This window comes from Primulina tabacum, chromosome 9, assembly GCF_025594145.1.
Source record: "Primulina tabacum isolate GXHZ01 chromosome 9, ASM2559414v2, whole genome shotgun sequence".
Classification (NCBI taxonomy): Eukaryota; Viridiplantae; Streptophyta; class Magnoliopsida; order Lamiales; family Gesneriaceae; genus Primulina; species Primulina tabacum.
Window position 1 is genome coordinate 23,119,418 of NC_134558.1, and position 72,089 is coordinate 23,191,506.

General features: G+C 36.7%; 2 protein-coding genes and 1 pseudogene across 2 annotated transcripts; 2 read left to right on the forward strand and 1 right to left on the reverse strand.

The window, feature by feature from the left end:
* Positions 1 to 30,871: 30,871 nt before the first annotated feature.
* On the forward strand, positions 30,872 to 35,167 carry LOC142555000 (TPR repeat-containing thioredoxin TTL1-like; annotated as a pseudogene).
* Positions 35,168 to 43,903: 8,736 nt separating this feature from the next.
* Positions 43,904 to 44,516, reverse strand: LOC142504304 (uncharacterized). The gene is made up of 2 exons (XM_075617187.1): positions 44,292 to 44,516; positions 43,904 to 44,242 (listed from the first exon to the last, which is right to left on the reverse strand). The coding sequence occupies exons 1-2, from the start codon at positions 44,514 to 44,516 to the stop codon at positions 43,904 to 43,906; spliced, it is 564 nt and encodes a 187-aa protein (XP_075473302.1).
* A 3,330-nt stretch (positions 44,517 to 47,846) lies between these two features.
* Positions 47,847 to 50,180, forward strand: LOC142555001 (large ribosomal subunit protein uL2-like). Its single transcript, XM_075665631.1, has 2 exons — positions 47,847 to 48,334; positions 49,602 to 50,180. Exons 1-2 carry the CDS (start codon positions 47,895 to 47,897, stop codon positions 49,942 to 49,944), a joined length of 783 nt encoding a protein of 260 aa, XP_075521746.1. The 5' UTR covers positions 47,847 to 47,894; the 3' UTR covers positions 49,945 to 50,180.
* Positions 50,181 to 72,089: the final 21,909 nt, after the last annotated feature.

The window sequence follows — 72,089 nt, forward strand, 5'->3', positions numbered from 1 at the left end:
CAATCTGTCCTTCGCAAGCGTCAACATACCATTGAAAACCAAACACGAGAGATTGCAACCCTAAAGGATCAACTCGCTGTAGAAAAACAAGAGAACAAGAACTCGTAAAGATTAAGAACCTACTTCAAACTGATATACAATGTCTCACCTATCGCCTTGATAGATCAAAGATCCAGCTCGCCCTAACACTACGTAACCCATCTCACGTGATACGACCCCTAATCGAAAGTTGATAGTAAAGATTGAAACTGAGAAGGATCTTGCTAACCGCTCTCTTTATCAACATGAAGACCTTTCTAGCAAGCAAGAACGTTACATCTCCAAGCTTCATGGTGATATGGATAGAATGCAAGAACAAAATAACTATATGCACCTTGTCATGGAAAAAATGAAAGAAGAAGAAGAAGAAGAAGCACCTATGGAAGTAGTGGAAAAAGAACAGTGATGATGAAGAGATGATAAGGTAGGTTGGATTGGTATTATGGTTAAATGATATGAAAGAAAGAAGTGTAACATTTCTTTGAGAATGTACAGAGATAGGTTGAATTATATTTTTTGGAACATACCTATCAGAGATAATTTAACTTATATTTTTGGGAATACAAATACTCTGATATAAGTTGACTTACATTTGGGAATTTACTTATCGAAGATAAGCTTCCGACTTAAGATGAAATGTTTGATTCGGGGATAATAAATTATTTATGAAAATATGAGATAAAAATTATATAAGTTTTGATATTCAGATATAAAAGTTGATTTTTATGTCAATAATTAACGATATGGATATTTAAATTTGGGATATTAAGCGATAAATTTAAATATGTAAGATTTTGGAATATTTAATAAATGTAAGAAACAATAACTTAAGTTAAAAAATTAATGTCATTACCTTAGGTAAATAAAGAGAGTTATGAGATATTGGTGGACATCGAGGAAAGTGTAGCATGCGTAATAGGTTCTGACTCTTCTTATAGTTAAAAGAAAAATAGGGGAAAGATTTGTGGAGAAAGACATCCAACGAAACTTGTTTGTATTAAAGCATGTTAGGCTCATAGTTTTGATTAAAGACATATTTAGTAAAAGAAGAATTGTTTGAGGAATTAGTTTCTTCCGTACAAGGTTGAAAAAAATTTTAACTAGGTTATTGGGACTTAGGTCAATAGGCTGATAAGGAGTTATGTTCTAAGATTCTATATTGGTTTTAAGTTTTGAGATATTAATCGTGATAATTTTAAGATAGAATAAAATAAGTATGGATACGCATATATTCAGTGCCGATTTTATTTAGTGTACTATGGTAAATTTGAACGTCATTCTGAGAATTGGTTGGTTGGACAAGAATCATGCAGTGGTAGATGGTCGAGGTAAGAATGTCAAACTCTAATCCAAGAATAAATCGTATTTTATGGCAAGGATAAGGAATAGAAACCCTTCCTTCCTGCTTCTCAGACCTAGAAAGCCATGGAGTATGGTTAAGAAGTCTAACTAACAATAATGAGAGAAGCAAAAGAAGAAATTGAGCTCAAGATATAAAATATTCTTGTGGTACGGGAGCTCCGGAAACGTTACTTTGAATTACCTCAGACTGTGAAGTAGAATTCGAAAGTAACTTGATAGGTCGTGCTACACTAAAATCTAAGGAACCCTAGCAAATGGCTTCAGTTGAACTCAAGAAGCTAAAAGATCGATTCCAAGATTTGTTAATCAAAAACAAATCAGACTAAGTGCTTCTCCTTGGGGAGCTTCAGTCTTATTGACACAAAAAAATGGTGAAAGCACAAGATAGTGTGTCGATCTACAAAGAACTCAATAAGATAAAGAACATATGTCATCTTTCAAGTACAGATGATCTTTTCAATCAGTTAAAAGGAGCTAAGATCTTTTCAAAGCTTTATCTAATGTCAGACTACCACAATTGAAGGCCAAGGCAGAGAATATTCCTAAAACTGCCTTAAAAAGAAAAAAAGACATGGACACTATGAGTTCATAATAATTTCTTTTGACCAATGCTCCAACAACATTCATAGAACTCATGAACAGAGTGTTCAAGAAAATTCCTCGACAAGTTTGTAGTAGCATTTATTGATGACATTCCTGCATATTCAACAAGTGAGTAAGACCTCAAGGAAGATCTTCGTCTTGCTCTACCGATGCTCAGAGGAAAATAACTAAATATTAAATTTAATAAATGTGAATTTTGATTAAAAAATGTCACATTCTTTGGTCATATAATCTCTGAAATGGGCATATCAGTGGATCACCAATAAAGTGGAGGCAATCATAGACTGGCCTTGATCGAATACTGGAATAGAAATTTGAAGTTTTTGGGATTAGTTGGCTATTAAGAAAATGTGTTGAAGGATTTTCTTCCGCTCACCAAGCTCACTCAGAAGAACTCTAAATTCAATTAGAGGGAAGAATGTGAGAAGAGTTTTTAGATCTTGAAAAAGAAACTCGTTTCTACGCTAGTATTAGTACTTCCCAAAGAAAGCAAGAATTTCACAATTTACAATAATGCATCAAAAGAGGATTGTGATGTGTTCTAATTCAAGAGGGCAAGTAATTGCCTATGCATCGACGAAATTAAAACCATGTGAGCAAAATTATCCAACACATGATAGTGAATTAGCCACAATTATATTTGAGCCAAAGATCCAGAGAATCAATTTCTTTTGTGTCAAATGTGTGAAATTTATCGATCATCAAAGCCTCAAATACTGTTCACACAAAAAGAATTAAACATGAGGCAAAGACGGTGGATCGAACTATTGAAGATATTTTAGGACGTGTGCCATGGACCTCAGAGGAATTAAATAAACACCCCCTTGATTGAATTTGCCGATAACAATAATTATCATGGAAGTATTGAAATCAGAGATAATGCTATCATGGTACTTGAATTTTTGATAAAGTAGCTATTATCAAGGAAAAACGCAAGGCAGCTCATGATCGACAAAAGAGATAGGCTGATTTAAAGTGAAAACCGTTGGAGTTTGAAATCGGTGGGAAAGCTTACGATAAAGTTTCCCCTATGAAAAGAGTGGTTCGATTCAGCAAATCTAGAAAGCTAACTCAAAGATATGTCGGACCCTTCGAAATGCTAAGAAAAATGGGAAACCTAGCTTATCAGCGGGCTTTACCACCAGGCATGTCAAGGATTGACAACGTATTCCACGTCTCACAGCTAAGGAAGTATGTCTCATATCCAAGTAACATTCTTGAAGTTGAACCGCTAATAATCAAAGGAAATGTGAACGAGGAAATGAAATATGAAGAAGTCTCTATTCGAGAAATGGACACCAAATACCAAGTTCTGAGATGCCGAACAATTCCATATGTCAAGATACAATGGTCAAATCATATGGAACGAGAAGCAACTTGGGAATTTGAAGAACGTATGCGCACTCGGCACCCTCACCTCTTTAAAGATTTATCTAACTCAAGTTTCGAGGACGAAACTTCCAATAAGGAGGGTGGGATGTGAGAATCCAGATTTTTCGAAGCAAAGCACCTCAAAAAGCTCGGAGACTGACTCAACAAGAGGTCAAGATGCAAGTAACCATATCCATCAAAGAGTCGTCACTGGAAGAGAAAAACCCAAGCTCAAGGACTCGAGCTGTCAGCTCAAAGCAGCTCAACCAAGCTTGTCCTAACAAGACCAAAAAGGGAGCTATAGGATGAGCCAAGAGTTTGGACAAGTTAAATGTGAAGGAAATAACCTTTGAGTTAACCCATGAAGGAGCTGCGGGAGAAGCTAAGGGCTAGGACATCTTTATTATGCAAAGAATGACTCATGGTGCTTGGATATCCTTGACCAACATTATGATCACCATTATGACCATTCTTGGAGACCAAGAATTCGGCCAAGAGGCTAGGTAAAAAGCCTTGTATTGTCCTATAAATACTACACCAAAGTGATAGAAAAATCATCCCACAAAGCCTAAAAATTTCGGCTCCCCCTCACCCTAAAAGGCTCTTTGCCGAAATTGAAGAAAGAAAAAGGAGGAGTTCATGCGGCTCGAGTGCTAGATCTCTACGTCGAGGTGGTGCTAAATTTTCGAGGGGCAAGGTGCCAAAGTCTACAAATTTCGGTTCTATCCTCAAAATACGGTAAGTGGGCTTTTGATTAAGTATTTGCTTGTATTTTAAACCTTGTATATGAATTATATGACATGCTGATAGGTGTGTCCAAATTTTCGAAAATCACTGTCTATTAATTTTAAAATTTCGATCGATTATGTGTTTCTTCTATGCTTCGAAATTCTTTGATTCCGTTGAAACTCTGATATCTGAAACTTCTGATAAGTTCTGTCTGATAATTCTGAACTTTGTGTCGCACTGTTACAATTCAGATTTGAAATGGGACGAGAATTGTGATTCTGTTCTGGCCCCCAATGGTGGGTATAAAATCATTTCTGTCTGGCCCACACCGGTGGGTATAAAACCGTGTTCTGGCCTCACCCCTTAGAGGACTAACATATTGGGGACAATTTGACCATGGAAATGAGATGAGTAAGAGTGTTCTGTCTGTTCCGATCTGTTCTGTTTTGAATTGTTCTGATCTGTTTCTGAACTGCTTGAATCGTCTGATAACCTCTGTCTCATATTTGTTTCGTTTCTGTTATGATGAGTTAAAAGTAATAAGATTTGAAAGTTTGTTAAAAAAATGTTTTAAAGATTAAGTTCTATATGTATCATTGGAAATCGATCGACCCCCACTTGCTGAGTGTTTCCCAAAACACTCACCCCTTACAAATTTCAGATAAAAACGAGGAGCAACTGAATGAGGAAGAGCAAGATGCTTTTTGGGGATGGTGAATCAAGGATCGAGATCAAGATTCAAGAATTTTATTTTTCTTAGTTTAGTTCCACATTTGCAACTCTGATTTATTTTATTATATTGTCGATGTAAAGACAATGTTTTAATTATGAAAAATACTAGTTTTTGGCATTTCGATACGAGGCTTAATTGTTTTCAAGAAATTGTTAAACAATGCCGGATGTCACCGACGCTTCGGACACGGGGCGTGACAGTCACACAAGCACTGGACCATTTGTTCACGTTGGGAGAATAAATTCAAGGAGTTGAATTTATATTATGATATAGTAAATTCAAGGAGTTGAATTTATGATAATTAAATTTTGAGAAAATAAATTCAAGGAGTTGAATTTATAAGATAGTAAATTCAAGAAGTTGAATTTATAAATTTTGGAGATAATAAATTCAGGGAGTTGAATTTATAAAATTTGAGAATTTAATTTTTTAAACTCAAAAGTTGGGTTTATTAAATATTAAATTAAATCTATTGGGAAGTGTGTTTAATGGGTTTGTAAGAGTACAAGTCCAACATACTAAATAATTAAAGTTTTAATGGACTTTGATTAATTGATTAAACTAGTTGGACTAGACCAATTAATTAATCAAGTTTATTAATGTTAATTGAATATGCCCAATTATTATATTATGGTAATTAGATCATGCAGGTTTTATTTAAGTAGGAGACTTAACACTAGCCTCCATAACACTTGGTATTTTCGAAAATCCTCCTTCTCCTCTCAAAGAATTTTCGGCCAACTTGAATTTTATTCAAGGTCTTGAGCCACCTCTCAATTTGATCTCCTACGTTGAAATTTCTTCCAAATATTCTAGTGCTATTTGGAAAAGGAACAAATCTTCTAGTCGTGGAGCTGATTCGAAAAATAAAGAAAGGAGTTCTTGAAGAAAGTTCGTAGGGAATTCATCAAGAGCTATATCCACCTATACCGGATTAGTTGGAGCTAAGTGAATTAATTCACTAAAGGTATATTACTAAACTCCCTATGAATGTTTATTCATAAAACCATACAAGTGCTCAAACATATATATTTTGATTATCAAAATAAAATAAAAATTTCAAACTTCCGCTGCATTTTGGACACGAGAAAATCGAGATCCAACAGTGGTATCAGAGCCAAGGTTTTCTAAATCGTATGGTTTTGATATTGAATAATTTGTTTCTAACCACACAAGAAAAATTTTCATAAAATTGTAGCACCATTAAAATTAATTTTTTTCCAAAAAACAAAAAATAATAATTTCTCGGATCTGCCCGTAACTGTTCCGGGCAGACCGCGCGCAGTTCGGACACGAAAAAATTGAGATCCAACAGTGGTATCAGAGCCAAGGTTTTCTAAATCGTATGGTTTTGATATTGAATAATTTGTTTCTTACCACACAAGAAAATTTTTTAGAAAATTGTAGCACCATTAAAATTAATTTTTTTCCAAAAAACAAAAAAAATAATTTCTCGAATCTGTCCGTAACTGTTCCGGGCAGACCGCGCGCAGAGCTGCGTGCGCAGCGCCGCGCAGCGTGCGGAATGCTGTGCGTCGCCCTGCGCGGCGCGCTATGCGGACTGCGCGTGGCATCGCGCGTGCCTGTGTGCGCGCAGGAGACCCGCCACTGCCCGAAACGTTCGGACAGCAGGCGGGTAGCGCGGGCGGCTGCCCAGGAGTGTCTCGGGAACTGTGCTGGATGATAGGCTTGAATTGTTTGGGCCTAGGGTGCAATTTTCTGATTTTTCAAATTTTTGGGCAAAATTAAAATTTTTGAAATTGGTTCAATTTTTCTTTTGGAAAATTAATTTTTGAAAAATTAATAATTTTCTTGTAAAATAAATAATTAGAATATGATTTTAATTATTTATGGTAAAAATGAGTTTTACAAGAAATCAATTATTATTGATTTAATTGGAAATTAAATAAAAGTGTTTATTTAATTTATTAAATTCTTTAATAATTGTGGTGGTTAGTGATAAAATTATCAGATATATGATTTATCAATTAATTAAATTTATTTAATTAAATTTATGTTAATATTTGATATCAAATGCATGAAGGATGATCGAGAGCTTTGACCAATGTGTTAGGTGTATGCTAGGATTTTTTACTATTTTATTCATTTTATTAATATTTGATATTATTAAAGTGGGCCTGGTTTATAGCCCGTTCCCACCCCCATGAGATGTATCCCTTACGTGACATGGCTATTTGAATGTAATTATTAGAAATAGTGGGAGATCAAGACTGGAAGATGGTGGGCCCGACGAACAAGATGAAGACATGTAAAATATTGAAAACTTTTGTAATAGTTGCATTTGCAACCCTGCATTCACCTGGATTTTGGACCTGGATCCATGTATGGCTCACATGGATCTAATAGTGTTGGCGATCGATCATCCTTATTTATTGTTGAATGTCATATTATGATATATGCGATATATAGTAGTATGCATGTATGTATATTATTAAATAATATAGTTGCATGAATCCGGAAAACATACAAACATGGCACGTGATTTTTAAATTAATATGATGAGACAATTTTAAAATTAAAATCCCTCATTTTGAATATGATTCAAAATTTATATCAAACCGAAAAAGTAAAAGTTAAAAGAGTTTAATTTTTCCTTGCCTTCCATCAACCGTGGTTACATGTTGATCGCTACCCGTGGACAGTGTCTGGCTCATATTATTGGGGAGGCCTGGACGCCGGAAAGCTGTGACTTCCACCGGACATATGATGTGAATTGAGTGGAACTCCCATGACTTCGGCTCATATTATTGAGGGAACTCATGACGACCGTCTACTACAATTCAACATTGATGGGTCGGTTCGACACGCGAAAATAAACGACGTCATATTATTGGGTCCTTATTAAACGTGAGGCAAAACACACGGAGGTTGCATATGGATGCAATTGGATTCTACCTTTTAGAAATTATAATTGACTGATATTATTCGGGATTATAATTGACTAATTAGACTCTACGTGCCTACTAAGGAAATATGATTTCCCTTTTTCATCAGAGGGTGATGGAAATGTCAAAATAGTAGGAGGGAGATTTATAAAATAAAATCCATATTTTATATCTTAGAATTATTTTAAAATTATCAGCAACCATTATTCTATTTCCGTATCTGTATATTTTTGATTTCGTCACGTAATCCATTTTTATTATTAACAAGCTAACCGAATCTAATTTTCAAGACTGGTTGGGAAAATTGTTCTGAATTCGGAGAAAATGACATACACACTATTGTCAGTCCTGCTGAACTGACAAAGCATGCAAGATGGTAGGACCATAATGTGCGAGCTAAAGTGTAATATGCTCGCTTCTATGTCAAATGAACTGTAGGGACAGTTTGAGGAAATGTTGAATGCTACTGACATTCGAATGCACGTGCAAGAGTTGCATGGTGCATGAAACTCATACAATGATGCACATTACTTTCAAGTAGCTCATGACTACACGTATGCAAGATGGGCCTTTGGCCCATGAGCGTGGTGTACGTATGACTGGGCTTATTGAGAATGTGGTGGGCCTGAAATATGTGATTTCTAACAAGTTACTAGATTACATCAATTTGTTGTCTTTCTCTTCCTCATTTGACGGGGTTATGGTGAACTTCAATTTTAATAAGACAGATGATAGCCTTGAAGAGATAGTCAACACGCTTATAACTCACCATAAAACAGGAAATTGTTGTTTTTCTAATGGGCTTCTAGTCAGACGAAAAATTGCCCACGAGGTAATGAAAAGAAATTTTCTGCCCCTCACAAGAAAAACAAACCCAATAAGAGAAAAACTCTGAAAGACACTTAAAAGGCCTACAAAGCCAGATAAGTCAGAACATATTTATTTCAATGCAAGAATTCCGAACATAAGAAATTATATGTGCCAGAAATGTTCTGGAAATGATAAGTGAATGTCCAAGTAAACATGATTTCAACAACAAACAAAAGAAAGTTATATGATCCAAATCCCACACAAATATGGCACGCTAGACTATGTCACATTACCAAAGAAGGATGCACAAACTAGTGGGAGAAGGCATGTTTTACTTGTCAGACATAAATTCCCTACCTACTTGTAAATCATGTCTAAAAGGAAAAATGACAAAGACTCCATTCAATGGAAACGTGGAACGTGTGCATGGTCTACTGGATTTGATCCACACAGACGTTTGTGGCCCGCTAAGTGTTAGCACAAAATATGGGCAATCCTACTTCATTATCCTTACTGATGATCATTCGAGGTATGGGTATATTTATTTGATGAAACACAAATCTGAAGTATTTGAAAGGTTCAAAGAATTCATATCTGAAGTAGAAAACCAGCTAGAAAGAAGTATTAAGGCACTTCGATTCTGATCGAGGTGGAGAATACTTAAGTGCTGAATTTTTGGGTTATCTAAAAAAGAATGAGATTCTCTCACAGTGGACTCCACCAGCAACACCACAATTTAATGGTGTTTCTGAATGTCGAAATCAAACCTTGATGGACATGGTTCGATCCATGATGGGATTCACTAAATTGCCTATATCGTTTTGGGGCTTTGCACTTGAAACTGCGGCAATATTGTTGAATAATGTCCATACTAAAGCAGTGGATAAAACACCATATGAGATATGGATGGGAAAACTCCCAAGTATTCTTACATGAGAATATGGGGATGTCTTGCTTACGTGAAGCAGACGGTGGGAGACAAATTGGATAGTAGATTCACTTTGTGCTACTTTGTAGGATATCCAAAGAATTATGTTGGATATTATTTATATCATCCCAATGAAGCAAAAGTGTGTTTCAAGAAATGCCACTTTTTGGGAAAAGGAATTTAAATTAGATAGAAAAGGCAAGGTGATAGAACTTGAAAAAATTCAAGATACTCCCTCCACTATAGAAGTTGAACCCATTTCCCAACAACCAGTAATTGAAGTACAAGCTCCTAGAAGGTCTGATAGGATTATTAGACCACCTGCAAGATATACTCTTCTTCATGAACAAAGCCAAGATGAGCATTGTGTTGGATATGATCCAATGAATTTCAAAGAAGCAGTATCTGATACTGGTTCAACCAAATGGCTTGAAGCCATGCAGTCTGAAATGGACTCTATGTATTCAAATGAATTCTGGACATTGGTGGATCCACCTGAGGGAATCGTTCCCATAGGATGCAAATGGATCTACAAAAGAAAGCTTGGGGCGGATGGGAAGGTAGTGACCTTCAAAGCAAGGCTGGTTGAAAAAGATTATACTCAAAGGCAAGGAATCGACTATGAGAAAACTTTTTCACCAGTTGCTATGTTTAAGTCCATTAGAATAGCCATAGAAGCATGGTATCACTATGAGATATGGCAAATGGATGTAAAGACTGCATTCTTCAATGGAGACATCAAATAAAAAATTTATATGTCTCATCCTGAGGGATACATATCAGTAGGAAGTGAGCATAAGGTATGCAAACTTCAGAGATCAATATATGGTCTCAAGCAGGCGTCAAGGAGTTGGAACCTCAGATTCGATAGCACTATCAAAGAGTTTGGTTTTGCTAAGAATCCTGAGGAACCATGCGTGTACAAGAAAGTTAGTGGAAATGCAGTGACATTCCTAGTACTTTATGTTGATGATATCCTGCTCATTGGGAATGATGTAGGATTACTGCAATCAACTAAAGTATGGTTAGAAAGTAAATTCTCCATGAAAGACATGGGTGAAGCATCCAATGTATTGGGAATAAATTCTATATAGATAAATCAAAGAGGATGTTGGGGCTCACCCAAGCCACCTATATCGATACCATTTTAAAGCTATTCTCTGTGGAAGAGTCCAAGAGAGGATACTTAACAATGTGTCATGGTGTTACTCTATCTAAAGCTATGTGTCCCAAAACTGATGAAGAGATAGAGATGATGACACGTATTCCATATGCGTCAGTCATTGGTGGTATCATGTATGGTATGATATCGACACGTCCTGATGTTGCTTACGCTCTGAGTGTTACAAACAGATATCAGGCGAACCCTTGTTCAATGCATTGGAAGGCCGTGAAAGATATTCTTAAGTACTTGAGAAGGACTAAGAACTTGTTCATGGTCTATGGGAGTGGAGAATTGAAATTGGAAGGCTACACTGATTCTAGCTTCCAATGTGACGTAGATGATTCGAAATCGACCTCTTGTTTTGTATTCATGCTAAATGGTGCGGCTGTCTCTTGGAAAAGTTCCAAGCAGGACACCGTTGCGGATTCCACCACTGAAGCTGAATACATTGCTGCATCTGCTGCACCCAAAGAGGCAGATTGGATGAGGAATTTTGTCCAAGAGTTGGGCGTTATTCCTAATGGAGTTGATCCAGTCCCGGTGTACTGTGACAACACTGGTGCCGTTGCGCAAGCAAAGGAACCAAGGTCTCATCAGCGATCCAAACATATACTGAGGAAGTTCCACATCATCCGGGAAATTGTGGGAAGAGGAGATATATCAGTCGAAAGAGTCCCCTCTGCAGATAACGTTGCTGATCCAATTACAAATTGTAACGCCCCGAAAATTTTAAAGTCCACACGAACCACATGCACGAGTTATTAAATTTCCTTTGTATTTTAAATTAAATGTTTTAATTGCATGATTTAATTTTGTTGTGCATATTTACATGTTTAAACTATATTTTTCTACATGATTTCATTAAAATGTATTTTTAAATATTATTCTAGTTGCGATCGAGAAACGGAGACCGAGGGCTGAAAAATGGAAAATAATTTTAATAAATAATTGTTTTTAATTATTTAAAATATGGATGATGCTTTTTATTATTTTTGAAAATAAGGGGTTTTGAGGTGATTTTAAACGCCGGGACGTAAATTTTATCGGTATGGGTTTTTCAATAAAAATGCGACCTTTTTGGCAACCCGACTAATAAATTTACAAATTTATTTAAACAAAAACTTTGATAATATTTTATTAAATCCTATTTAAGACTAACAGGCTTAATTTAGTGGCTTAATAGGCCTAAGCATAGTTAGTAATTTAATTAGCTATTTAAAATGTTAATCACCTAAAACCCTATCATATTCACGCCTCCCATTTTTAAAAACACAGCACACATGGCAACACACACACCACAAAGTTGAAGGAATTTTCGAAGGGTCAAGGTAGAAGCTAGCCAAGGTTTTGCTCCGTTCTTCGACATCAACGTTTATTCGTGCGTTTAAAACGCAAAGGCATGCCATACATCTCTTTTTCTTGTCTATCACATCGTAATATTGTTTTGAATCACGTTTGTATGAAAAGCATGATGTACTTATGTATATTTTCGAAATATTTCACATACATGTTGTAAACTTATGGTTTTATATCCCAAATTCATGTTTAATATATGTTGAAGGGGCTGCCATGATTAGAGAAAGATCAAGTAAGGTTTTTACACGATTTAGGGTCCTCGAACACCCATGGTGTAAGCACAAACGAAGCAAGCGGGTTCAGGAAAGAGGAAAAAAAAATTCTGTTGCACATGGGGTGTTTCGGTTTTGGGATCATGGGCGCTTGGTGGGGTCACGGTTGAACCGGGGCCAAGCCAGGTTGGGGTTTGGTCATGGGAAGAGCCCTAGCCATGCTAGGACTCGTGCATCATGGGGCTGGGAGGAGTCCTGATACACAAGGACTCCTACTCGAGCCGCGCGAAGGGGAGCGCTTTTGACAGCAGCCGCGTAAAGGGAAGTAAGCTCGGCTAGGGGGCTTTGAGCTGGGCTTGAGGAAGTCCTTAGGGTCCTAGGTGGGTGCTCACGAGTCTGGTTCATGGGTTGGGTTGTTGGTTAGGGTTCTAGGAACCTAAACGTAGAGACCTTGCATTTGTGGAGTCTAGGCCACGCTGGTGCAGGATGGTGAGCTTCGGTTCTTCACTTAGGGGCAGTTTCCGTTGGTTCTTAGGGTCTAGTAGGGTACATAGAAGGGTTAGGGATAGGCTGGCTTGGTGTGGTCCGAGCGTGGCTCGAAGGAAAATCGTGTTGGCTCGGTGATGGCTAGAACCGTAGGTTAGGGTTTTCCAATTGGGAAAAATAATTGAAAATGGCTCACGGGGATCGAGTCATGGTTCATAAGGCCTAAAATAATATAAGAAGACTAAATATTAAATTTAGGAATTTTATATTAAAGTTTGGGATTTTTTCGGGATTAAAACACCGTCAAAACAATTAATTAAAGATAAATAAAAAAGTTTAATATTAAAGCTAAATAAAAATAGGGAAAATTAATTTAGGCTTAAATAATTATTTGTGACATGTTAGAGTCAATGAATTCAAGGAAAAAGTCAAAATCGAGGAATTTTACGTCTAGGGGTAAAACGATCTTTTTACACCTAAAATTAGTAAACATCATGACATTGCTCTAAATGCTATTTTCATAATATTATGATTATTTTTAAATGTTTATGAATTTTACATGATTAAATTATGATTTCTAAATGTGTGTGGGATTTTTATGATTTAAGGAAGATATTTAAAAGACATGTTACATGTTTGGTTTCAAAAACAAAAATGTTATGTTATGCATGATTTTATAAAGTGATGTGAATGTAAAACGTTGAAGGAAGTGAAGTAATTGTGATTAATTCGATAATGATGGAGATATCGTGAGGGCGACGGTCCCAGTGGGAGCCCGACGATCGTATTTCCATTATTACGAATATGAGGATATGAGGTAAAGGTAAGAATGGGAATATCGTGAGGGGAAAAGACCTCAGAGGGAGCCCATTTATGGGAAAAGGCCCCAGAGGGAGCCCCGACGATCGTATTTCTATTCGAAAGAGGATAGGCCAAGGCTCAGTTGACTGGTGAGAGTGTCGCTGATGTCCCCGCCGCCCAGTACTGTGGTTATATGTAGATGGATCCATCGACTTTTGAGGTTTAAGGAAAGTCACAATTAACGATCTAAATTCAACAAAGAAAAAGGAAAAAGAAAATGTTTATGATCAAGATAAAAGGTTTCATGTTATGCCGTGTTAAGGAAAAAGGAATAAGTTAAGGTTTATTTATGTATCTCATGAAAATGTTATTTTTACGTAAAAATATTTTCACTGTTGCATGTGATTTGATACGTATTATTTGTTATAAATATTATGGTGTGTTGTGTCTTTAGACTCACTAGGTGTGACGGATGCAGGTGAGTTTGAGGAGGACTTGATGGGTGATTTTGCTGAACTGTCGGTGCACACAACCCGAGGACCAGCGCTTCTACTTTTCCGCATTTACGATTTATGATTCATGACTTACGTTAAAGATTTTAAGACTATTTATTTATGCTTTTTAGAGATTTTTGAGAGGTTTAGTATGAGCTATACTTTTCAAATTTATTGCTTTTTAGGTTTGGTAAAACATGCGACGATTTCATTTTTATGACTATTTCACTTGATTTTTAAAATACTAGTTGATTGATGTTTTATTTAAAGGGTAATATTTTCATGTGGGATATGTATATGGCCGAAAATTGAGTGTTTTAAAAAAAATTTCTAGTACTTTTAAAGCAATAAAAAGGGCAAACATTTCAATTGGTATCAGAGCAAAGGTCTTGTAAAGGGTTGTGCCACCATCAGCGCCGGGAAGATCAGTTGTCAAGCCTCAAACTGTAAGTTTACATGCTTTATATGATTTTATTATGTTACTTGCATAATTACATGGATAATATGTTTACGTCACATGTTTAATAGCTTCATGATAATATATGTTTTATATGCTTTGGAATTTTTATACGTGATACGATATGAAATAAGAAATTATTTGATTTCAATGCATGTTGGCTTTGCGGTGGAATTGGACTATGTTGATTTTTGGGTTTTAGTATTGACGTTCTACTGTTTGGGGCTATAAGTTAATCGTTGATATTATGAATGTCTTTGGGACACGTAGATTTTCTAAGAAAATATTTATGATTCGTGGTTACTGGTTGAATTAATTTTTTGGAATTAGATGTAAGGAATATTGATTCGAGGATTTGTAATTACTTTGGGAGTATAGAAATGTATAAATTGAGATTTTAAGTTTTGATGAAAGGTAAGATTGGTTATAGGAATTGATTTTGGGTAAATAAGTTTAAAATTTTTGAAATTCTGTTATGGGAAACCCGTAGAAAGAAATTAAGAATGCCAAGAACTTATAGGTTAATCGTAGGATTTTTGAAATTAAGGACCAATTAGGATAATTTTTTAGGAAATTAAGAATTGATTTTGCAACTGCTAAGGAATTTGGGATTATTTTAGCAATAAGTGCGAATTGAATGGGTTAAATGATAAGAATTTTCGATGATTTAGGCTTGTAAGAATATTTGGAACTTTGGGATATCTTGGCTATAATGTTATAAGGAATGCTAATCAAGGGTTTTTAAGGATGAATCAATTTTAGACTTGAAAATCTAAGCGTTAGCGGATGCATTTGGGATTTTAATGTTGAATTATGATAAGTTGATGAACATTTTGGGTATAAAATAAGTAAAGTAATATACGATAAGTATGGTCATCCATCTTATAATTTTGGGAATTTTAAGGAAAGTTGAAATTCGAGGTTATAATAGTAATAGCACTAAGTCATTATGGGTCTTTTTATGTTGCGATTTTAAAATAAGGATTTAGAAGGTAAAATTAATTGGGATCAAGGAGACGTAAGGATATTTAGAATTTAAGTTTTATTTGAGTAGCGCAACGGAAGCGTGGATTTTTGGGATAATAGAACTGAATCTAAACTTTGGGTTACTAAAGATAAGCGAATTTCGAGGATGAAATTCAATTTATGGGGGAAGATTATAACGCCCCGAAAATTTTAAAGTCCACACGAACCACATGCACGAGTTATTAAATTTCCTTTGTATTTTAAATTAAATATTTTAATTGCATTAATTAATTATGTTGTGCATATTTACAAGTTTAAAATATATTTTTCTACATGATTGCATTAAAATGTATTTTTAAATGTTATTCGAGTTGCGATCGAGGAACGGAGACCGAGGGCTGAAAAATGGAAAATAATTTTATTAAATAATTGTTTTTAATTAATTAAAATATGGGTGATGCTTTTTATTATTTTTTAAAATAAGGGGTTTTGAGGTGATTTTATACGCCGGGACGTAAATTTTATCGGTATGGGTTTTTCAATAAAAATGCGACCTTTTTGGCAACCCGGCTAATAAATTCACAAATTTATTTAAACAAAAACTTTGATAATATTTTATTAAATCCTAATTAAGACTAACGAGCTTAATTTAGTGACTTAATAGGCCTAAACCTAGTTAGTAATTTAATTAGCTATTTAAAATATTAATCACCTAAAACCCTACTCATATTCACGCCTCCCACTTTTAAAAATTCAGAAACTCTCCCCAAAACTCACAGCACACACGGCAACACACACACCACAAAGTTGAAGGAATTTTCGAAGGGTCAAGGTAGAAGCTAGCCAAGGTTTTGCTCCGTTCTTTGACGTCAACATTTATTCGTGCGTTTAAAACGCAAAGGCACGCCATACATCTCCTTTTCTCGTCTATCACATCGTAATATTGTTTTCAATCACGTTTGTATGAAAAGCATGATGTACTTATGTATATTTTCGAAATATTTCACATACATGTGGTAAACTTTTAGTTTTATATCCCAAATTCATGTTTAATATATGTTGAAGGGGCTGCCATGATTAGAAAAAGATCAAGTAAGGTTTTTACATGCTTTAGGGTCCTAGAACACCACCGTACACGCTGTAAGCACAAACGAAGCAAGCGGGTTCAGGAAAGAGGGAAAAAAAATTCTGTTGCACATGGGGTGTTTCGGTTTTGGGATCATGGGCGCTTGGTGGGGTCACGGTTGAACCGGGGCCTAGCCAGGGTGGGGTTTGGTCATGGGAAGAGCCTTATCCATGCTAGGACTCGTGCATCATGGGGCTGGGTGGAGTCCTGATACACAAGGACTCCTACCCGAGCCGCGCGAAGGGCAGCGCTTTTGACAGCAGACGCGCAAAGGGAAGTAAGCTCGGCTAGGGGGCTTCGAGCTGGGCTTGAGGGAGTCTTTAGGGTCCTAGGTGGTGCTCACGAGTCTGGTTCATGGGTTGGGTCGTTGGTTAGGGTTCTAGGCACCTAAACGTAGAGACCTTGCACTTGTGGAGTCTCGGCCATGCTGGTGCAGGATGGTGAGCTTCGGTTCTTCACTTAGGGGCAGTTTCCGTTGGTTCTTAGGGTCCAGTAGGGTACGTAGAAGGGTTAGGGAGAGGCTGGCTTGGTGTGGTCCGAGTGTGGCTATAAGGAAAATCGTGTTGGCTCGGTGATGGCTAGCACCGTAGGTTAGGGTTTTCCAATTGGGAAAAATAATTGAAAAACGGCTCACGGGGGTCGAGTCATGGTTCATAAGGGCTAAAATAATATAAAAAGACTAAATTTGAAATTTAGGAATTTTATATTAAAGTTTGGGATTTTTTCGGGATTAAAACACCGTCAAAACAATTAATTAAAGATAAATGAAAATAATTAATATTTAAGCATAATACAATTAGAGGAAAAGTAATTTATGCTTAAATAATTATTTGGGACATGTTAGAGTCAATGAATTCAAGGAAAAGTCAAAATCGAGGAATTTTAAGTCTAGGGGTAAAACGGTCTTTTTATACCTAAAATTAGTAAACGTCATTGCAGTGCTCTGAATGCTATTTTTATGATATTATGATTATTTTTAAATGTTTATGAATTTTACGTGATTAAATTATGATTTCTAAATGTCTATGGGATATTTATGATTAAGGAAGACATTTAAAAGACATGTTGCATGCTTGGTTTGAAAAACAAAAATGTTATGTTATGCATGATTTTATAAAGTGATGTGAATGTAAAACGTTGAAGGAAGTGAAGTAATTGTGACTAATTAAATAATGATGGAGATATCGTGAGGGCGACGGTCCCAGTGGGAGCCCGACGATCGTATTTCCATTATTACGAATATGAGGATATGAGGTAAAGGTAAGAATGAGAATATCGTGAGGGGAAAAGGCCCCAGAGGGAGCCCATTTATGGGAAAGGCCCCAAAGGGAGCCCTGACGATCGTATTTCTATTCAAAAGAGGATAGGCCAAGGCTCAGTTGACGGGTAAGAGTGTCGCTGATGTCCCCGCCGCCCAGTACTGTGGTTACATGTAGATGGATCCATTGACTTTTGAGGTTTAAGGAAAGTCAAAATTAACGATCTAAATTCAACAAAGGAAAAGGAAAAGGAAAATATTTATGATCAAGATAAAAGATTTCATGTTATGTCATGTTAAGGAAAAATGAATAAGTTAAGGTTTATTTATGAATGTAATGAAAATGTTATTTTTACGTAAAAGTATTTTCACTGTTGCATGTGATTCTATACGTATTATTTGTTATAAATATTATGGTGTGTTGAGTCTTTAGACTTACTAGGTGTGACGGATGCAGGTGAGTTTGAGGGAGGACTTGATGGGTGATTTTGCTGAACTGTCGGTGCATACAACCCGAGGACCAGCGCTTCTACTTTTCCGCATTTACGATTTATGATTCATGACTTACGTTAAAGATTTTAAGACTATTTATTTATGCTTTTTAGAGATTTTTGAGAGGTTTAGTATGGGCTATACTTTTCAAATTTATTGTTTTTTAGGTTTGGTAAAACATGCGACGATTTCATTTTTATGACTATATCACTTGATTTTTAAAATACTAGTTAGTTGATGTTTTATTTAAGGGGTATAATAAAAAATATTTTAATGTGAGATATGTATATGGCCGAAAATTGAGTGTTTAAAAAAAATTTATAGTAATTTTAAAGCAATAAAAAGGGCAGACGTTTCACAAATCCCTTTCCAGGACCAATGTTTGAAAAGCATCGCGAAACAATGGGATTAAAGTTTATGAGGAGTTGGCTCTTGGGCAAGTGGGAGATTGTTAGAGTAGATGCCCTGCAAGCCAACTATTGGCCAGGGATTTTATTGACTCAGTTGTAATAAACAATCTTTATTTTAATATAATTCATTATTTCATGGTTTGTTATTTTTTTATCTGTATACCCATGTTATCAAACATAGATAAAGACCTTGATTATACTTTAATACAAATGAATCGTAATTCGATGTTGAAACTCGTTTGTAAACACTGTATGATCTAAATTCGTTCCTAGTCGATTCAGCGGCCTAAAACATGGATAAATGTCGCTTGAGCTCAAGATTAGCATCTGTGATGTTGTGTACTGCGTTTCTTGGTAAGGGCATAGAGATGTCCAAACATGCAGATGGGTAGTCATACGATGATTATACCGAACAACTCTCCCTCAGACTTTCCAAGTGGTTATCATTCATCGAGAGGATAAGTCTGTAGTTATGATTGTACAACATTAGTCCTTACGACCCGGGACAACACTGAGGCTATATATGCTAGGGCTATGTTTTGATTCGTTTACTGGCTCCAGGAGAGTCATCAGGTGGCGAGGTTGGGTACAGTTGCGACACATATAGGAGCCAGTGCATTGTAGTCGGGAATTCACCGCTCACCTACGAGTGTGGATGTGGGGACCCGGACGCTAATCATCTTATTAATCGTCATTGGGACTAATTTAATTAATTATAATAAACAGGGTCTAAATTTTTTTTTTTTTAAATGCGGAACGTAATGGCATACATCTTAACATACACGTCAGTATTAAAGGTACAAATCTTGCACTATATACAATCAGTTTCAACTAAGGTTTAACAACTATATAACAAGTGTTTAAACCCTAACTCTAGTCCAAGTCCGTAGTCTCCACTCTAACTCGATCTTTCTTCACCTCTGTGACCCTGAACCTGTCCCACCTGTTGCCATGCACACATACAGACAAGACAACAGCCGGATAACTCCGGTGAGATATAAATATCCCAGTATAAACAATGTATCAATGCAATCATATAAAACATATATAAAAGCATAAACAATCATTAAAACATGTATCCAATCTGACTACATGAACCAATACGAATCTGTATTTAAGTCAAGGACTTATTATCTTATCTCAACTTATTTCTAACCTAGGGATCCCGATCTAATTTAGACTTTGGTATGCTGTATCGAATGTCTACAATAGACGTCGATCTACATCTTAGCTCATCGATACACCGTAAGTCTAGATTCTACGCGGTTCTGACAAAGACTCGGCGGTTCTGCCCTAGCTAGGCTGATCTGCCCTAGACTCAAACTCTGGCTCTGCTATAATTCAATAGACTAAACATATCAATCTGATAATCTGCAAATATCAATGCAATAAAATAAAGTATGTGATTTTGGGAAACTCAAGTCAAACCTAACTCGAGTTGTGCAATCCCGAATCAACATTTATTTATACCTTTCTTGTTGTCGCTCTGATACAATCGAAGTCTCGACTCAAAGTCTGTCAATGTTCAATCTGGCAATGACAATATCAATATACTGTATCAATATTCTATTCAAATCAAAACATCCCCGTCTTATCAAATTCTGACGGTACAACAGTACAATCTTGCGATACCGGTGATACCACACCAGTATATACTAATTCCAATAACTTATAATCAACCACCGTACGAATCTGACATCACATCTCAGTCACTTTAACTGTGAAATTCATAACAATTCCATGATCAATCTGTTTCTTAATCTGACTTCGATTCTATGATGTCTACTATGTCAAGAACACTATATATGAATTGTATCTGATTCTGGACATAGCATAATTTCAAATCTTAATAAAACGTGACAAAACTTACGTCCTGTTGTAGCTGTCGTTGCTATGAACTCGGTGTCGTACTCGGATTCAAATTTGGACGGACAGGATTGATCGCAAATCGAATTGAACGTAATTTTCCCCGGGAGCTCTCGTTCCTCCTTCTTCTGAAACTTTTTTTTTGAGGAATTACGTTTCTTTATATATATATATATATATATATATTTATATATATCCAATTCCCATGCCAATGAAACGTGGAAATTTTTCAATTTGCATGTCTCGCGCATATGCGCGACATTACTGGCGCATATGCGCGAGACCTACTGGTCTCGGCCTTGGCAGCTCGCGCATATGCACGAAATTACTGGCGCATATGCAGCTATGTCTTCTGGACCTCACTTGCATAGGCTCGCGCATATGCGCGACATCTTCCGCGCATATGCGCGAGGTCTTCTGCCCGTTTGGCGCATGTGCGCGCATCCGGTCGCGCATGTGCGCCAATGCTACTGTCCTCGCACATCAGTTTTCACACGCGATCTCATTTCGTGTCTCGGTTAGCCCTTTCATAATCGTCTTGATTAAAAATTAATAATCGTAATTTAACACGGTATAAAATCTTGGGCATTACATTTCTCCCCCCTAAGATACGATTTCGTCCTCGAAATCACAGGCATTCAATTATATCAATAGGGAGTATATACGGAAACGGTCTAAAAAGTTTACATTATCGAAACAACTCAGGGAATTCTTGTCTCATATCTGATTCAGTTTCCCAGGTTGCTTCTTCAGTGCCATGACGAGTCCATTGAACTTTCACAAGTGGAATGGTCTTCGTTCTGAGCTGTTTTTCCTTACGATCAATAATCTGAATCGGTTTTTCAATATAGCTCAACGTCTCATCCAGTTCGGCCTCGTCTGTCTGAATAGCATGTGAAGCATCAGGAAGGTATTTCCTTAATAACGATACATGAAAGACATCATGTATCCCGGATAATGAAAGCGGTAACGCGAGTCGATATGCACGATCTCCTATCTTTTCGAGAATCTCATAAGGCCCAATATATCATGGAGACAGTTTCCCTTTCTTGACAAATCTGACAACTCCTCTGAAAGGTGAAATCTTTAAAAATACTCGGTCTCCTGCCTTGAATACCAACGGTCTACGTCGAACATTGGCATATTTGGCATGTCTTTCTTGTGCTGCCTTCATTTTCTTTTGAATTAGCTTCACTTTTTCTGTCATATCTCTGATCATGTCAGGTCCAATCTCAGGCACTTCAGAGATATCATCCCAATAGAGAGGGGATCGACACTTCTTTCCGTACAACGCTTCAAATGGTGCCATCTCAATACTCGTCTGATAGTTGTTGTTGTACGAAAACTCACAAAGTGGCAATGCATCTTGCCAATTAGTGTTAAAATCAAGCATCACTGCTCTCAGCATATCTTCCAGTGTCTGGATAGTCCGTTCTGACTGTCCGTCGGTCTGTGGATGATATGCGGTACTCAGATGTAACTTCGTACCGAGAGCCTGCTGCAAACTCTGCCAAAAGTGCGAAGTAAATCGAGGATCACGATCTGATACAATTGACTTCGGCACTCCGTGCAATCTGACCACTTCTCTGACATAAATCTCTGCCATCTGGTCAAATCTGTACGTCATCTTGTACGGAATAAAACATGCGGATTTGGTCAATCTGTCAATCACGACCCAAATCGCATCACAACCTCGGGAGGAACGCGGTAGCTGCGTCACAAAATCCATGGAAATATGATCCCATTTCCATTCAGAAATTGACAAACTCTGTAATAAACCTCCTGGTTTCTTTCTTTCTGCTTTCACCTGCTGACAATTCAGACATTTGGAAACAAATTCGGTAACGTCAGTCTTCATTTGTTTCCACCAGAACTGTCTTTTCAAATCATTATACATCTTTCTGCAACCAGGATGAATACTGAATCGACTGTTGTGCGCTTCTGAAAATATCTGTCGTCTCAAATCTGAAACATTCGGCACAACCAAACGATTATTTACATACAAGACGTTATCACGTACCTGATATTCCGATCTATGCCCTGTTCTGACCATCACTGTTGATCTCTGTACATTCTGATCAACTTTCTGAGCCGCTTTAATTCTCATAATCAGCTCTGGTTCTACTTGCACCGTATAAAGTCTCAACGGTCTATAATTTGTTTCAAATGCTAATCCAGACAAACAGCAGTCTTCTATCAAATTTGAAACACCGATCGTCGACAAGGATAAAGCACATACCTTTCGACTTAGTGCATCAACTGCTGCATTAGACTTTCCTGGATAGTATTTGATTTCACAATCAAAATCTTTAAGTAAATCAAGCCATCTTCGTTGCCTCATATTCAACTCAGACTGTGAAAACATATATTTCAAACTTTTATGATCAGAATATATCTCGAATTTCTCACCGTAAAGATAGTGTCGCCATATCTTTAATGCAAAGACAATGGCTGCCAATTCCAAGTCATGAATTGGATAACGGATCTCATGTGGTTTAAGCTGTCTTGAGGCATAAGCAATAACATGCCCTCGCTGCATTAGAACACATCCCAACCCTCTGTGAGAAGCGTCGCAATAAACCACAAAATTACCAGTACCGGATGGGATAGTCAACATCGGAGCACTAGTCAATCTCTTTTTCAACTCCAGAAAACTGGTCTCGCATTCTTCAAACCAAACAAATGGAGCATTCTTCTGAGTCAGCTGAGTAATTGGTTTAGCAATACTTGAGAAATCTTTAATGAAACGACGGTAATATCCCGCTAAACCCATAAAACTGCGAATTTCGGGCACTGACGTTGGTCTTGGCCAAGAAATCACGGCTTCAACCTTACTGGGATCCACTGATATCCCATCTCCGGATATAATATGACCCAGAAATACTACATGTCTTAACCAAAACTCACATTTCGACAGTTTAGCATATAATTTCTCAGCCCTTAAAATTCGCAACACAGTTCTTAAATGCTCAGCATGCTCACCCATATTCTTTGAATAAATCAAAATATCATCTATGAAAATAATTACAAAATCATCGAGATATTTCTGGAATATACGGTTCATTAATCCCATAAATACAGCTGGAGCATTCGTCAGACCAAACGGCATGACAATAAATTCATAGTGTCCATACCTGGTTCTGAATGCTGTTTTTGAGATATCAGAATCTCTGACTCTCAGCTGATGATATCCCGATCTCAAATCGATCTTGGAATATACTGAAGAACCCTGCAACTGGTCAAACAAATCATCAATACGAGGCAAAGGATATTTATTCTTTACCGTTGCCTTGTTCAGTTGCCGGTAAACGATACAAAGTCTCATCGAACCGTCTTTCTTTCTTACAAACAATACTGGAGCACCCCATGGAGAAACACTCGGTCTGATGTACCCCTTGGCCAGTAAATCTTCCAGCTGATCTTTTAATTCTTTCAATTCAATTGGTGCCATTCTGTACGGGGCTCTAGAAATTGGCACAGTACCTGGCATCAATTCAATGCTGAAGTCTATCTCTCTAACTGGAGGTAATCCCGGGATCTCATCTGGAAAGACGTCAGCAAACTCACGTACCACTGGCAAATCAGCCAAGGATGGACTCGACTTCAGTACATCTACTGAATAGACAAGGAATCCCTCTGCTCTTTTCTGTAACAATCGAGTCATAGATAATACGGATATTAAAGGAATTCTCGATCTAGAACCCTTACCGTAAAATTTCCATTCTTCCGTCATATCTGGTCTGAATCTCACTATCTTGTGGAAACAATCAACTGTGGCTCTGTACTTGGTCAGCATATCAATACCAATAATACAATCAAAATCAGACAACCCCAGTACAATACAATCTAATTCAATCTCATGCCCGTCATACTGTAGTACACAATGTTTTACAGAATTTACGGATATTAAACATGTCCCTAAAGGAGAAGAGACAGACACTACAGTGGCTAAAGACTCTACAGGCAATGCATGACTCAATGCAAATCGTTCAGAAATAAATGTATGTGAAGCATCGGTATCAATTAATACATAAGCAGGGTAACCCCATAAAGAACATTTACCTGCCACAACGTCATCTAGGGCTTCCTGGGCCTGCTCCTCGGTCAAAGCGAATACTCTGGCCTGCTGTCTAGGAGGCTGGCTAACAATCTGGCTACCTCCTGGCCTTCGCTGTGACTGAGTTGGCGCTGACTGGAATGTATGAACAGCAGCTGATCGTCTCTCAGTCTGTGCTGCTGATCCCGATGACTCGGCTCCCTGAGATCTTTGGGACCCTCTCTGTGGACACACTTTAGCAAAGTGTCCCGGCTGTTTACAGATGTTGCAACTACCAGTCACTCCCTGGCATTGCTCAGTTGCATGTCTTCCTCCACAAGTCTTACAATAAACTCCAGTATAACTCTGGCTCTGTCTGGAACCACCGGAGCTGGAAGAACTGCTGCCAGGTTTCTTGAATTGCTTTCCCCTGGCTTTCAAAAATTCTTTCTTCCCTCCACTGCTGCTGCCACCCTCAAATCTGGGAGGTGGTTGTTGTGGTCTCGGTGCTGGAGGCACAAATGAAGCCCCTTTCTGTCTCATCAAACCGGCTTCTGCTCCCTTAGCTCTGTTCAGGGCGTCAGTAAAATTATTCGGTCGCCCTGTGTTCACCAATGTGAAAATATCGGGGTTCAAGCCATTGATGAACTGGTCAGCAGTAGCTTCCTCGTTGTCAGCCACATATGGAGCAAATTTCAATAAGGTGGAGAATTTGGACACGTATTCTTCTATGTTCATATGTCCCTGCCTTAGATTGGCAAACTCTGCCCCTTTGTCCTTTCGGTACGACACTGGAAAGAATCGTTGGTAAAATTCAGTTCTAAATATATTCCAGGTAATAGTCGTACCTCTATGCTCCATGGCTCTCTTTCTAGTAATCCACCAGTCCTTAGCAACATCGTGTAACTGGTGTCCAATTAATCGAACTCGCCTCTCATCTGTATACTCCAATGAGTCAAAAAGCATTTCAATATCATCAAGCCAACTCTCGCACTCCACAGCGTTCTATGTTCCTTTCAAAGTTGGCGGGTGAAATGACTGAAATCGTTTCAGTAACGTTTCCATTGGAGTCGGTGTTACATCCATTGGAGGATTTGATGTACTTTCCTGTTCTGGAATTCGTCTGGGAGGCATATCTGGTTATCAACAGAATTAGTAACTCAAATACAACAACCAACTTCAGTCCTCCTCTGATCATCTTACTGCTGATCTAGAATCGGTGCTGATCCATTCTCAATAAAACATATTACTATATCAAATCAGATAAGCAAGTAACATGTATTAAAGCAGTAAGACATGCTAGCATTCAAAAGCAGGAAAGAAATCCTTAATCTACCCCGCTCACTAGCCTCTTCTATCTCAATCTAAAGGATCTATCGCTCTGATACCACGTGTTGTGAGGACCCGGACGCTAATCATCTTATTAATCATCATTGGGACTAATTTAATTAATTATAATAAACAGGGTCTAAATTTTTTTTTTTTTAAATGCGGAACGTAATGGCATACATCTTAACATACACGTCAGTATTAAAGGTACAAATCTTGCACTATATACAATCAGTTTCAACTAAGGTTTAACAACTATATAACAAGTGTTTAAACCCTAACTCTAGTCCAAGTCCGTAGTCTCCACTCTAACTCGATCTTTCTTCACCTCTGTGACCCTGAACCTGTCCCACCTGTTGCCATGCACACATACAGACAAGACAACAGCCGGATAACTCCGGTGAGATATAAATATCCCAGTATAAACAATGTATCAATGCAATCATATAAAACATATATAAAAGCATAAACAATCATTAAAACATGTATCCAATCTGACTACATGAACCAATACGAATATGTATTTAAGTCAAGGACTTATTATCTTATCTCAACTTATTTCTAACCTAGGGATCCCGATCTAATTTAGACTTTGGTATGCTGTATCGAATGTATACAATAGACGTCGATCTACATCTAAGCTCATCGATACACCGTAAGTCTAGAGTCTACGCGGTTCTGACAAAGACTCGGCGGTTCTGCCCTAGCTAGGCTGATCTGCCCTAGACTCAAACTCTGGCTCTGCTATAATTCAACAGACTAAACATATCAATCTGATAATCTGCAAATATCAATGCAATAAAATAAAGTATGTGATTTTGGGAAACTCAAGTCAAACCTAACTCGAGTTGTGCAATCTCGAATCAACATTTATTTATACCTTTCTTGTTGTCGCTCTGATACAATCGAAGTCTCGACTCAAAGTCTGTCAATGTTCAATGTGGCAATGACAATATCAATATACTGTATCAATATTCTATTCAAATCAAAACATCCCCGTCTTATCAAATTCTGACGGTACAACAGTACAATCTTGCGATACCGGTGATACCACACCAGTATATACTAATTCCAATAACTTATAATCAACCACCTTACGAATCTGACATCACATCTCAGTCACTTTAACTGTGAAATTCATAACAATTCCATGATCAATCTGTTTCTTAATCTGACTTCGATTTTATGATGTCTACTATGTCAAGAACACTATATATGAATCGTATCTGATTCTGGACATAGCATAATTTCAAATCTTAACAAAACGTGACAAAACTTACGTCCTGTTGTAGCTGTCGTTGCTATGAACTCGGTGTCATACTCGGATTCAAATTTGGACGGACGGATTGATCGCAAATCGAATTGAACGTAATTTTCCCCGGGAGCTCTCGTTCCTTCCTTCTTCTGAAACTTTTTTTTTGAGGAATTACATTTCTTTATATATATATATATCCAATTCCCATGCCAAGGAAACGTGGCATTTTTTCAATTTGCATGTCTCGCGCATATGCGCGACATTACTGGCGCATATGCGCGAGACCTACTGGTCTCGGTCCTTGGCAACTCGCGCATATGCGCGAAATTACTGGCGCATATGCGCGATGTCTTCTGGACCTCACTTGCATAGGCTCGCGCATATGCGCGACATCTTCCGCGCATATGCGCGAGGTCTTCTGCCCGTTTGGCGCATGTGCGCGCATCCGGTCGCGCATGTGCGCCAATGCTACTGTCCTCGCTCATCAATTTTCACACGCGATCTCATTTCGTGTCTCGGTTAGCTCTTTCATAATCGTCTCGATTAAAAATTAATAATCGTAATTTAACACGGTATAAAATCTTGGGCATTACAGTGGATATCCTATGTGATCTGATGAAATAATTGTGCGTGGAATCTCTGGCCAGAGTATGAGATGAACATTGGAGAAGAATTTCTCCAATGGTACATGCGATGCCACTATTTATATGTATCACATAGTTATCGAATTATTATGCAACCCTCGATGAACCAATGGTTGCAGATTCGATCGGGATATATGAGATGAAGGGACTGTACTGTACGTTAATCATAATCGACTGGTTCTTGCAGGCACTATCAGTGATACCTAGGGAATCATGGGGCAATGCTACTAGACGCTCTTACCATGATTCGATGGATTTTATCAGAAATATGATTTTTGACATTTTCATGATCAATTGTTGATGCATAAAATGGGGAAAATTAGGATAAGCCCGAATAAAGGATTATGTCCCGAATCACAAAGAGTTATGAACCCACGGCTAGCTGTATCCCTGAACCATTGAGGGTCACACAAGCACTGGACCATTTGTTCTCGTTGGGAGAATAAATTCAAGGAGTTGAATTTATATTATGATATAGTAAATTCAAGGAGTTGAATTTATGATAATTAAATTTTGAGAAAATAAATTCAAGGAGCTGAATTTATAAGATAGTAAATTCAAGAAGTTGAATTTATGAATTTATAAAATTTGGAGAGAATAATTCAAGGAGTTGAATTTATAAAATTTGAGAATTTAATTTTTTAAACTCAAAAGTTGGGTTTATTAAATATTAAATTAAATCTTGTGGGAAATGTGTTTAATGAGCTTGTAAGAGTACAAGTTCAACATACTAAATAATTAAAGTTTTAATTGACTTTGATTAATTAGTTAAACTAGTTGGACTAGTCCAATTAATTAATCAAGCTCATTAATGTTAATTGAATATGCCCAATTATTATATTATGGTAATTAGGTCATGCAGGTTTTATTTAAGTAGGAGACTTAACCCTAGCCTCCATAACACTTGGTATTTTCGAAAATCCTCCCTCTCCTCTCAAAGAATTTTCGGCCAACTTGAATTTTATTCAAGGTCTTGAGCCGCCTCTCAATTTGATCTCCTACGTTGAAACTTCTTCCAAATATTCTAGTGCTATTTGGAATAGGAACAAATCTTCTAATCGTGGACCTGATTCGAAGAATAAAGAAAAGAGTTCTTGAAGAAAGTTCGTAGGGAATTCATCAAGAGCTATATCTACTTATACGGGATTAGTTGGAGTAAAGTGAATTAATTCACTAAAGGTATATTACTAAACTTCATATGAATGTTTATTCATAAAATCATATGAGACATATATATTTTGATTATCAAAATAAAATAAAAATTTTAAACTTCGCTACGTTTTGGACACGAGAAAACCGAGATCAAACAAGTTTAACACAAAGTTGGATTTTGACTCCACCCATTGTCATCTCTGATCTCAAGACGTAGTAAACTTGGCCCATTGCTATTCCGTGCGCCATGTCTCTGGGGCTGACGCGTGAAGCAGAAAGTGTAAATCAAAGCAAAGAAAAAGGATATAAAGAGAGTTTTCTTCTCTTCCCCTCTCCTCTCTTATCTTACTCTGTGAGTCAAACTTCCACATACATCTCTCTCCTCCATTAATCTGAGTCTTTCTTTCTTCTCTGCATTCACATTCATTCTTTGCTTCTTCCTTTTGGGTTCACGAGATCCCCGTCTCTTTTTCTTCTTTCTTTTCTTTTGGGTTGTTTTTGTATCTCCATTTCTTGTTCTGTTTGTGAGCATTTTTTTTGTATTTGGAGTGTGGATTGAATGCTGCTGATGAAAATGTTGCGTTCGGGGAAATCTATGTCGGAGCAAGGATTGGAGACTCTGTCGGATAGGATGAGAAATACATTGGGTTATGACATGTTAAACTCAAAACTGTATTTTAAAGCAACTTTTTTTTAAATAGTATAATTTCTGCACCAAATACAATATTCATCTCCAACCCATCTACTTCAAATCTTAATCTGAAATATTCTTTTTATGTTATTTATTTAATTTTTTTATTAGTTATTAAATGTATATTTTTTAAATGTAGTGATATAATTTTAATTATATTTTATATTCGATATATTTAATATTATATTTTTAATAGTTGCGATAATATTACATTTGGAAAATATTTTGGTGATTTTGGAGATTTGGATTCGGATCCGATTTTTTAAATTATTGATGATTTAGTTTATTTATCTTTTATTATATTTGTATTTAAATTATCTAAATTTGAATTGGTATTTTTGTTTTAACGATGTACTTAATGTTTAAATATTAATAAATAAATTTGTGTGTTAGAATAAATTAAATATATATAATTATTAAATTAATATAATAATAATATCATATTATTATATAAATAATATATAAAATTTGTAATATAAATATTTATAATTTAAAAAAAACAAAAAAAAACATAAATAAAAAAAAATTAAGGCGCAGGGTTCCCTCTGCGCCATATTAATATGGCGTTAATATGGCGCACAGGGAAAGGGATTGGAGAAGCCCTGGCGCAATAAAATCATCTCCAAACCAAAATTTTGTTTTAAAGCAACTCTACTCTAAAATAGTGCAGTTTCTGCACCAAATACAATGTTCATCTCCAACCCATCTACTTCAAATCCTACTCTAAAAAAGAATATTCTCGGAATATTCTTTTTTATTTTATTTATTTTATTTTTTTATAAATTATTAAATATATATTTTTTAAATATATTTTGGTGATTTTGGTGGATCAGGATCTGGATCCGGATCCGATTTTCCAAATTATTGATGAGTTAGTTTGTTTATCCTTTATTGTATTTCCATTTAAATTATCTGAATTCGAATTCGTATTTTTATTTTAATTGTGTACTTGAATGTTTAAATATTATTCAATAAATTTGTGTGTTAGATGTTTAAATATAATTAATATTTTATATAATTTATATAATTAAATATTTTAATTTTTATAATTTTATATTTAATAGATATTATCTAACTATAAATTAATATAATAATAATATTATTATATAAAAAATATTTATAATTTTTAATATAAATATTTATAATTAAAAAACAAAAAAAAAATTAAAAAAAAATAAGAAAAGAACTCTGCGCTATGCGCCAAATGTGGCGCAGAGAAGAATGGAGCTGCGCTGGAGAAGCTTCACGCCATTTTGCTGCTTGGGTTGGAGATGCCCTAAGACGGACTTCCGGGAGCTCGATCTGGTTTCTCCGGTTTCGCCTCTGAGGGCTCGAACCTGGCTCGGCCGCTGCCACCACCAGTAGCAGTTCCAGTTCATGTGGATCGGTTTCGGGACGGAGCGCTTTTGGATTCAACCCGAATGTCCCCAGGAAGTCAGTTTCAAATCCCAACAGCCACTCGGGGGAGCTTTCGGCAGAGAGTTCCCCGACGGCGACCCGAACCTTCAAGCCCGGGCGTTCCCGTTCCGACTCTTGTGGGTCCCAACAGCTAACTTCAAGCGGAATGGGGTCCGTCTGCTCGCCGGCCCCCGACTGTGCTTCCAACGGGGAACATTTGCCTCTCTGGCCGGATCGTGAGAACCGGCATGGCGAGCCGAGCTACCAAGTCTGATACTTTGGGGTCTGGTTCGGGGAATTACGGACATGGAAGTATAGTGCGTGGCCATGGAGCGACTAAACCGGCCGATGCCGGGGCTGCTAAGTACTCCAGAGGTGTAACGGTTGGCGGAGAATCGGAGAGGAAAATGGGATCATGTAGTGGTGTTGATCCGGATGATTTCAAGAGAATGGGAAATGATAGTTACAAGAAAGGTCACTTTGAAAAGGCTTTGACTCTTTATGAGAAGGCCATTGCAATATCTCCCGGAAATGCTGCATATCATTGCAATCGAGCAGCTGCTTTGATAGGGCTGCGGCGGTTGCCTGATGCGGTGAAGGAATGTGAGGAGGCCATTAAGTTGGATCGGGGATACGCAAGGCCGCACCAACGCTTAGGATCTTTGCTGCTTCGGTGAGAATGTTATAAAAGATTGAATCTTTAACGAGATTATCGAAATTCGTATGTATTGGGATTTTGGTAGCTTTTGCTGTTCCCTTAGTTGTAACGTTTGTGTTTTTGTAATTCTGTGATGCCTACCTGAATCGCTGAATTTTTTTTGTCATTCAGTCGTAATTCGTAAATGGTTTTTGTTTATTTCAGCCCGAACTGGTTCAGGTTGGATTTCTTTATCTGTGTTTTACTGTTTCGTTTAATTTTTTTAATAATGTTGTGATTATAAGCCCTCTCTTTACATTTTGTTTAACATCTGTTCTTGATGATCTTATTGGAATGCTTTTTGTGGGGTTCCTTTTTGTTCGTGGTTTCAATTGCGGTTACAGGACGGAGGCCCTTGTCGATTTATGTGGTTTGGATGCTTTCTAAACTCAAATAATCTGACTACACAGTCTATACTAACTTCGGATTCTTTTTGCTAGTTATTTTAATTTGGTCAAGGAGGATTCTATCTTGTGAAATGTCATGTATAATGTACATGGTGGCATTTTTTTCATTCTTATTGAACGGTTATTTGCGGAAATCTCATGTTAATAAATAGGTTTTGTCTCATTTTTCATTTGTACTTTACCCCAATTACTCCATGATCAGTCTAATTCCTTGAATGCAAAAAGTTTAGGACAGGTTGAGAATGCCAAGAAGAACATATCTTTTCCAGGAAATCAGTCAGACCCCATTGAAATGCAGATGTTGCAATCGGTGGAGAAACATCTAAGCAGGTGTGCAGATTCCCGAAAAGTTGGCGATTGGATAAGTACATTGAGGGAAGCTGATGCTATCATAGCTTCTGGAGTTGATGCTGCACCTCAGGTCCTCTTTCTTTCCATCTTTCTTGTCTTCTTATAACTTTTCGACCAGTAATTATGAAGCACGCCGATTTTCCGATTCTGAACTGGTTGAATTTGAATTTATAGCTTTTTGCCTGTAGGGCAGAAGTTTACTTGAAGCTCAACAAACTAGAAGACGCTATCATTGCCATGCCAAAAATCCCTTCGTTTGAACCCTCCACCAGTCCCCAATTGCATTCAAAGATTTTCGGGATGTTTTTTGATTGTTGGTGCACAAATTGAGTTGGCCAGGGGAAGGTGAGTTTAGAAACATCGGTGATGTTTAACTTGGTTATCAACTTATTAACTCACAAGATCTGAGTATGTGGATTTAATTACTTTTAAAATGTGATTGGGTATGTAAGAAATTGATATCATATGATAATTGAGTGAAAAGTAAATTAAATTAATTACTGGTTGAAAAATTGTGTGATTTTGTAGTGATTGCCTTTTGAATTGTTGATTTCAAATGGGATATAATGATTAAATAGAAAATTTAAAGCTATTAAAGAAGAAGGATATTTCTAAACAAATAAGTAGGTAAACTATACGAATTTTGAGGGAAGAGGAGGTGAGTGTGAGAGGCCGAACAAATTGGGGTCTTGAATATGTGATGAATGATGAATCTTTGCAGGTTTGATGTTGCACTTATGACCATTGAAAAAGCTGGGGAGATCGACCCTCGTAATTTTGAAATTTCGCTTCTACTTAAAAATATAAGATTGGTGGGCAGAGCTCGAGCTCGTGGAAATGATCTATTCAAATCGGAAAGGTTTACTGAAGCCAGTTCAGCTTATGGGGAAGGAATCAGGCTTGTTCCGTCGAATGCCGTTCTTTACTGCAACAGAGCAGCTTGTTGGTTTAAGCTTGGGCAGTGGGAAAATTCGGTGGATGATTGTAACAAAGCTCTCCGTTTCCAGCCTCATTATGTCAAAGCTGTTCTTCGAAAGGCCGCTTCAAATGGCAAGGTACGGATTCCACCTCAAAAACCTTTCTTAATTTGTAAAATTGCACCAAATGGGTGCCCCTTACAAATCCAAAATTGTTGGAAATAGATTATTTATTTTTAATTGGCTTTATTATTACTATAGTTGGGAAATTGGAAGGAAGCTATAAAAGATTACGAGGTGTTGAGAAAGGAACTCCCGGATGACAAGGAGGTTGCTGAATCTCTATTTCATGCCCAAATTGCTTTGAAGATTTCACAGGGAGAAGACGTTCATAACATGAAATTTGGTGGGGAAGTAGAGCAAGTTTCGGGTTTAGAGCAGTTCCGAGCTGCAATTTCTTCATAGTGTAAGTGTGTTGATTCATATTTTCATAAACTCACAATGAGTTAATGATCATCATAAGAAAAAAATTGTTTCAGGTGCATCTGTTGTCCATTTCGAAGCTCGTTCAAACCTGCAATGCAAGCAGATATCTCCATTCTTGGATACATTATGCTGCCAGTTTCAAACTATCAATTTTCTCAAGGTAACGACCTTCGGCTTTCTTTTTCTTTTGGGTTTGGTTTTGAAATTTGCAGGTCATCCGACTGAATTTATTGTGGGAAAGCAATAATTGTCCTTATTGTCATGTATGTGTGCTTATATAGTACAACAATCTAAATTTTCATATGTGACACAATGATCTATATACAACAGTTGGTAATTTAAGGTTTTAACAATCTGATTTGCATCGTTACCATTTACGATCATTTGTCTTTCGATATAGCGAGATAGTCTTGGTTTATGTAACATATAAAAAATTTGAGTTGCATTGTTACATATTTTATGTTTCGCTGTAGAAATGCTCTTGATTATCTGTTTCAATACCAGAAGTATGAAGTGTTGTGGATTCATGCTTTTGACTTGATTGTTTTATTAATTCAATATCTCTTACATTGTATCATCAATCAGTTTCTTTAAAAATCTATTTTTATATTTGATTCAAAGGTGGATATTGAAAAGAGCCCTGCCATTGCTCATGCCGAAAACGTTAGAATAGTACCAACATTCAAGATATACAGAAACAGCAATCGAGTTAAGGAAATGGTATCTCCTAGTACCGAGGTTTTGGAGTCATCGGTGAGACATTATAGTACTTAGATCATGGATATACCACATGGCTGCAAAATCGCCCACCCTTGTATATGAAGTTACTTGTAACAATTCTTCGAGCTACAACACTATAACCAGACCTACATAGGCTAGCTCTTTTGCTCTTCTTCACCAATTAACTCATTCATGATTCATTCTTCCGTTGCTCCTGTCTACCCTTTTACACCGTAGTCCATTTTGGACCTTGCTTCATATGAGGTTCAACTTGACCGGCTACTCCCTCTCCCGGCGCATCATCTTTCAAGAAACGAATAGCGATCTATAGAGGCGGAGATATTTGCTGGCTAATCCAACGTTAGAATATGATACACGCATGTATAGATATATATATATATATACGTATGGTGATTTATTCAATCAATACATTGGAAGTTCATTGATGGAGGTGGATGTCTGGTGGTGGTATATGCATTGGAGTAAAGTTTGACTTGCAACAAAGAAATAATATTTGTTTATAAATTTTGAGGTTAATTCATTTGTTGCTAAAATTATATGTGCTCCCATTATGTTACTACTTGCCAAGGCACAAGCCTAATCCAATTGCCCGTTCGACGTGATACCCGAAAAAGAGGGGTGAGTTCTAGAGTTTAAATTTGGGTTATATTCTATGTATTTGGAATTTATTTATTTTGACAAATTATAATTTTTACACTTGATAAATGAGGTAAATGTACATAAAAATAGAGCAAATGAATGTAAAAAAAGCCATTTAAATTTGATGTCATGATAGAAAAAATTCTCATTCTTCATAAGTCCTTGTATTGTTTAATATTGAAAAAATTATGATATAACATTCACTGATATACAACACTGTAATGCAAAAATTTTTGTTGTTTTTTTTTTTAAAAAATATAAATGAGTTCATCACTCCTTGTATAAAATTACTATAAAATATCATAAATTTAAAAATTGTAAATCAAATTTTTGGTTTTATATGCATGTTTGTTAAAAAGGTTTTGAGAGTAGAGGTATCTCGCACATCTTATATTATACACCATTAAGTTATCGAATCTATATCTATATTATTATTTCCCTATATAGTTTTTGAATTTTTTAAATAATAAAATGTTATTTTCCAACAATCTTGGCAAGTTTAAATATCTGAAAAAATTATTAAAATTTGATGCCAACAACTAATAGAAATATAATAAAAGAAACTCATTTAATTTTGGAGAAGAGTATAAGTGTAAATGAATCGAGTTAGTTTGCGAGTTTATCGAACTGATTTGATAAATATTTGATTTATATTTGAACTTATCGAACTCGATCGAACCTGAACATGTTCGAACATTTAGCCGAACTCGAACCAAAATTATTTTGTTCAATAGTTAGATATTTTATTAATATAATATATTTATATAATAAATATATATATATATATTTCGAACATTTCGAGCTTTCGACCAATGTTTTCGAACCTTGATATCCGAGTAATAGTTCGAATAGTTCACGAATAGATTCGAATATTTCAAGACGAGCTCAAGCTGAAGAAATGTTTGAAATTTTCGAGTTTCGAACCGAGCTCAAACTAGAATTTATTTAATTCGAGTCATACTCGAGCCTTAATTTTTTATTATTATTCGATTCGATTCGGTTCGTTTGCACCCCTAGAGAAGAGTCCTCACACCTATCATTGAAAAGAACTATGAAATTGACACGTGTGAGCAGATTTCCTGCCACTTGGCGATTCAATTGGGCTGCAGCCGATGATAGCTTTTATTTTTGGCTATTACTTTGCCACATGAAGGGTGAACAAAACGAACCCGATTTGTCAACTTGATCCGAGTTGACTCGAATTTTTAGGTCAGGGTTGAGATTTTTTGGGTTTCAGGTTGGACCTGAAATCAAATCCAAAAAAATATGCTTAGTTAGGTTGGGTTGGATTTGGGTCGATCTGATTGGCCTATTAATAATTATAATGTTGTGTATTGGTACATACATTGAAAAGTAAGGTAGTGAAATTTGTAAACTAAGGTTTATAAAAAGCTGTCAATTTTATTTAATTTTTATTTCATACATTGTTTCAAGGTTTTACCTGCAGAAAAAAATTGAAAAGTGAAGCTTAAAATAATTAAGTTACTTTGTTAAAAAATTAAGTTTGAGTGATTTAACAAAACTGGTGATACAACAGATGATTAAAAAGTTTAATTTAACTTGGTTAAAGGAAAAAAATGGATACTCCCACACAAAAACTTTTTTTTAAAGAATTCCAACTGATTACCTAACTAAATTGACTGTGAAAGAGAGATAATGATAGAAAAACTAATCTAAGGACAACTAATAGAGCCTAATTAATAGTTTATTTCAGCTGATCAGTCAGCCCAAGTCTAAATATTTTCTGAAGAATATAAGTATACCCAGTGATTAAAAATCAGAGTCCAATTGAAATATCAGATAAAGTTTTCCATACCAACAGTAACTGATTCTCAAACAAAATGTAAGAATCCATGCGCACTACCAGAATATGTTAGAAAAGACGATGATAGGGCAAGAACGACGTTTATATTTGGAAAAAAATATATGATTTTAAAAGGTTATTGTTGTAGATAAAATCTATAAATAGATAATTTTGACAAGCTTTTGAAGCTCTCCAACTCTCTGAAGTAACTAATATATCATTTTTCTTGGAAAAGCTTTTTGCGACCAAAACTAATAAAAGCAAGCACACACCAATAAGATATTATCTGATCATTTAAGAAATAATTTGTGCTTAGAATTTATTTTTGAAATCTCTGTAATTGAGAGTAATAAGTCTTGCTGCTCATTTTGATTTAGATCGAAGTTTACAAATAATTTCAGTTAGGCACTGTTAAATCAAGTTGAAGTGGGTAATTTCAAATTGCTTGTAATTATCGAAGTATTTTAGTGCAATCATTCTGTGAGGAAGAAGGGGTGACATGGGAGTATTGAAGTCTCCGAACATCAAAAAACAAACTAGTGCCAATTTACTTTTAAATCTACCTTCTTTACCTCTCATTTGATAACCTAAACTGAGTTTTGATAAGTAATTTTGTTCAAGAAAGTTTCAGTTTAGTCTATTTCTGCACAGTTCTCACTGTTGACTTACTAAGAAACCAGCTGACAAGAATTATATTTTTGTGTTGCTAGCTCAACCGAAATATTTGTTATATTGTTGAGATAAATTTATTCACCATCTCTATATATATTTCCGATCCTAACAAGTGGTATCGAAACAGGCTAATTCTTGTCTTTGAAGATTATTCAGTCAAATGGTCTCATTTAGTAAAATCTCGATGTTCTCCAAGGAAGACTTTGATGATTGGAAGACTAGAATGCAGACTCACTTTGGTCTTCAAGATAATAACATGTGGTTTATCATCTCAGATGGCCCGATGAAGATTTAAAAAAATATATTGTGATTGTCGTTGTTAGAGTATCTACCCAGCGAGCCAACTTGTGACTTTGGCTTTATTGATTTTTATGTAAAAGCAATCTTTATTTAAATAATATTTTACATTCTATCCAATCATGACATTTACTTTATCTGTATATCTATGCAACCTGCATAGATGAAGTATTTGAATATGCAAAAGGTACCATGAGGTCTGCTTATCAACGTAATATCATGAAACTCATTAAGAATTATACCATATACTCTAAACAGGTTCCTAGTCGAATAAGTTGCCTAAATAAGTATAAAGGTCAGTTGAGCTTGAGAATAGCATATATGATGTAAACGCCGTGTTTCATTGGTAAGAGCATAGAGATGTCCATTTGTTCAAATGTGTGATCATTTGATGGTGCACTGAACTAACCCTCTATCAGACCGTCCAAGTGGTTATCACTTATTGAGTGGAATAACACGCGGTTATGGTTGTACATCATTAGCTCTTAGACTAGAGACATCGTATAAGCTTTACGTACTAACATTCACTTTGATCCAGATCCATTGAGCGTCATCATGCAGCATGATTGTGTCTAGTTTCGAAATACGTTGGAGTTGAAACTTTGTATTAGGGGGATCATCGTTTTTCCTACGAGTGATGATATCATATGTGATCTGATTAGTTAATAGTGCAAGAAATCCATGGCCAGAGTAAGACATGTACATTTTGGAAAGGTTTGTTGAAACGACTCTACTTCAACTTTATTTAATTTACTAAAATAGTTTTTTCTCTAAATCATGCATAATTAATTCATCATAAATAAACTAGCATAAATAGTCAAATAACAAAATTCCATATTATCCATAATCATTCATGCAGAATAAGTAAAATAAACAATAAAGTCTAAAATTTTACTCAATAAATTTTAGCATCCTAGAAGTCAATAAATAAAAACGATAATTCATAAAATCATCAAAATTCTTTAACATATGTGGAATTTCTAGGTCATCGGGTATGCACTGTGCCTCTCGGATTGATTATTGCTATATGTACACTATTAATATATTTATCGATGAAAACATAGCGCCATATTCTATTGTTATGTGAAATGATTCCCATTGATTATTGCTATATGTACACTGTTAATATGTTTATTGATGAAAACATAGCACCATATTCTATTGTTATGTATTAAATATGAAAGACATTCATGAATATTGAAGATGAGTAATATGTCATGAACATGAACATGAAAGAAAAGGAAAATGACTGATTTTTATATGATATATGAGCTTGTTGACATCATGAGTGGTTTTAAGTCCACAAAACCTATTGGTCAATATATGTTCATGGGGCGTGGGGTTGTCAAAAGTGCCCCCTGACGTCCAACACAGTAATAGCTATATAATAAAGCCAGCACACACTACAAGAAATTTCAAAATCAACAACACACATACGACAATGGTTTTAACTAAAACCGTTGTCTATTAGCGTGTTTTTTTGGACAATCGCCAACGGTTGTCGATTAGCGTGAGTTTAGAATAAAACACAACGATATTTAGCGACGGTTTTTCTACAACCGTTGCTAATGTTAGCGACGGTTATAGCTAAATCGTCACTAATTTGAAATTAGCGACGGTTATAGCTAAATCGTCACTAATTTGAAATTAGCGACGGTTTAATTTCAACCTTCGCTAACGTTAGCAATAGAATCAAATAAAACCGTCGCTAATTTGAAATTAGCGACGATTTAGCTATAACCGTCGCTAAAATTAGCGACAGTTGCAAGAAAGTCGTCGCTAATTTCAAAAATTCGATACCACCCAAAATTCCCTCCATTTTCTTCCACCACTCTCTATAAATACCTGCTAATTCGCTCCATTTTCTTCCATTTCACTTCACAACACTTAAAATTTTTCTCACTTACACGATTTTACCACTTCACAACACTTAAAATTTTTATCTCTTACACGATTTTACCACTTCAAAACAATTAAAATTTTTATCTCTTACACGATTTTATCACTTCACGACACTTAAATTTTTTTATCTCTTACACGATTGTACCAATTCACAACACAGATTTATTAAATTATTAATTTTTTTTATTTTACCTAAAATATTAGCGACGAAATTCATGTATAAACCGTTGCTAAGTAGCGACGGTTTTGCACATGAATACCGTCATTATATTTAGCGACGGTTATTAATAAATCGTCGCTAAGTTTAGCGACATTGTAACAAACAATCGCTAAATATCGACGATTTATATATGAATTCCGTTGCAAATATCATTTGCGACGGTTTTCAAAACCGTCGCAAATTGTAGCTAGGACAACGGTGAAAAACCGTTGTCTTTGAGCGAACCATTTAACAACAGTGGCTTTAACAACAATTTTAAAAGGGTTAAAAACCGTTGTCGTATGGCATATTTCTTGTAGTGACAGTAGTACATGTCAACTAATGTGGCTCAAGTACAAAAAGGAACATGAATATATAGTATGGTATGACATGGTTTAAAAATTAATTGTTAATCACGACTTGATATGTATAATTCTTTGATGCTTATTGATACGTATAAGTGTCAACTTATTGAGTTTTATAAACTCATGTAGCTCATGTATTACAGGATCAGGTAATGAAGATGCATAGGATGTCGGTTCGCCAATGTATGCTTGTGACGTGCCTTACCTCGACAAGAACTTGGACGTCTTATTGTATACCTTCCGCATATGTATTGTAGTGAATTTTATGTCAGGGTTTGGAAAAGGTTTCACGATGTTTATGATTATATGTATAACGATACAAGGTATGTTTGAGTATGATTATATGTATGTATAGATATTGTTGCTTGGGTTGTTGGCTTATACAAAATATAGGGACATCATGCCAAAATTTTTTATAAACCGTTAAATTGATGCCATTTGTTTGAATTGCTTCACAATATAGGTATATCGTTCAAATCCTATTTTGATTATAAGTATTAGTATCATTAATTATGTCAAGTATACAAAAAGGGTGTGACAGATAAAATCTTCAGTTTTCATGTAATCATGCAATTAGATCTTCAACCATTTACTATGTATCATTTAAGCATTTAAAATCAATTAAATTAAGTTATTAAGAATTTAAATCATTTGCATGCATGCATTTTACGTGAATTGATTTTTTGACGTTACACATCAGGGATGTATTTAAGAATTTAGTTCATGACAAAAAAATCATGTTTCATTCCATCTAGTCTCGGTGGATAAATTCAGAGCAGCAAATTACAGTTGTCCTTCTATTGATGAAGTAAAATCACAAATGTCTACAAAAATTGATGGATTGAGCTCTCAACTAAACATAGTGATGGATTTTCTGGAAAAAAAAATATTTGGTGATGTTGAAAAAAATGGGAAAGTGAGCCAGAAGAAGACTGAATCTAGTCACTCCCGAGAACCTCCTAGGTTGATTAATTCCAGAAAGCCTTCTGATTCCAGCAAGCACCCATCACTCATCAGAAACTTATAGTAAGACTCTTTTTATCAAATTTATCAAGTGATGAGTTAACTAGGACTTTTCTATAGGCTAGTGATAAGCCCCGCTGAAGCAAGTTGTTGCAAATTACTTGTAATTGTCAAAGTCTTTCAGTGTAACACTTTCGAAAAAGAAAAAAAGGTTGACTTACGTGTTGTTCAAATATCTAAATATCCGTAAACAACTTATCCATGAATGAATATCCATAAACAACTTATCCATGAATTTATATATTATTTCTTCTTTCTATCCTAACTGATATTTAGTTTTGTCATTTATAATGTTCAAATCGATTCAGTGAGCCTACTTTTGCTCAGTTTCCAACTACTAGTTTGCTAAAGCCCTACTGATAAGAATTAAATTTCAGTGTAGTTAATGTTGGAGATTCAATAATATTAAATCTATAAATCATGTGATTAAATCCATATATCACAACATGCCAGGAATTCATGTCGAATTATAAAAAAAAATGAATAACAGTAAACACGTACCAGAATCTATTGATTAATCTAGCGTCAGAGTTATGGATCTTCCAAGACAACAGAGAATCGACCACCGTATTCTTGCCTTTGATGGGAGAAGGAGAGAGATCTAGAATACGTGTGCCGTATGTATTCTGTGTTGTATTCTCTGTGCCTTGGGGACCATAACCTTATATAACCTTAGGAGTCTTCAATCTATCATAGAAGACCTAATTGTGCTGGGTTTCTACACATAAGGTGGACCATACCAATTTATTTAATACTTTGAAAACCCATAATTAATTAGATCACTTTATTGGGTCCTTTATTAGATAGCTTGTTCATGTACAATTAATTAAATTATGTGAACCCACAAAATAATTCCAACAATCTCCCACTTGGGCCACATAAGTTATCCGGATATTGTACATGCAAAAAAAAAAAAAAAACTGGATTGAGCTCTTGCTATCTAAACCAAAATATTCCTTAACAATCTGGTCTATCAATTATACAAATATCGAACCAAAGCAGTCATCACTACATTTAAAATCACTAAACTCATCAAGGATCACAATATTAGCATAATCAATAACATAGATCAAGTATGGATGTGTAGCATGGAAATACATAAATGTGATCCAAGAATAAAACCTGTATTTCCAACTGGTCCTCCTAATGACTTAAAGAGTCCAATAACAGACTTTCAACCAAATGCTAAACCGCAATGAAAGGCATCACTTTATTTCAGAGTAATTCAAATAAATCTTAGTCTGTACAGAAACTTAAATCATGTCAAATGAGTCAATGCTCAAACCGAATACAAACTCCCACTGTACATGCATATCAACTATATGGACAACACCAATGTGTATCACATACCCAAAAAATATTGGGTGGCCAACCCATGACAACCGCATTCGCAATTATAGAGTTTGCAATAACATGCTCAATTGACACATAACCACTCTGAATTATTTACTTCCAACTGGAAACTTCATGTCAATATATTTTGACTTTTGACAAGTTTCAGTTGTTCTTTAAGTATAATATAGCGGCTTTATTATCACAATTGATCCTCAATGGTTTCTTAGGCCAATGATCATTACCGGTGATAAAATTCCGCAACTTTATTCGGATTCCAAATATCCAACTATTTCTAAATGTCAGATTTCCGATGTGTGAGCATAAAATCCTTAGTTCATTTTATGTACCGTATAACCCGATTAACAATCCAATGTCGGGTTTCTTAAATATCTGCCCAACATTCTAATGATGTTCGCAATATCTAAACAATGTTCTCTATAAATCCGAATGAGATTACCACCTGATAAAATTTATACTACCACATATGTGGACATAAACATCAATATATTATTCTCAATGTTGACTTTTCAATTTACTCACTCTCACTAAAGTCAACGTACGAAATTAATTTACATTTAATTTCAAAATTTCATGCATGCATAATGTCAATGTCATTTAAAATATTGATGTTCAATTTATCAAGCTTATCAATCAAGAAACTCATACCAAACATATTTGAATTTCGAAAAATTGAAAATTACCACATGGATAAAGGAAAAAATTGATTTGTCCAAACATGAAACTAAAATCAAATTTTGTTTTTCAAATTCAAATACCAAAAAATAAAAAACTAGTCCTAAATAAAGCTTTTAAAAAAACACCAATAGTTTTATTGTCATTTTTCATAAGATGTATCTTTCACCATCAGCTGGAAGCCGGCTCCTTAGGCAACCCTTTCTTTGCACGTCAATTGGCGTATTTGGGACAATCCTTCTTCACATGTCCATCGGTCCTTTTGCAAAAGAAACAAGTGATCACTTTATCTTGTTTCTGTTACTCCATATGCTGTGAAGTCCCAGAGTTTCTTTCCTTATTGCTCCATTTCCTTTTCTTATTGATGCAATTACCTTGATAGTTAGATGTCAAGTGAGCACTTTCAATCATATCTTGTTTCAATCTCTTCTCCTCCTGAACGCACTGCGCAATAAGCTCATTCATAGTCCACTTTTCCTTCTGGGTATTATAACTTATTTTGAATTGATTAAATTGCGCAGGCAGAGAGATCAAGACTAAATGCACGACTATGTCTTCCGACAATTCCAACTTGAATGCTTTTAGTCGAGTCACAAGATTTGACATTTCCATTATGTACTCCCTTATTATTCCCTTTCTCTATGTACCGCATTGAGACAAGTTTAGTCAGAATAGTACTTGTCTCGACCTTTTCGTTTGCAGCGAAACGATCTGCTATTTGAGTAAGTAACTTTTTAGCATCATTTTCTTCAGGAATTGCACCCCTTATAGTATCTGGAATGGAATGTTTCATAATCATCAGACTCATGCGATTTGATCGCTCCCACTTTTCCAAAGAACCCTTTTGATCAGCAGTTCCCGAACTGGTTAAAAGTGCGGGACGATCTTCCCTTAGCGCATAGTCCAAATCCATGCAGCCGAGCACTATCATAACATGCTCTTTCCATTTCTTGAAGTTTGAGCCATTAAGTACTGGAATGTTGTTTAGATAAGCAAATATAGAAGATGCTATAACAAAATAGAATCAAAAACTCACAATAAAATATAGTCAATGCATATATTTAAATTAAATAAATCACAAGATATAAGCATGCTGGTGGTGGGCCCATAAAAAAATGTACCTAGCATAATATTGATATTTAGTCTTTGAACAAAAATAACAATTTGTAAGTGGTACACTCAAACATCATGATTATTAAATATTGATAATAAATCCGGCCAACAATATGCCTTTCTTTGGACCGACAATTGCATACATGAATAAATCCGAAATTATCACATATTTAGTACCATATATTGTGCTAAAATTTGGCCAGAAAATGACCTTCCTTTGGGCCGATCATTTTCCACATAAATTTAACACAATTTAATATCATATAATGTGTCTACAATCTGGCAAGAAAATAATCTTCCTTTGGGCCGATTAATTTCTGCATATTTTTGACACGCTTTAAGACCACATAATTATGTGCTTATAAGCTGGCCAAAAAAATAACCTTCTTTTGGGCCGATTATTTTCTACATAGATATAAACACAATTTTTTTTTAAGTCTGCAATCTGGCTAAAAAATAGTCTTCCTTTGGGCCGGCTATTTTTCGCATAGATATAAATGCACTTGAAAAAAATATAATGAATCTAAAATCTGGCCAGAAAATAATCTTCCTTTGGGCCGATTAATTTCCGCAAAGATCTAGATGCACTTTAAAATCATCTATTGTGTTTGAAATTTGGCCAAAAATTAGTCTTCCTTTGGGCCGACTATTTTTCGCATAAATTGAAACACAATTTATTTTGAACTTCAACAATATCTACATATCTCAAAAAATCACTTTATTAATATGTAATTTAAATTTAAACAAATTTGAGATACAAGATATTAATTTAACTTAAATTTTCACAAGAAAATTTAATTTACTTTGATCGGGCCAAATAAAACACAGAGACCAAATATGCAAGAAATAAAATATTTGCACCTTATAATTATTCATCCACAAATATTTTATCGAAATAAAAAAAGACGATAAAATAAGGAATAATTCCATATTAATTTTATTTCATGCAATTAAATTTTGAAATGGTCTAATTTAATTTCACAAATCAGAATTGCGGAAGTCAAAATTTAATAAATGATCAAAATTCTGGATTTCAAAATATGGTTCAAAAGTTAAATAACCAAACAAGGCCTTAAACGAACCCCAAAAATTCCCAAATTCGAAAAAACCCTAGCCCTAAACGCATAAAGCCGCCGCCACCTCCTCCGGCCAAACCAATCGACGGCGACCATGAACCAGGGTCGATTTACTACGGTCGACCACCACCCTGAAATCTCCGACCAACAATCATCCATAAATCGATCAAATTTTCCGAAAAATCAAACGAAAATCGCGCGGCGAGTATTCACGATTTCAGGCCTTTTATGGTAGTTTCCGGTCAATAGATGGTGTTTATAGGGGCGCCGGAAGATGGAAAACAAACGCCTAAGAAATCGCTGCCGAAAAGTTGCCAGAGAACGTTCAATTCGCCCTGAATCCGGCGGCCATAATCCAATTCGAAAAATTCGAATTTTTTGATTTTCAATTTTTTTAAATTTCGAAAATTAATATGAATTTTGGATGTAAAATTCGAAAAAACTATATCCAAAGAACATGAATTTATTCAGATTCAAATACAGAAAATTTAAAAAAAAAGTCAGATCTGGATCTAAAAAATTTATAGACAAGAAAATTGTCTCAGATCTGAGAATAAAACCTTATTTTCTATTTAGATCCACCAAAAAACAAAATTCTCATAATTCAACATGAACGTGGCTCTGATACCACTTGTTGGAGATTCAATAATATTAAATCTATAAATCATGTGATTAAATCCATATATCTCAACATGCCAGGAATTCATGTCGAATTATCAGAAAATATGAATAATAGTAAACACGTACCAGAATCCATTGATTGATCTAGTGTCAAAGTTATGGATCTTCCAAGACAACAGAGAATCGACCACCTTATTCTTGCCTTTGATGGGAGAAGAAGAGAGATCTAGAATACGTGTGCCGTATGTATTCTGTGTTGTATTCTCTGTGCCTTGGGGACCATAATCTTATATAACCTTAGCTGTCTTCAACCTATCATAGAAGACCTAATTGGACCGAGTTTCTACACATAAGGTGGACCATACCAATTTATTTAATATTTTGAAAACTCATAATTAATTAGATCACTTTATTGGGTCCTTTATTAGATAGCTTGTCCATGTACAATTAATTAACCCACAAAATAATTCAAACAGTTAACCCAAACGAATTATTTTGAGAATGTTGTGAGATTGTTTATTCAATCTCCTTCTAATCAATACTCTGATCCTAACAATCAACACAGCTGGAAAAGCCGTTGTGATGCCACTCCCAAGAGTAAAAGAAACTACTACGGCTGGAAAGGTCGTTGTAGTGTCACTATGAGAGTTATGGAATTTTGTACTGCCAGAAATACTTCGTGGTATCACTCCTGAGAGTTAGAGAGATCAGCACCGCTGGACTTAAAAAATAAAACCTAGGCCCTTAACTTAGCATTGATCGACAATAATACATAAATGACCAAATCTACCCCTAAGTGTTACAACCAGAACCCCACGACTACCAGAGAAGCATCGTCACAACATATTATGTATAAATAAAATATAAAAAATAAAAAGAATTGATTAAAGCGAAATACTGGAAACCTCAAAATGGCAACCCATCACTGTCTACATCCGCCATCTGCCCATCTCGCTCATCGCCAATCATCAACAACCTCACCAACAATCGCGTCCCACGAGACCCGCCTCGCTATCGGCCATCATACACCATTGCCATAGCCTGCATGATTTGTGGAATTTGAGCTTGACTCGTTGTCCTCAGCAAGTGACTTTAATAAAAGTTGATTTTTATTTTTATATTATTTAAATTTTTTAATGACAAAAGCAAATATTTCTGGAAAATAATTTTATAAGTTTTTGATTAATAAATTTTTTAATACATTACTTAATCAAATAAATAAATTATTTTTAATATATATAAAATAAAAAGTAAAAGAAAAAAAATTACAAATTGGTATATGCGTGTATAAATCACCGATATCATATACTAACTTAAATAGAGGCCAGATTACATTCGGCCTCATGTTTACTTGTTAGAAATGTTGGCCCACTTTTGGAATCCGGCCCATATAGAGGCCCATTGTGACTCTTTTTTATAAACCCTAGCACAATCTCCCTTGAATATTCCCTACACAAATTCACCCGCGCCGCTGCACGAAAATGGGACGGGTGATTCGTTCACAGCGTAAGGGAGCAGGATCCGTGTTCAAGTCCCACACCCACCACCGGAAGGGACCGGCCAGGTTTCGATCCCTTGATTTTGGCGAGCGAAATGGGTACTTAAAGGGGGTCATCACCGATATCATCCACGACCCCGGTCGTGGGGCTCCCCTCGCGCGCGTCACTTTCCGCCACCCTTTCCGCTACAAGCACCAGAAGGAGCTTTTCGTAGCCGCCGAGGGCATGTACACCGGACAGTTCGTGTATTGTGGGAAGAAAGCCAACCTCATCGTAGGTAATGTTCTCCCGATAAGATCCATCCCCGAGGGTGCTGTCGTCTGCAATGTCGAACACCACGTTGGTGACCGTGGCGTCTTCGCCAGAGCTTCTGGGGATTATGCTGTCGTCATTTCTCACAACCCAGATAATGGTACCTCTAGGTATAATTTAACTAAATCTCTGTTATTCTATTTATATTCCTTATTTCTGTTAAGTTTAATTGACTCAAATGATTGGTAATTTTGGTTGGATGTATTGATTTTAATTCACGGGTTTTGATTAATTTTATGACAATTTGTATAGTTTGAACAGATTGATATTTTCTCCTTGTCCCCGATTCTTTCCTTACTAAGATTTCAACTGTTTGTTAATTTGATTCTGAGGGTAACCGTATGCTATTTGTGTTGTGAAATATGCGAACTTTATGCTATTAGATTGCGTTTAGTTTATTTTATATGATAATATCGCTGTCTTTTATGGCATTAATGGTATTAAAGATGAGGATATATGTTTGAAATATATGGGGACGCCTTGTTTAAAGAGGCTTATTGAGATAAAGCAGTAGTTGAGAGCTAATGCTATCACATAATAGTTAAAAGCACAAAAGGTGTGCACCTAGGCTCAATTCTAGCTGAGGCTCTTTCTCTCAGAAGTGTAGTTACGATAGTTACCAAAGGCGAGCCCCTCGCGCCACCAGGCGAGGACCCTACGCATGGGGTCATCCAACGCACAGCGATTCACTAAGGCGATCCCAGGTGCTCGTAAGCGCGCCTTAGTGAATTTTTTCAATTACTTGTTTAAAACAAAAAGCCAAAACCCAAACCTAAGCCGTAGCAACCAACTTTGAAATATGAACAGATCAGAAAAAGATCGATTTCATATTTTTGATGAAGAGGAAGAAAAAATTTATATTGATCAAGAAAATTATGAAGATCAAGAAGAACACAATTTTGGATACTCTGATGATACCTTGAACTTATTAATTGTTTTTTGTTTTGAGTGACATTGTCACTTTATTATTTCATATTTTAATATATTTATTCTAACATAAATATTTTTTAAAAATTAAAAATGTGTGTCTTGTGCCCTTGACAACTATGATATTAACCATAACTTTCAAGTCTTGGTGCAACTCAAATGCTCAATGTCACTTATTCAATCAATCATAATGTTGACTAAATATGATGTTTGTTTGTTTGTATAAGGATGTTTGAAGTTTCATGTGTCTGACTTACTCACTCGCTTATGGTTGCATTCTTTTGATATTTAGAAGAAGGTTTGATAGATGATGATCTCGTTTCATTATTATTATATCACCATTCAAGGTAGTACTTTTTTTAAGCTTATTCCCATGATATAATCTAAGTGAAGGGGCAAACATGTTGGCCATCCATTATTTGCTGTATTTATGTCATTTTCCTTGCTCAGGATTAAGCTTCCATCAGGAGCCAAGAAAATCGTGCCTAGTGGTTGTCGTGCTATGATTGGCCAGGTTGCGGGAGGAGGTCGTACTGAGAAACCACTCTTGAAGGCTGGAAATGCATATCACAAATTTCGAGTGAAGAGAAACTCTTGGCCCAAGGTCCGTGGTGTTGCTATGAATCCTGTGGAGCATCCTCATGGTGGTGGTAACCACCAACATATCGGTCATGCCAGTACTGTACGTCGTGATGCTCCTCCTGGGCAGAAGGTTGGTCTTATTGCTGCAAGGAGAACTGGTCGTCTGCGTGGTCAAGCTGCTGCTACAGCCGCCAAAGCAGATAAGACTTAGTTTACTCATTCAGTTGAAAATGAACTTAATTTCCTTTACTGTCTTCTGTTTTGTTTTTTATGACTTAGATTTTGTCATTCAATGGCATTTGAATTATCATGCTGGAGGATATGCGACATGGTTGATTTTTTATTATTTTATTTCTGTCAATTGTACTTTCTTGAATTGTTTTCCAATTTGGGGTACAATGATCGTTTTTGCCATTAAAAAGTAGTACTATGTTATTATGAACAATATATCGTTGCTGTCTTAGAGCAAGTCTATGCAATAAGTTGCTGTTACTTTGTGTTGATATATATTAGGACAAAACCAATAAACCAGATCTCTGCCTAACCATAGGAATGTGAGTCATATGGTGCTTCTGTCGAAAACCTGCCTTTTTCATGTATGCTACAATACCACATATCTGGAAATTTTAAAAATTAAAATAAAAAAAATTATACCATCATCGAATTAAAAATAAACCCAAAGATTATATATTAACAATAATGGTTCAAAATATTTTATTATTGACAAAGATATATATAATTTTTTTAATAGATAGATAATCAATAATCCAAAAATTCATTTCCCACTGGGACTAGTGTGTATCGGAGAAGAAGACAGGCTAATTGCAACTAATACGTTCTAAAATATTTCCATTTTCACGGGAAAAAATTTGTTGCCTGTCAAATTCGTTAGATCCCTCAATAATTACAACCCACACCCAAAATCAATATATTCTACATGTCAAATTTGTTAGATCTTTCAGATAATTACGATCAATTTTATTTTATTTTTTATTTTTATTTTTTTACATTTTTAAAGTTTTACCTTGACGTTTATGAAAAATGAAAAATATCCAAATAAAATCTACCACGAATTCCAACCAAATACTGAAAGTAGCACTTCTATGCAATCCAATGATAAATATAAATCTCTTTTCATGTTAATCGGATTTTAAAATATATGTAATCCACAGAATCTCATACAAATGGCAATATTTAAAGAGAGAATGATTTTGGATAAAGTATATGTAGCGCTCTAACTATTAATCGTTATTACAATATAATTTGATTAGAGATAATTAATTATAACGAAAAACGAGTAAAATTTTTTTTATAATGAGCCAAAATATGACATTATGATCATAATACTAAAAATAATATATATATAATAAAGTCTCGTCTAAACATATCACAAACATAAAATAAGCCTACACGTGACCGAAATCAACTACATACAAACAACTCATATCATCTGAACATGCCCCTATATATAGATACATATATACAAATTGATCCTAACAACTGATTGCAAAGTTGATCATTCGGACATTTCAATTCATAGATGTAGATCTCGGACCTATGAATGGGGATATTCCCCAAACTCACACAGAAAAAGTAAGATCATTATTTGTCAGGACTCTTCGGCGTAAGTTCCTTGGCTTGGACAGGACATTTAGCACATGTCTTTTCAGGGAGAGCTAATGCTCGTTGGGTATTTTGGTTGGACACTGCTTCACACCCAAAACAAAAAGAAGGGAGCTACGTCTGAGGTAAACTTGGAGATGTAAGTCTTCTTATAAACTACTCAACCTCAACTCACACATGACTCACTTCAGAAGTACTCTATCTAGTCTCGTGATAACCTAGAGTATCTGTCATTATCCACACATAAAGACAACAACAGCCACCATTCGGGGTGAGCGAACGCTTTCTATGGAACAACCATAATAAATACAACATGTATCTACACAATGAAAAATGATATGAGAACGTCTACTACTCATTTTTCTTTAAAATATATTAGAATTTTTTTCTTCCTTTAAGCTTTCGACCAAAATATTTTAATATATAGAAATATATAATTTTACATCATTTAAAATAACTCACCATATATTTTACTCAAAATCCAAAACGCATTGCAAACGCAGAATTATCAACCAAAACCTCAAACTAATATTTTTCAAAATAGATCATAAACTCTTTAGTCCTCTCAAAACCAATCAAAAGCTTAATAGTCATAAAACCATCAAAATCTTTAAAGTAATCTTAAATCATATAAGTGCGGAAAACTAGCAAATGTCCTCGAGTTATGTGCACTATCAGCCAACTAGTTCAACCATCTAGTCATCCATCATCAAAAAAAGCATGCTCACCTGCATCGATCAGATCTAGTGAGCCTATTGATTCAGCAAACCTTGACACAAGTAATACTTATACATTCACAAGCAATAGTGAAATATACTTTTAAAATAGCTTTTCATGAACGTGTATAAACTTTAAACCTTTTTCCTTTCATCATATACGTATACGTTTCTCTTTTATTGAATTCAGATCATTAATTGTGACTTTCGTTTCAGCTTTTAGTCGATGGATTCATATGCATATAACCATGGTACCAGACAGCGGAGACATCTGAAACGACCTAGACATTTTTTTAAAATCATAAATCGAAAATATTAATTAAAATAACTTAACATTTTCATAAATCATAATAATTTAACATTTAAACTTCAAGTGCATCAAAATATCCCTAAATCATCGATTAACTGAAGAATCCTTCGTCGACCTTTAAAAAGATCAGATAACATAAAATTAAAGCATAAAAATATATATAATAAAATCATTAACATAAATATTTTAAATCTTATATCTAACAATCTAGTGCGGAAACATAAAGGTCCCTCGGGAGTGTATTGCTGCACTCGATCCATTCAATTGTCAGCGCCTATCATAAAATCATCAAATCCTGCATCATACAAACCTAGTGAGTCTAATGACTCATCACGTTCTAAACATGAGTAGCAAATAATACATATACACTCACATGCATTTAAAAATAATACTCTTATTTAAAATAGGTTTTAAACATATTAAAATCATTTAATCGTAAGTTTGATCCTTGAAAGTGACTAGCATTTATCCTTTGGTCGATTGATCAGTCTTCAGCTCAACATGGTCCATGAGAGTGGGCACTAGGCTCAACCGTGGAAATACGATCGTCGGGGCTCCCTCAGGGGCCTTCTCCCATAGACGGCACCCTCTGAGGCTTTTTCCATAAAAGAGCTCTCTCTGGGACCTTCTCCCGTAAATGGGCTCCCTCTGGGGCATTTTCCCTCACGACATCTCCACAAAATCATATATCATTTGTCACAGTCAATTCACATCCCTCAAAACATTTTTCATTTTCTTTTAAAAGCATAAAATATCATAACTTTCCAAAAATAACGTTTTAAACAGTATAAATTACACAGCTTTACTATAAATCATAAAATATCGAATTTCATTAAAATCATCATTTTAAATCATCAATTATCATTTAACATGCGTTATGATCCTTCGGGACGCTGCAAAGTGTTTATGTATTTTCCAAGTGTAAAATTGCCATTTTTGCCTAGACGTAAAAATTCTCGATTTTATCTTTTTCATACTTTTAATGACATGGGTTTATTCCAAATAATTATTTATGGTTAAATATAATTTTTCATAATTTTATTCGGCTTAATTCGAGGCTTTTCAATTAATTCCTTAGTTAATTATTCGAGAGGCGATTAAATCTCGGATAAATTCAAAACTCATTATTTTCTTCTCAAACTTTAAACATAACCTTTTTATTACCTAAACTACCCTTATGAGCAATGAACCACACCCGTAGACCCGTGGTTCCAATTTAAGTTCATTAATTCTCGAAATTGACCCTTATGTGAACAACCCGAGCCATCTTCTTATTTACTCGAGCCATGGTCGAGCCACCTCGAGCCAAACCCGAGCCAACCCATCTAAGAACCCTAGTGACCAAGCCCAGCCCATATAACCAGACCATAGCTCGCTCAAACACTCCTTTATTAGAGAATCACGTGAGAAATGGTGCGAGGGCCCGACCGGAAGCTATCTATGAGCGATTAGGAGGATGAACCCCGAGGATTTTTCTGGCACTACTGATCCATTCGTGGCTGAGGGATGAATTAGATCTTTAGAGGTGATCTTCTGATAAATGGATATTGCGGACGCTGACCGAGTTCGTTGTACCCCATCTATCTGCTGGGGAGTGTGATCACCATCAAAATAGCAAGTGCATGTGGGGCACCTACAAGTGCTTCAAGTGCGGAGGAACATGGCATAAGGCTGGTAATTGCCCAAAGCTCAAGCAGCCCACGACTTGAAGAGCCTATGTGATGCATGCTGAACAAGCGGAGCCAGACACAGCACTTATTACAGGTACTCCGATTATTTAAACGTTTATATTGCTTTATTTCTTAAGATAAAAGCATGGATGCTAGTATTAAATCGAGATGCATTGAACTTGATGAATTAGAATTGCATGCTACAAACTCTAGGGTTTAATAAATTGAATTCTTGCAAACATAGTCACTTGGATCAAATTGCAAAAAATTGAAATTTTTAGGGGCTAAATTGAAATTAACGAAAAATAATTAATGAGATCCTAGTGCAATTAGAAAACTTAAGGGACTAGATAGAAATTTTTGAAAAAAAGTGGAGGAAAAATTTAGACAAATTCGAATTTTCCTAGGGCTTAATTGCAAAATTCGAAAATTTTAAGGGGCCATTTGGTAATTTTCGAAATTTAGGGGGTTGAAATGCTAATATGGGAAATGAGAGGGGCCTATGTAAGGTCCAAAATTAAGACGACGTAATCCAACTGCACGCGAATCTAGGAAATTATGAAAAATTGAGTAATTAATTGATTTTAGATGCTAATTAATTATGTGACGTACTTGTTTATATGCTAAATGAGATTTATTTGTCATCATGCATAAAAAAATGTATTTTAGGAATATTCAAGTGACGATCGAGGAACGGGACCGATGGCTGAAGAAAACGTAAAATATTTTTATTAAATAATTATTTTTAATTATTTAAAAGATGGTCGATGCTTTTTAGTATTTTTGAAAATAAAGGGTTTTTGAGGTGATTTTATACGCCGGTATGTAAATTTTATCGGTGTTGGTTCTTCAACTAAAATACGAACTTTTTGGCAACCCGGCTAATAAATTCACATGTTTAATTAATCAAAACTTTGGTTAAAATTTTATTAATCCTAATTAAAGCTAATAGACTTGAATTTTGTGGCCTATTCCTACTTAGTTAATGAATTAGTATTTAAAGTGTTAATTATATCAAAACCCTATTCTACTTCATGATCATAATCGGCCACCAACTCTCAATAATCTGAAACTCTCCACCACACACACACAACCTCACGACACTTCACTCAATTTGGAGAGGACTTCGAAAAGGCAAGCAAGATCAAGCCATCGTCGCGTCCCGTTCTTCGTCGTCAACGGATTTTCGAGCGTATAAAACGCAAAGGCACGCCATACATCTCCTTTTCTCATTCATCATATCATATTATTGATTGAATTATTGTGTGCATGAAGAACATGAAATATTTTTCAGAATTTTCGGTTTATGGCATGTATAAATGAGAAAACATGATTTTTGAATCCAATAACTTGTATATTATTTGGTTAAGCGGCTGCCATGACATAAGGAAGGATCAAGAGTGGTTTACACTTGTTTTAGAATCACACCAACTTACCTTAATCACCACCAAAAGTTACGGCAGAAACAAAACACCAAGCAGCGCGAGTTGCTGTCTTGGGTTGAGGGTTCGGGTTTTCATTGCAGGGGGTTGGGGTTGGGTTGGCTGGTTCCAGGGGCTAGCCAAGGTCACGAGGGAGTCAAGGAGGGAGTCCTAGCCAAGCTAGGACTCACGGTCAGGGCTGGGGAAGAGTCCTAGCTATGCTAGGACTCCACCCGAGAACCATGCACAAGTTGGTGCAGGGTTTACGCACAGGTCCAGGGGATGAGGGGCTCAACTCGGGGTCACGGGCTGGGCTAGGGTGGCTCACTAGGGTCCTAGCGTGGTGCACAATAATTTGGTTCAGGGGCTGGGGCGTCGGCTTAGGGTCTAGACACCAAAATCGTAGAGTCCATGAAAGCTGAAAGTCTCGGCCAGCATGGGGTTACTTAGGAAGCTGTCGTTTTTGTGGTTTGGGCTGGTTTCTTGGTGAGGTTAGAGTCCAGTAGGGTACTTCAACATGTTGGGCAGGTTCTGGTTCGATATTGCTCGGGGGTAACTCGTGAAAATCGAAAGTTGGCTCGGGGTCGAAATTTAGGTGTCGAATAGGGTATTTAAAAGAAGAAAAAAAAATTGAAAAACGGCTCACGGGAGTCGAGTCGGGGTCCATAAGGGCTAAAATAATATAAAAAGACTAAATTTAGAATTTAGGAATTTTATATTAAAGTTTGGTATTTTTCGGGATTAAAACACCGTCAAAATAATTAAGAAAAGATAATTGAAAAATTCTAACATTTAAGCCAAATAAAATTATGAAAAAATTCACGTAAGCTTAAATAATTATTTGGGACATGTTAGAGTCATGAAATCAAGGAAAAAGTCGAAAAGGTAAAATTTTACGTCTAGGGGTAAAACGGTCTTTTTGCACCTAGAGCATAGTAAACGTCATGGCAGTGCTCTAAATGCTATTTTTATGAAAATATGATTATTTTTAAATGTTTATGAATTATTCATGATTAAATGATGATTTTTAAATGTCTAAGGGATTTTTATGATTTAAGAAGACATTTAAAATACATGTTGCATGCTTGGTTTCAAAAATGAAAAACGTAATGATATTCATGATTTTTTGAAGTGATGTGAATGAAAAATGTTGAAGGATGTGAAATAATTGTGACTAATTCGTTAATGTTGGCGACGTCGTGAGGGTTATGGTCCCAGTGGGAGCCCGACGATCGTGTTTCCATCATTGCGAATATGTGGTAACGGATATGTGGTAACGGTTTTGTGGTAACGGAAGAATGGGAATATCGTGAGGGGAAAAGGCCCCAGAGGGAGCCCATTTATGGAAAAAGGCCCAGAGGGAGCCCCGAAGATCGTATTTCTATTCGAATCATGATAGGCCAGGGCCCAGTTGACCGGTGAGACTGTTGCTGGTGTTCCCTGCCGCCCAGTACTGTGCTTTTATGTAGATGGATCCATCGACCCTCATGAGCATGATCAGGAAAGTCACAATTAACGATCTGAATTCAATAAAAGGAAAAGGAAAAGGAAAAGGAAAAGGAAAAGGAAAAATGTTTATGATCATGAAAAATGTTTTATGTCATGTCTTGTTGAGGAAAAAGGGAAAATGTTAAGGTTTATGATTGCATGTCATGGAAAAGTATTTTATGAAAATGTTTATGTTTAAAGTTTTATGCATCATGAAAATATTTACAAAAATGTTTATGTTTATGCATCTTCATGAAAATGATATTTTAAGTACAAATATTTTTCACCGTTATATGTTGACTGTATTACGTATTACTCGTTATCAAGATTATGGTGTGTTGAGTCTTTAGACTGACTAGGTGTGATGGATGCAGGTGGTATTGAGGGAGGACTTGATGAGTGATTTGACTGGACTGAAGGCGCACATAACCCGAGGACCAGCGCTACATTTTCCGCATTATGCTTTATGATTTTATTAAAAGATTTTAAGACGATTTACTTATGCTTTTGAGAGATTTTGAGAGGTTTAGTATGAGCTTTACTTTTCAAATTTATTGCTTTTTAGGTTTGGTAATCTTGCGACGATTTTATTTTATGACCATTGCACTTGATTTTTAAAATGCTAGATGGTTGGTATTTTATTTTAAGGGTTAAAATATTTTATAAAAATATTTTAGTGAAAGCCGAAAATTTTAGAGAGAGGAAAAAAAATTTCTAGTACTTTTAAAGCTATAAAAAGAGCAGGACGTTTCAGTTGGTATCAGAGCAAAGGTCATGTAAAGGGTTGTGCCACCATCAGCGCCGGGAAGATCAGTCGTCAAGCCTCAAGTTGTGAGTTTTACTTGCTTTATGTGATTCTATATGATTTAACCTGCATGACGTTACGAATGATTTAACGTGCATGACGTTATGGATATTATGTTTATGATACATGTTTAATAGGTTTTTGAGTAGTATTGCCTTGCATGCTTAAAATGCTAATTAAGTCAGAATGTGTTACATGATTAGAGAACTTAGATTTAAATGCATGTTGGTTACGTTAGAATTTGGAAAACATTCAGATAAAATGCCTCCTAGACGCGTACCCGTTATCGAGAATCAGGCAGAGAACAGTGTTAATCGCCGAGGGAATAGTCAAAGAAATGCACCACCACCACCACATCCTCCAGGGGATCCTGCTACTCGTGCATTAGAGGGTATGGCTCGTCTCTTCGAGCAACAGTTACAGCAGCAGCAGATACAGCAGCAGATACAGCAGCAACAGCTACAGCTGCAGTTACAGCAGATGCAGTAGCAGCAGCCACATCAGCCACCTAGGCCACATCTTGATATTTATGAGCAGTTCCGGAGGCTAGGGCCGAAGGAATTTTCTGGCACCACCGATCCATTTGCTGCAGAGAGTTGGATCCGATCACTCGAGGTACATTTTCGCTATTTGGACATGGGAGACGCCGACCGTGTGAGGTGCACTACTTATCTGCTTAGGGACAACGCTTCTTTATGGTGGGAAGGAGCCGAGCATGGTGTTGACCTTGCTACACTCACTTGGGCACAGTTTAAGACGAAATTCTATGAGAAATACTTTACTGCTGATGTCAGAAGCCGGATAAAGAGGGAATTTATGACTCTCCGCCAGGGAGACATAGATGTTGCTGATTTTGTGAAGAAGTTTGATAGGGGTTGCCACTTTGTACCCCTTATTGCTGGAGACGCGGAAGAAAAACTTAGGCATTTCAAGGATGGCCTACGACCTACCATTCGGGATAAAGTTATGATGATGCGTCCGGAGAATTATGCTATGGCAGTTACTTATGCATATCAGGCTGAGCAGTCCTTAAAGGACATTGACTTTGAGATTCAGCGCAAGAGGCAGCACTATCAGAATAACAATCAACTCAACAAGAAGCCAAATACGGGTCCTCCTAGACCTCAAGGGCCTCAAAAGCCCCAAGGTCAAGTCAAGAAGCCAGCGCCACCAAAGCCACAGAATCCGGGAGCACCAAAGCCTGCTGAGAGGCAACCATGCAAGGAGTGCAACCGTCTACATCTTGGCAAATGCGAGTTGGGATCATATAAATGTTTCTACTGCAAGGAGGCCGGTCACAAGGCTATTGATTGCCCAAAGAGGAAAGCAGCTGCTATGGCCCGAGCTTATGTTATGAACGCCGAGGAAGCTGAAGGAGAGGCAAACACTACACTCATCACGGGTAACCTAGTCATTTAACATTTTTATATTGCTTATTTCTGCATGAAATGTTAAATTGGTTATTAGAATTGAATTGTGATTAAGTTTCAACCTAGAATAAATTAGGTTGCATGTTCTACTTAGTTGGACTTAAGCGATGATTTTAGAAACCATAGAAAAATGATTCGAATTTTGTGCCTTATTTTATGCGAAGGATGTTATGATTCAGAATAAAAGGTCTAAGGGCAAAAATTAAAGAAAACCATAAAAAGGGGTTTCGAAATTATTGGGGGGGCCAATATGCAATTTTCAAAAATTTAAGGGACTTGAATACAAATATTCGAAATTAAGGGACCTTTGTGCAAATTCTGAAATCTTAAGGATCAAAATGCAAACTCTCGAAAATCAAGGATTGAATCAGAACTTCGAATAATATATGGACTTAAGTACAATAATTCGAAAATTATGGGTCAATTTTGCCTCCGTGGGGCGCACCGGTTTTGTTTGTGAAAAAAAAAGATGGTAGCATGCGTCTTTGTATTGATTATCGGGAGCTTAATCGGGTCACTATCAAAAATAAGTATCCACTGCCAAGAATTGAGGATTTATTTGACCAATTGCAAGGAGCTTCGATATTTTCTAAAATTGATCTGCGATCTACCATCAGTTGAAAGTCAAGGAGTCTGACGTGCACAAGACAGCATTTCGCACAAGATATGGGCACTATGAGTTTATGGTCATGCCATTCAGGTTGACCAATGCGCCAGCGATCTTCATGGATCTCATGAATCGCGTATTTCAGCCGTATCTGGATCAGTTTATTATTGTCTTCATTGATGACATATTGATCTATTCCAAGAGCAGAGAGGAGCATAGTCGCCATTTGAGGACATCACTGCAAATTTTACAAGACAGAAAGCTTTATGCAAAATTCAGCAAGTGCGAGTTTTGGCTTGATAGAGTGGCGTTCTTAGGCCACATCATTTCTAGTGATGGCGTGGAAGTTGATCCGAGTAAAGTTGAGGCAGTAAAAGAGTGGCCAGTACCGAAGAGTGTCACCGAGATTCGCAGTTTCTTGGGATTAGCCGGCTATTATCGCAAATTCATCAAGGGGTTCTCATCTATTGCAGTGCCTTTGACATCTTTGACGAAGAAAAATGCTAAGTTTATTTGGGGATCCGAGTGTCAAGACAGTTTTGACAAGTTGAAGCAAGCCTTGATATCAGCACCAGTGTTATCCATGCCATCAGGGCAAGGGGAGTATGTTCTTTATACCGACGCTTCTAAGCTAGGTTTAGGTGCAGTTCTGATGCAAAACGACCGAGTTATCGCCTCTGCGTCAAGACAGTTGAAAATTCATGAAAAGAACTACCATACTCATGATCTTGAGCTTGCAGCAGTAGTCTTTGCACTAAAGATTTGGAGACACTACCTTTATGGGGAGAAGTGCAAAATATTCACCGATCATAAAAGTTTGAAATATTTCTTCACCCAAAGGGAGTTGAATATGAGACAGCGCCGATGGCTCGAATTGGTAAAGGACTATGATTGTGACATTAGCTACCATCCGGGGAAAGCTAATGTAGTGGCAGACGCATTGAGTAGAAAAGCAGCAGTTATCACTCATTTATCACTCCAAAGGCCGTTGCAGTCCGAGATACAGCGGTTTGAGCTTGCTGTGTATGCTAGGGGCGAGGCCCCTAATCTTGCCACATTATCAGTGCAGTCGACTTTGAGAGACAGAATTCGGGATGGACAGTCTACTGATGAGCAGTTGCAAAAGTGGAGAGCAAGAGATGAAGCCAAGGGCCAGAATTTATATTCAGTGGTGGATGTTTTAGTCCGTTATCGAGACCGTCTATGGGTTCCTAGTGACGATTCTTTGAGAGATCTTATTATGAAGGAAGCCCATGACACGCCATATTCCATTCATCCGGGCAGTACGAAGATGTATAGAGATTTACAGTTGTTATATTGGTGGCCAGGCATGAAGAGGGACATTCTGAGATATGTATCCGAATGTTTGACTTGTCAGCAAGTCAAAGCAGAGCATCAGAGACCAGCGGGAAAATTGAAGCCACTCCCTATTCCCGAGTGGAAATGGGAAAATGTCACCATGGACTTTGTTGTGGGATTGCTAAAGACAGTTAAAGGATTCAATGCCATTTGGGTGATAGTGGATCGTCTTACGAAATCAGCGCATTTTCTACCTATTAAGACGACATTCACCATGGTTCAGTATGCCGACTTGTATATTCGGGAGATAGTTCGGTTGCATGGGATTCCTGTATCCATCGTTTCTGACCGGGATCTGAGGTTCATGTCGTCTTTTTGGAAAAGTCTGCATGCAGCGATGGGGACCAAGTTATTGTTCAGTACAGCGTTCCACCCTCAAACCGATGGTCAGTCAGAAAGGGTTATTCAGATTTTGGAAGATCTACTGCGAGCATGCGTCATTGATTTCCAAGGCAGTTGGGAACAAAAATTACCTCTAGTGGAGTTCACTTACAATAACAGCTATCAATCATCAATAGGAATGGCTCCTTTTGAGGCACTCTATGGAAGGAAGTGTAGATCTCCTATTCATTGGGACGAGGTTGGGGAAAGAAGAGATATTGGTCCAGATGTGATTGAAGAGACAGCTGAGCTGGTAGTCAAAATTCGTGATAGAATGAAGACTGCGCAAAGCCGACAAAAGAGTTATGCGGATAAAAGACGAAGGGACTTGGAGTTTGCAGTAGGCGACCACGTGTTTGTGAAGATAGCACCCATGAAGGGTGTTATGCGTTTTGGCAAGAAGGGCAAGTTTAGTCCTAGATTTATTGGCCCATTCGAGATTTTGGAGAGAATTGGGACACTAGCTTATAGAGTGGCACTGCCACCCGCACTTTCTGGAGTTCACAATGTGTTCCACATTTCGATGCTGCGGAAGTACACTGTCGAATCCGTCACCTGTGCTTAATTATGAACCTCTTCAACTAACTCCAAATATGACATATGAAGAAAGACCCGTCCAGATATTAGCAAGACAAGAAAGACGATTGCGTAACAAAGTCATTCCAATGGTCAAGGTCAAGTGGCTGAATCACTCGGAAGAGGAAGCTACTTGGGAAACCGAGAGGGACTTGAAGAGTCGCTATCCAGATCTATTCGGTAAGTTCTAATTTCGAGGACGAAATTTTATTTAAGGGGGGGAGGAATTGTAAGGTCCAAAATTAAGACGACGTAATCCAACTGCTTGCGAATCTAGCAAATTATGAAAAATTGAGTAATTAATTGATTTTAGATGCTAATTAATTATGTGACGTACTTGTTTATATGCTAAATGAGATTTATTTGTACATCATGCATAAAAAAATATATTTTAGGAATATTCAAGTGACGATCGAGGAACGGGAACCGATGGCTGAAGAAAACGTAAAATATTTTTATTAAATAATTATTTTTAATTATTTAAAAGATGGTCGATGCTTTTTAGTATTTTTGAAAATAAAGGGTTTTTGAGGTGATTTTATACGCCGGGCGTAAATTTTATCGGTGTTGGTTCTTCAACTAAAATACGAACTTTTTGGCAACCCGGCTAATAAATTCACATGTTTAATTAATCAAAGCTTTGGTTAAAATTTTATTAATCCTAATTAAAGCTAATGGGCTTGAATTTTGTGGCTTAATAGGCCTAAACCCTACTTAGTTAATGAATTAGTATTTAAAGTGTTAATTATATCAAAACCCTATTCTACTTCATGATCATAATCGGCCACCAACTCTCAATAATCTGAAACTCTCCACCACACACACACAACCTCACGGCACTTCACTCAATTTGGAGAGGACTTCGAAAAGGCAAGCAAGATCAAGCCATCGTCGCGTCCCAGTTCTTCGTCGTCAACGGATTTTCGAGCGTATAAAACGCAAAGGCACGCCATACATCTCTTTTTCTCATCCATCATATCATATTATTGATTGAATTATTGTGTGCATGAAGAACATGAAATATTTTTCAGAATTTTCGGTTTATGGCATGTATAAATGAGAAAACATGATTTTTGAATCCAATAACTTGTATATTATTTCGTTAAGGGGCTGCCATGACATAAGGAAGGATCAAGAGTGGTTTACACTTGTTTTAGAATCACACCAACTCACCTTAATCACCACCAAAAGTTACGGCAGAAACAAAACACCAAGCAGCGTGAGTTGCTGTCTTGGGTTGAGGGTTCGGGTTTTCATTGCAGGGGGTTGGGGTTGGGTTGGCTGGTTCCAGGGGCTAGCCAAGGTCACGAGGGAGTCAAGGAGGGAGTCCTAGCCAAGCTAGGACTCACGGTCAGGGCTGGGGAAGAGTCCTAGCTATGCTAGGACTCCACCCGAGAACCATGCACAAGTTGGTGCAGGGTTTACGCACAGGTCCAGGGGATGAGGGGCTCAACTCGAAGTCACGGGCTGGGCTAGGGTGGCTCACTAGGGTCCTAGCGTGGTGCACAATAATTTGGTTCAGGGGCTGGGGCGTCGGCTTAGGGTCTAGACACCAAAATCGTAGAGTTCATGAAAGCTGAAAGTCTCGGCCAGCATGGGGTTACTTAGGAAGCTGTCGTTTTTGTGGTTTGGGCTGGTTTCTTGGTGAGGTTAGAGTCCAGTAGGGTACTTCAACATGTTGGGCAGGTTCTGGTTCGATATTGCTCGGGGGTAACTCGTGAAAATCGAAAGTTGGCTCGGGGTCGAAGTTTAGGTGTCGAATAGGGTATTTAAAAGAAGAAAAAAAATTTGAAAACGGCTTACGGGGGTCGAGTCGGGGTCCATAAGGGCTAAATTTAGAATTTAGGAATTTTATATTAAAGTTTGGTATTTTTCGGGATTAAAACACCGTCAAATTAATTAAGAAAAGATAATTGAAAAAGTCTAACATTTAAGCCAAATAAAATTATGAAAAAATTCACGTAAGCTTAAATAATTATTTGGGACTTGTTAGAGTCATGAAATCAAGAAAAAAGTCGAAAAGGTAAAATTTTACGTCTAGGGGTAAAACGGTCTTTTTGCACCTAGAGCATAGTAAACGTCATGGCAGTGCCCTAAATGCTATTTTTATGAAAATATGATTATTTTTAAATGTTTATGAATTATTCATAATTAAATGATGATTTTTAAATGTCTAAGGGATTTTTATGATTGAAGAAGACATTTAAAATACATGTTGCATGCTTGGTTTCAAAAATGAAAAACGTAATGATATTCATGATTTTTTTTAAGTGATGTGAATGAAAAATGTTGAAGGATGTGAACTAATTGTGACTAATTCGTTAATGTTGGCGACGTCGTGAGGGTTATGGTCCTAGTGGGAGCCCGACGATCGTGTTTCCATCATTGCGAATATGTGGTAACGGATATGTGGTAACAGTTTTGTGGTAACGGAAGAATGTGAATATCGTGAGGGGAAAAGGCCCCAGAGGGAGCCCATTTATGGGAAAAGGCCCCAGAGGGAACCCCGACGATCGTATTTCTATTCGAATCATGATAGGCCAGGGCCCAGTTGATCGGTGAGAGTGTTGCTGGTGTCCCCCGCCGCCCAGTACTGTGGTTTTATGTAGATGGATCCATCGACCCTCATGAGCATGATCAGGAAAGTCACAATTAACGATCTGAATTCAACAAAAGGAAAAGGAAAAGGAAAAGGAAAAGGTAAAGGAAAAATGTTTATGATCATGAAAAATGTTTTATGTCATGTCATGTTGAGGAAAAAGAGAAAGGGTTAAGGTTTATGATTGCATGTCATGAAAAAGTATTTTATGAAAATGTTTATGTTTAAAGTTTTATGCATCATGAAAATATTTACAAAAATGTTTATGTTTATGCATCTTCATGAAAATGATATTTTAAGTACAAATATTTTTCACCGTTATATGTTGACTGTATTACGTATTACTCGTTATCAAGATTATGATGTGTTGAGTCTTTAGACTCACTAGGTGTGATGGATGCAGGTGGTATTGAGGGAGGACTTGATGAGTGATTTGACTGGACTGAAGGCGCACATAACCCGAGGACCAGCGCTACATTTTCCGCATTATGCTTTATGATTTTATTTAAAGATTTTAAGACGATTTACTTATGCTTTTGAGAGATTTTGAGAGGTTTAGTATGGGCTTTACTTTTCAAATTTATTGCTTTTTAGGTTTGGTAATCATGCGACGATTTTATTTTATGACCATTGCACTTGATTTTTAAAATGCTAGATGGTTGGTATTTTATTTTAAGGGTTAAAATATTTTAGTGAAAGCCGAAAATTTTAGAGAGAGGAAAAAAAAAATTTCTAGTACTTTTAAAGCTATAAAAAGAGCAGGACGTTTCAGCCTAGGTGATATGAAATTTCTAAATTTTATGGCCTTGATCGAGAATAATACAAATATTGCCAGGACGAATATTGCTAGCGGGAATAGCTACGTACGCTTTGCTAGATTCTGGAGTTACACATTATTTCATTTTTGAATTCTTCGTTAAAAACTGGGAATCTTCCAGTGAATGTAGAGTTGGGATTCCGAGTTACAGTGCCTTCTGGCGAACATATGGTCTCTAGTAGCATGATTAAGGATGTGGAACTTAAATTGCAAAAGAACATTATACGAGCGGACCTTATAGTACTACCAATGTCCGATTTCGACATTATTTTGGGTATGGATTGGCTCACACTGAATGGGGCTACTCTTGATTTTCGGCAGAGGTCGGTATCTGTTAGGCCATTGAATGGGAAAGCATTTATCTTCGAGGCAGCGCAAAACAATAAAATGCTGCATATTATTTCATGCATGTATGTGAAGAAGCTTATTCAATAGGGTTTCCAAGGTTTTCTCGATAGTATTATATCTGCACCCGACACTGACAATCAGTCTGTTGAGGATGTGGAGGTAGTTAAGGATTTTTCATTATTTGTTGTGATTTAAGGGATCCTACCCCGAAACCGAGTTTAGTTAATTCATATATCGACTTTTTTTTATTCTTGATTGTGTTATTATTTTTATTGCGTTGTTGAAGCGTAGCTAACTTTAATAGTGATTTTATATTGCGAGTGAGTTCGAGAGAATAGCCCGTGATAGGAACGAGTAGCATAATCCGTGGATTTACAATTTACATAAAAATATGAAGTCAGATACGCGTGGATAGTCATAGCCCGACAGGACGATAACAGAGATAACAGAGATTTTCGTTCTTTGGATTTTCCGTGATATATGAATTCCTCTTTAGTCGAAGTCTGAAGTCTAATATATTTCTTTTGACAGTCTACTATGGCATGGTTTTTAGCTAACCAGTCCATTCCCAGAATTACGTCAAACTCAATCATGTTGAGTTGAATCAATTATGCTTCAAAAATTTGTTTGCCGATACAAATTTTACAGTGTCGATACACCCTTGTGGGTTTCAATTGTTTTGCTCGCAGGCGTTGCCACTCTTAACGGTTCACTAAGAATTTCATGCTCAAGTTTAAGCTTCTTAGCAAATCTTCTAGATACAAATGAGTGTGTAGCACCACAATCAAAGTATATGCAGGTATTTCATTGAGTAAAACAGTACTTGCCACCACTTCGTTGGTGTTATCAGCTTCCTTCTGGGTTATTGTATACACCCGAGCATTAGTCTTGTTTTCATTTGGTTTGTTGGGTCCCGTCCCTTTGTCTTTGTTGTCTGGACAATCCTTAATCCGATGACCCACTTTACCGCATTTGAAACAAGCACCTGTTTTTCAATAACATTCTCCAATGTGCTTCTGTCGACAAGTATCGCACCACTTTCCTTCAGTATTGCCAGTACTGATAAAAGTTACTCTTGAAGGGCCACTTGAATAGTTTGGATTTTTGAATTTGGGACCATTTTGAGCAGATTGACTGACCAATGGTCTCTTGTTCTTGTTCTCTTCTTCGCGGCGTTTGATATATGTCTCCGCGCTCATTGCAGCGCCCATCAAATCGACGAATTTTTTTGGCTTGAACACTGCCAAAGCCGATTGAATCCGGCTGTTCAGTCCTTTCTTAAAACGATGCATTTTCAACGTTTCATCAGACATGATCGTTGGAACATAGGTTCCCAGATCATTGAATCTTGAAGTATATTCCATCACTGTCATGTCCGGTATCTGTTTGAAGTTTTCAAGCTCGCTCAACTTCTGTAGACGAAATTCGGCTGGGTAGTATTGTTTCAAAAATTCTCTTTTGTAAGTCCGCCATGTGATGTGTTCTGCTTCAGCCAACGATGGTGACACAGTTTCCCACCACTTTGTGCTCGATCCTCCAGAAACGGTGTCACAACCTCTACTTTAAGCTCTTCAAGGCACTTCCAGTAGATGCAGCTGCGATTCAACATTCTTGAGCCAGTTGTGACTGACTTCTGGATCTGGGTTTCCATCAAAATTTGGGCCTCGATTTCTCCTCAGAGACTCATAATGATATTTTATTCCACGTGTTTGTGGTTCCGGTGGCGGCTGAATGGCGTTGGCAAGAGGGTTCACAATTCCTTGCAACATGGCGGCTACTATGGTAGCAATAGCCATCATATCTTCCCGACTAAGATTTACCCTTGGGGAATTCTCATCCTCGTTTTGATTAACTCTTCTGTTGTTTCGATTGTTTTTGGGTGGTCTGCCTGTCATTTCCTATGAACATATATTTTATTCATTTATTTATTTTGAAACAATGCATAATCAAAGAAATATTTTATAAAATTTTGAAATTCTTACAATCGTTCTTTTTAGAAAACAATTAATCCTAAGGATTCTGAATACAATCGATGCCTATACTAGTACTCATAACTCTCTTCATCTATAACTTCGCCATCTCCTATAGTCTCATTAATTTCTTTTTCTTCAATAGGATTTTCTTCTTGGTTAGCTTCGAGTTCTTCTAAGAGCTCCTCCATATTGATCATGTTATTCTGTAGCGGATCAATATGATTTTGCAACTGTTTGTTGTGATGGTCGAGGTTGTTTACTTGATTCTGAAGCTCTTGTATCGTTGATTGGCTTACTTTCTCATCGATTTCTTGTTCCTCGATCCGTTCCTCAAGACGGCGCTGTGTTTTGAGAAGGCTATCATCCCGGATTTGGAGCATAAAAATCCTATCCTGAGCTTTGTTCAACTCTTTCTTGGTGATTTCGTGCTGTCGTTCATACTCTAGGTGGTAGGCAGCATAGCGCCTAACGTCGTCGCACAGTCTTTTCTCTTCTTTTCTTGCCTCACGAAGATCTTCCATCATGCACATGTTATTCTCATCCAACTGGTAGTTATCCCTCTCGAGTTTTTTCATTTTTTTCTTTCAATGTTTTAATCTCTGTCTCCTTTTCCCGGAGCTGTTTTTGAAGTTCAGTTATAATGCTTTGAAGATCAATGTTTGTTTTCTTATAAAGATAAAAAAACATTTTTATTTATAATATGCTTATAAAATTTTAAATATGCAATAATTTAAAGATAAAGGATTTCATTTAGAAATAAATTGATACACTTAATACTTTTTCAATCACAATTTTTTTATTACAATACTGATACTAATCTAATCTATCATCTCTCCGTCGTCACTGTCGCTGTCGTCATCGACCACCTCCATCGGTGCTTCCTCTTCTTCCTCCATGTTCTCCACCACCAGATGCAAGTAGTTATTCTGATCTTGAAGTCTATCCGTGGTGCGTTGAGCTTGGAAATATACCGATCTTGCTTGGCGTTGAACTGGTCTTGTCGCTGTCGAGCCTGAGTAGCACGATTTCTCTCTGTCTCTACTCGCTCCGTCAGATGCCTGTTTAGTGAAGCTAAACGCGCGATGCGAGCTGAATCAGTCGGTATCTGTAGAAGTTGGCTCTCATCCAAGTTCAAATGATGAGTAAGTCATTGTACGTCGGTCTCGAGTATGTGTCTAATATCGCTAAGCTCCTGCTTCTCCAACTTTTCCCTAGCCAGTTGCGCCTCCAAGTTCAAATGATGAGTAAGTCATTGTTTTAAGGGTAATTTTTGAAAATGAACATTGGTTGGGTATTTTTACTCGACAGGTTATATTTTTACCAGTACGCAAATTTTAACGATTCAGAGGACTTTTTGAGGGCTCGGACAATATTTTCAAAAACGTATCTAAACGAACTATATTTTTCGCGAGTGATATTTGGCTTGTTGGGTTATTTTTATTGCATAATGGGCTTAAAACTCTTTTCATTTTTAATTGAGGCCAATTAGTGCACATTTTAATTAACCTAAACTAAACTAAAACAAACCCTAACCCTACTTAACACCTAGCAGCCGCCCCTCCCCTCCATTCAGCAGCTTCCTCCCGGTTTTAAGCAGCAAAGTCTCGGCTATAGCTCCTTTTCAAGAAAAGCTTCTCCCCCGCCTCTCTGTTTCACGTCCCAAACGCGTATCTTCAAGCTTTTGATTGTTTAAACGCGAAGGCATGCATGTATCTCCTTTTCCCTCTTCATTCACGCCATATTATGCTTTCATATATGTTATTGCATGAGGAAAAAGTTGGTTTATCTTGTAGCTTCATTTTTGCAAGGTTTACACGAAAATAATGCATTCAAATGTTTGTAATTCAAGTCTTTTGTGATCTTCGTGCAAGGGGATTGCCGAAGAGGTTGCTGAGGGTCTGTTCACTTTGATGTTTATGCTAAGGGACTGGAGTCTAGTGAGAGTCAAGAATTGTTGATGGCCGAATGGGTCTAGTGGTTGGTCTCGTTTGTGGCTAGGTCGGAGGATTTATGTGAGCCGACCATGCAAGGGCTGTTCTTGGCCATGGACCAGACCCCGGTGGATCTGATTCATGGTCTAGAGTGGCTCAAACGCTGCTGGTTTTAGTTTTAGGGCTGGTCGAGCGTGTTATGTGAGCGTTGGTCTCGGTGGAGTCCTTTTGGTGGCTAGCGAGTGCGTGAGTTGTGCAGCTTACATGGGGCTGTGGCCGTGGGTTAAGTAGGTCCATAGGGTCCAGTGATGGGATAGGAAGGGTCATCTCGGGTCAGGTCCTCGTCGGTTCAGGCTTGAGTCGAGATTTGGAAGCCTAGGTGAGTTAGGGTACGATATTCCTTGCGTAGAGTTGGTCCAGCAGGTGTTTGATCGTGTTCGAGGGTCTTAGGTGGTCTAAATTAAGTTGTTAAGGGGATGGTAGGGTGTGGTTAAGTTGTGGTAAAAATTTGGTTGAGTTTCGGGTTGAGTCGGGTTAAAATCGGGACCCGATCCAAATTTTAAAACGAATCGTGTAAGTTGTGAAACAAGCTCTATTTTACATCTAAGAAATTTTTTTATAATATGCTTTGAGATATTTTAAGGAGTTTGTTAAGCTTCGGGTCGAAATTGTGAGGTCCAGGGGTAAAATGGTTATTTTGGGTTTCAGGGGCAAAATGGTCATTTCGCACCCTGGTCGAGTTTTAGTCCTGGCAGTGTCTTGAGCACAATTTGTCATGTTTTTTTTAAATGTTTATGTATCATTTATATTCTTTTTACGTAATTATGAAAAAAATACGTTGCATACTTGATTTTAAGAAAAAAATCGTATATGCATGATTTTATTAAGTGATGAATATGATGACATGTTTTGAATGATGAGATTTGGTTGTGACTAATACGATGACATGTAAGGCCAAGGCTCAGTGGACGGGTAATGCTGTCGCTGTTGTCCCCGCCGTCGGGTACCACAGTTACACGTAGATGGATCCATCGACTGACACGATGATACGAGAGTCACGACTAATGAACGAAATTCAGTTAAAAGTAATGAACACGTATATGATGTTATGTTGAGATATGTTTTGACATGTATGCTTTATTACGTTTACGTTTATGCTTAAAAGATCATGAACTGTATTTTTTTACGGTACTTTTCACTGCTGCATGCTATGTATATGTATTTGTTATAACGTTACAGGTGTTTTGAGTTTTCAGGCTCACTAGGTGTGAATTATGTATGTGAGCATGTCGATGAGGAGGCTGTAGGTGCCGAAGTCTGATAGACAGGGCTGGATGTGCGCACACGGCCCGAGAACTATATTTTTCGCACATCACGTTTTTATGAATTAGGAGTGGACATGAACTTTTTTTATACGCTTGTTTAGATATGTTGAGGATTTTGTCAAGATTTTTACTTGTTTCTTATTTGCATGATTTTGAAAGGTAAGTCTAGGTGTGTTGACTTATCTTTTATTTAAACTGCAGTATTTTATAGATTACTATTATTTTTCAAGGGTGTATTTTTCAGTAGTCTTTCATGCATGCCTAGAAGGTGATTTTTGAGAATTACAAAAAAAAAATATGTATCATTTTAAAATTAGTAGACGTTTCAGTTGGTATCAGAACAAGAGTCCTGTAAAGGGTTGTGCCACCGCCAGCATCTGCAGCTCAGTCTTCAAACCTCAAATTTGTAAGCTTTTATATTTTAAATGTTTTTACTGCTATCACCTGCATGATTTCATGATTTATGAATTTCAGTACATATTTAGCTGCTTGTATGATTTAAGGTTTAAATGTTTAAAAAAAAACTGGATTAAATTGCATGATGGGTTACGTTTAGAATTTGTGTTGTATTCAGATATCATGTCTCTTAGACGCGCCCCTAGCACTGATTGCCAGGATGATACTATTGGAGGTGATAGAGACCACCCACCACCACCGCCGCCATTGGATGCAGCTATTCGAGTTCTCGAGGGCATGGCTAGACCTCTGGAGCAGGCTCCCCTACCACAGACTGATATATATGAGCAGCTCAGACGGCTCAACCCGCAGGAGTTCGTGGGTACCACTGCTCCGTTTTTAGCAGAGGTATAGATCCGCCCATTGGAGCTCCACTTTCAGTAATTGGATATGTGGGATGACGATCGGGTCAGGTGTGCCACGTATATGTTGAGAGATGATGCATCCCTTTGGTGGGAGAGAGCAGCGCACATGCTGAATTTGGCTACCCTCACTTGGGAGCAGTTCAAGGAAGTGTTCTA

Coding starts and splice junctions, on each gene's coding strand:
- LOC142504304 (XM_075617187.1), bottom strand. CDS start 44,516: ATGGATTTGGACTATGCGCTAAGGGAAGATCGTCCCGCACTTTTAACC. Junction 44,243..44,291: donor GTTTCGCTGCAAACGAAAAG/GTCGAGACAAGT, acceptor TGCGGTACATAG/AGAAAGGGAATAATAAGGGA.
- LOC142555001 (XM_075665631.1), top strand. CDS start 47,895: ATGGGACGGGTGATTCGTTCACAGCGTAAGGGAGCAGGATCCGTGTTC. Junction 48,335..49,601: donor CCAGATAATGGTACCTCTAG/GTATAATTTAAC, acceptor TTCCTTGCTCAG/GATTAAGCTTCCATCAGGAG.